This window comes from Suncus etruscus, chromosome 16 (assembly GCF_024139225.1).
Source record: "Suncus etruscus isolate mSunEtr1 chromosome 16, mSunEtr1.pri.cur, whole genome shotgun sequence".
Taxonomy (NCBI): Eukaryota; Metazoa; Chordata; class Mammalia; order Eulipotyphla; family Soricidae; genus Suncus; species Suncus etruscus.
This window is the reverse complement of record NC_064863.1, coordinates 76,915,342-76,987,430: the sequence shown is the minus strand read 5'-3', so window position 1 is coordinate 76,987,430 and position 72,089 is coordinate 76,915,342. Positions and strand designations below refer to the sequence as shown.

The 72,089-nt window shown below is 37.9% G+C and overlaps 1 protein-coding gene and 1 pseudogene across 1 annotated transcript; both read right to left on the bottom strand.

Annotated features, from left to right (window-relative positions):
- Positions 1 to 27,995: 27,995 nt before the first annotated feature.
- On the bottom strand, positions 27,996 to 64,202 carry DSPP (dentin sialophosphoprotein). Its single transcript, XM_049789886.1, has 4 exons — positions 64,095 to 64,202; positions 32,138 to 32,224; positions 30,870 to 31,850; positions 27,996 to 30,374 (listed from the first exon to the last, which is right to left on the bottom strand). The coding sequence occupies exons 1-4, from the start codon at positions 64,200 to 64,202 to the stop codon at positions 27,996 to 27,998; spliced, it is 3,555 nt and encodes a 1,184-aa protein (XP_049645843.1).
- A 5,954-nt stretch (positions 64,203 to 70,156) lies between these two features.
- LOC126032215 (centrosomal protein of 70 kDa-like) overlaps positions 70,157 to 72,089 on the bottom strand; it is a 48,914-nt pseudogene continuing 46,981 nt past the window's right edge.

Sequence of the window (72,089 nt, the reverse complement as noted above, 5' to 3'; positions counted from 1 at the left end):
TCTTTTGCTTTGTGAGTTTTGCCAATGGTCTATCAATCTTGTTTATTTTTTCAAAGAACCAACTTCTGCTTTCGTTGATCTTTCGGATTGTTTTTTGGGTTTCCACTTCGTTGATTTCTGCTCTCAGCTTTGTTATTTCCTTCTGTCTCCCTATTTTTGGGTCCTTTTGTTGAGCACTTTCTAGTTCTATTAGCTGTGTCATTAAGCTACTCAGGTAAGCTCCTTCTTCCTTCCTGATGTGTGCTTGCAAAGCTATAAATTTTCCTCTCAGTACTGCTTTTGCTGTGTCCCATAAGTTCTGATAGTTTGTGTCTTTATTGTCATTTGTTTCCAGGAACCTTTTGATTTCCTCCTTGATTTCATCTCGGACCCACTGGTTATTGAGTATGAGGCTGTTTAACTTCCAGGTGTTAAATTTTTTCTTCTGTGTCCCTTTGCAGTTCACATCTAACTTCAGAGCCTTGTGGTCAGCAAAGGCAGCCTGCAAAATGTCTATCTTTTTTATTTTATGGAGGTATGTTTTATGTGCCAGCACATGATCTATCCTGGAGAATGATCCATGTACATTGGAAAAGAATGTGTATCCAGGTTTCTGAGGATAGAGTGCCCTATATATATCTACTAGGCCTCTTTCATCCATTTCTTTTTGCAGGTCTAGTATATTTTTGTTGGGTTTCCATTTGGTTGACCTATCAAGTGTTGACAAGCCTGTGTTGAGGTCTCCCACAATTATTGTGTTATTATTGATATCCTTCTTCAGATTTGTCAACAATTGTATTAAATACTTTGCTGGACCCTCATTCGGTGCGTATATGTTTAGGAGAGTGATTTCTTCTTGCTGTACAAATCCCTTGATTAGTACATAATATCCATCTTTGTCCCTTACAATTTTTCTGAGTATAAAGTTTGTGTCATCTGATATTAGTATGGCCACCCCCGCTTTTTTAAGGGTGTTGTTTGCTTGAATGATTTTCCTCCAGCCTTTGATTTTGAGTCTATGTTTATTCTGACTATTCAGGTGTGTTTCTTGTAGACAGCAGAAGGTTGGCTTCAGTTTTTTGATCCATTTCGCCACTCTGTGCCTCTTAACTGGTGCATTTAGTCCATTGACATTGAGAGAAATAATTGTCATGGGATTTATTGCCATCTTTGTGTAGAAGTTTGGTGTGTTTTTTGTTCTGTCTTGTTTTTAGAGTAGATCTTTCAGTTTTTCTTTTAAGGCTGGTTTTGAGTCTGCAAAGATTTTGAGCTGTTGTTTATCTGTGAAGCCGTGTATACATCCGTCAAACCTGAAACTTAGTTTTGCTGGGTGCAATATTCTTGGCGAAGCATTTATTTCATTGAGTTTTGCCACTACGTCCCACCACTGCCTTCTGGCCTTGAGTGTTTCTGGTGACAGGTCTGCTGTAAATTTCAAGGATGCTCCGTGGAATGTAATTTCCCTTTTCGATCTTGCTGCTTGCAGTATTCTATCTCTATCGGTGGGTTTCATCATGGTGACTAGGATGTGTCTTGGGGTGTTTCTACTGGGGTCTTTTTTAGCTGGTACTCTTCGGGCATGCAGGATTTGGTCACATGTTTTCTTTAGCTCTGGTAGTTTCTCAGTGATGATGTTCTTAACCATTGATTCTTCCTGAAGATTTTCTTCTTGGGTCTCTGGAACTCCAATGATTCTGAAGTTGTTTCTGTTGAGCTTATCAAAGACTTCTATTTTCATCTTCTCATATTCTTTGAGTAAATTTTCCATTGTCTGATCATTTGATTTGAGGTTTTTTTCTAATCTCTTCTGCTGTGTAAAGTTGTTATGCATCTCATCTTCTAAAGCACTAATTCTATCCTCAGCTGCTGTTAACCTGTTGGAAAACTCATCCATTATGTTCTTCAATTCGTCTATTGAGTTTTTCAGACCTGTTATCTGATCTGATATTTCAGTTTGGAGTTTTCTGATTTCTGTCTTCATATTCTCTTGATTTTTATTAGTGCTCTGATTTATACTTTCTTTGATATCTGATAGCAACCTCCATATTTCGTCTCTAAACTCCATTTCTGAAAGACTGCTTAGGTAGTTGGTCGTTGTTGGGTCATCAGAGTTTCCATCTTCATTCTCTATGGTTGAAGTTGGTCTGCGTAGTCTCCCCATTGTCTCGCTTACGCTGTGGGTTTTTCTACGTGTTGTGGTGGTACTCATTGGCGAGGTGGAGTGCGCGGCCGCGAAGCGCAGCGGAGCGGCCGCGCTCCGGCCCCCAAACACTCACCTCAGCCGAGGCAAGCCGTCAGGGGATGCCTGGGAGGCCCCCAAGTGTCTGCCAAGCAAAGAAACCAGCACAATCCACAACTCCAACAGAAAACTCACAGCCCCAGCGAGACACGCCTTGAAGAGATTAATGCTGAATCAGGTCAAAGTTCCCAGGTTGATGCAGGCTGGGGGAGGTCCCAAAATGTCTGCCGGGCCTAGGGGTCCAGCAGTCAGCCTGATCTGCAACTCCGGCCCCCAAACACTCACCTCAGCCGAGGCAAGCCGTCAGGGGATGCCTGGGGAGGCCCCCAAGTGTCTGCCAAGCAAAGAAACCAGCACAATCCACAACTCCAACAGAAAACTCACAGCCCCAGCGAGACACGCCTTGAAGAGATTAATGCTGAATCAGGTCAAAGTTCCCAGGTTGATGCAGGCTGGGGGAGGTCCCAAAATGTCTGCCGGGCCTAGGGGTCCAGCAGTCAGCCTGATCTGCAACTCCCGGCCCCCAAAACACTCACCTCAGCCGAGGCAAGCCGTCAGGGGATGCCTGGGGAGGCCCCCAAGTGTCTGCCAAGCAAAGAAACCAGCACAATCCACAACTCCAACAGAAAACTCACGCCCCAGCGAGACACGCCTTGAAGAGATTAATGCTGAATCAGGTCAAAGTTCCCAGGTTGATGCAGGCTGGGGGGGGTCCCAAAATGTCTGCCGGGCCTAGGGGTCCAGCAGTCAGCCTGATCTGCAACTCCGGCCCCCAAACACTCACCTCAGCCGAGGCAAGCCGTCAGGGGATGCCTGGGGAGGCCCCCAAGTGTCTGCCAAGCAAAGAAACCAGCCCAATCCACAACTCCAACAGAAAACTCACAGCCCCAGCGAGACACGCCTTGAAGAGATTAATGCTGAATCAGGTCAAAGTTCCCAGGTTGATGCAGGCTGGGGAGGCCCCCAAGTGTCTGCCGGCCTAGGGGTCCAGCAGTCAGCCTGATCTGCAACTCCGGCCCCCAAACACTCACCTCAGCCGAGGCAAGCCGTCAGGGGATGCCTGGGGAGGCCCCCAAGTGTCTGCCAAGCAAAGAAACCAGCCAATCCACAACTCCAACAGAAAACTCACAGCCCCAGCGAGACACGCCTTGAAGAGATTAATGCTGAATCAGGTCAAAGTTCCCAGGTTGATGCAGGCTGGGGGAGGTCCCAAAATGTCTGCCGGGCCTAGGGGTCCAGCAGTCAGCCTGATCTGCAACTCCGGCCCCCAAACACTCACCTCAGCCGAGGCAAGCCGTCAGGGGATGCCTGGGGAGGCCCCCAAGTGTCTGCCAAGCAAAGAAACCAGCACAATCCACAACTCCAACAGAAAACTCACAGCCCCAGCGAGACACGCCTTGAAGAGATTAATGCTGAATCAGGTCAAAGTTCCCAGGTTGATGCAGGCTGGGGGAGGTCCCAAAATGTCTGCCGGGCCTAGGGTCCAGCAGTCAGCCTGATCTGCAACTCCGGCCCCCAAACACTCACCTCAGCCGAGGCAAGCCGTCAGGGGATGCCTGGGGAGGCCCCCAAGTGTCTGCCAAGCAAAGAAACCAGCCCAATCCACAACTCCAACAGAAAACTCACAGCCCCAGCGAGACACGCCTTGAAGAGATTAATGCTGAATCAGGTCAAAGTTCCCAGGTTGATGCAGGCTGGGGGGGTCCCAAAATGTCTGCCGGGCCTAGGGGTCCAGCAGTCAGCCTGATCTGCAACTCCGGCCCCCAAACACTCACCTCAGCCGAGGCAAGCCCGTCAGGGGATGCCTGGGAGGCCCCCAAGTGTCTGCCAAGCAAAGAAACCAGCCCCAATCCACAAACTCCAACAGAAAACTCACAGCCCCAGCGAGGACACGCCTTGAAGAGATTAATGCTGAATCAGGTCAAAGTTCCCAGGTTGATGCAGGCTGGGGGAGGTCCCAAAATGTCTGCCGGGCCACTAGGGGTCCAGCAGTCAGCCTGATCTGCAACTCGGCCCCCAAACACTCACCTCAGCCGTGGGCAAGCCGTCAGGGGATGCCTGGGGAGGCCCCCAAGTGTCTGCCAAGCAAAGAAACCAGCCCAATCCACAACCTCCAACAGAAAACTCACAGCCCCCAGCGAGACCACGCCTTGAAGAGATTTATGCTGAATCAGGTCAAAGATTCCAGGTTGATGCAGGCTGGGGGAGGTCCCCAAAATGTCTGCCGGGCCTAGGGGTCAGCAGTCAGCCTGATCTGCAACTCCGGCCCCCAAACACTCACCTCAGCGAGGCAAGCCGTCAGGGGATGCCTGGGGAGGCCCCCCAAGTGTCTGCCAAGCAAAGAAACCAGCCCAATCCACAACTCCAACAGAAAACTCACAGCCCCAGCGAGACACGCCTTGAAGAGATTAATGCTGAATCAGGTCAAAGTTCCCAGGTTGATGCAGGCTGGGGGAGGTCCCAAAATGTCTGCCGGGCCTAGGGGTCCAGCAGTCAGCCTGATCTGCAACTCCGGCCCCCAAACACTCACCTCAGCCGAGGCAAGCCGTCAGGGGATGCCTGGGGAGGCCCCCAAGTGTCTGCCAAGCAAGACGTATTTATTTATTTTTTGCTCTCAAGGACTCCAGTTTTGGAGGCAATCTAGATCCATATATATTTATGTGGAACCTGGAGATTAAACATATAAAACCTGCTTGCCTAGAGTATTTCCTAAATTATTGACCATATTCTAGGTCCTAAAATGCTAATTATTTTATTTTATTTTATTTTGGTTGTTAGGTCATACCCGGCAGTGCTCAGGGGTTACTCCTGACTCCACACTCAGAAATCATTCCTGGCAGGCTCAGTGGACCATATGGGATGCTGGGATTCGAACCAATGAAAGGCAAACACCTTACCTCCATGCTATCTCTCTGGCCCCATAAAATGCTAATACTTTTTTTTATTTTTTATTTTTAATTTTGAGAACAAAGATGCAAAGAAAGAGGACAAGGTAAAGTTACAGTGAAAGGACAATCACCCATAACATAATTCTCAGAAGTCCCCTTGCTGATATCTTAACTTTGAACTTTCAGCCAAAGAACAGTAAGATGGGGCCGGGTAGGTGGCGCTGGAGGTAAGGTGTCTGCCTTGCAAGCGCTAGCCAAGGAAGGACCGCGGTTCGATCCCCCGGCGTCCCATATGGTCCCCCCAAGCCAGGGGCGATTTCTGAGCGCATAGCCAGGAGTAACCCCTGAGCGTCAAACGGGTGTGGCCCAAAAACCAAAAAAAAAAAACAAACAAACAAAGAACAGTAAGATAAATAAAACAAAATCCATGTACAATTACTTTGTCCCTCAAGTCCCCAGATTGTAACACATTATATTTCTTAACAGCACACAAGGCAATCTAAAGCCATAAAACTTACATAACACATTAGAGGCACAGTATTTTTTACATTTCCATGTACATGCATATTAGCTTAAGTTAACCTCAAACTTTAAGTGGGTTTTTTTTTAAGGATTAGAGTCAAAGGAGCACAGTAAAAACATTGTTAGAGTGGCAATTGTTGTTTGCATAGGCCCACCAAAATATGAGGGGCATGGAAAGGAATAACCTTGGCCTAAATACAAAGAGACCCTACCCCTGAAGTTTCCTGGCATAAGGCCAACTCTAGGCTCCAGGCAAGCTAGATCGTCCAATCCAAGACATTGTCTGTAGTGCCAACACACTTTTATTTTTCAAACAGTCTCTGTTGTTGGTATCATGTTTCTGTATTAAAGATCCTGGGATCTGCATATCCTACATTGAAGTCAGGATGTGGAGCATCCTCTCTTTTCACCTCACCATTAAAGGGCAATGCAGGGAGCCCAGTCCTGTAAGCAGGTTGTTGTTGTTGTTGTTGTTGTTGTTGTTGTTAAGTCTTCTAGGTGTTAAGGAAAGTCTCTTTTGAGCAGGTCGATGTCTGAGCAGTGGTAGGGTCTTCCGTGATAGAGGATTGCTTCCAGGTGATGTTATAGACAAACCTAGATGTTTCATGGATAGCTTCCCTGGTTCAGGAGTGAATGGAAAACGCCCTTTCTTCTGAAGCCTGTGCCAGGTCGTTATGTCAATGTTCAGGGTGTAAGGTCCCTTTGCACTAAAGATTTGTGTGTTCCAATTTCTATTAGATAGGATCTTATTTGTATGTATAGTATTTTCCCATTTTAATGTGCCTATGCAAAAAAGGAGCAATGCCACGTGGTGTTATTGGTGCATATGGGGGCCATAAGAACAAGTCCAACAATCCCCATGACATGGTTCAATCATAAGCATTAAACTGGGGGACTCTTTCACCAAAATTCCTTGTTGAACAGCTCATAAAGAGAAGATAAAAAGTGGTTAGAATCGTCACTGTATAAGAGAACATTTAGTAAGACTTAGAGCTGTCAGAGAAAAAATACAAAATATTTGAAAGAAATATGTGTCTATTTTATGTCTCTTGAAACAGTTTGGGGTTGTTTCACACAATGCACGGCTTTGGTCTGTGATTAGGATTGTGCAGTACTGAAGTTAAAAAGAGTAATGTGGGTTAGTGATGTTTGGGGGGGTGAGAGAGTTAAGGAGTAAAAATGAGCTTTGTAGGGGTGTGGGAAAGGGCAGAATACAGAATACAAAATACATTCTGGATACGCAAAACATAACATAAGAATAAGTAATACTCTTAATACATGAAGTATGAGCGGGGGCACAAGCCCCCGCGTGGTTCTGTAGTTTTTGGATGCATAGGGAGGAATTTCTCACCCCCTCCACCCAGGGCCCGATTAACCAGGTGTGGCCCTAAAGACCCGCCTGGTGTGGGGGGATATCAGTCCCCTGGACTAAGTGGTCAGCCCAGGGGGCCTATGGCTAGCTGTCCTGCCCAGAGCCCCCAAGATACCAGTAGAAGAAGTCCTGGCATGTGGAGTCTTCTGAGCCCAGCCCTGCTTCTGTAGCTTGTGGATGCATAGGGAGAAATTTCTCTCCCCGCTTCCCCCAGGGCCCAATTAACCAGGCATGGCCCTGAAGACCCGCTGGTGTGGGGGTGATCTCAGTCCCCTGGACTAAGTGGTCAGCCCAGGGGGCTTATGGCTAGCTGTAAATGCTAATAATTTTAAATGAATTTTTTCTTTAAAAATTAAAACTCTCCCCTAGCCTTTGCCCTAGGACCTACGCCAATAGCAAGATCTTCAGCTACAGAGGAGGGATGTCATTGCCCACATCTGAGCGGAAAGTCTTCTGGCACCATAAAAAGACCTTGTGTGTGTAAAAGAGTGAATACAAAGCCTGTAGTTGTTCCCCTGGCAGTATGCTTCAAGGACAGTGAAACCAAATATCTCTTAGGCCAAGGGAATTCCCATTCTAATTTTCCCAATGTTTACTGTGCCTATGCAAAAAAGAAAAAAGAAACACAACTTTTTAAGAAGTTGCTGGTCTGGTTTTTTTTTTCTTGTTTTTGTTTTCATTTTTGTTTTTTGTTTGTTTTTTATTTTGGGGGGACTTTTTTGTTTGTTTTTTTTTCTTCATAACTGATGGTTTTGGATTTTGGTTTACTCTTTTTACTTTTTTTCTTAATCCTTTTTGTACTTTTATTGTTACTCCCTTATTGTTTTTTTTTTGTTATGTTTTGTTTTGTTTTTGTCTTGTCTTGTCGTTTTGTTTTGTTACCTTTTTCTTTTTTTTTTTCTTTTTTCCCATTTCTTCTTCCAAAGGGATACTTACAGCACCTAGATGGACTCCTCCCATATCCCTTTTTATATCTCCAATAGAACCACATTATTTTAATCTCCTTGCTCAGCATCAAAATTGGAGGGAGAAAAATGGATGGTACTCGACCCAGACAGTCGTATTTGGTAAAATAAAAAAAATGATCAGGCAAAATCCAAGTCAACCGACAACAGATAATGATACCCAATCTACATCAAGCTGTACATGGGGGGAACAGTTGCACTAACATTACGGGAAGTAGAGGAGGGGGAAGTGGAATGCTGCTGGGAACAGGGGTGGAGGAGGACAACACTGGTGGGTGGGAATGCCCCTCATATCTTTATTACTATGTGCCCTTAATATTACTGTGAAATATGTGTAATTCACTTTGCCCTACAATAAAAAGAATGAAAACAGTAATGTTATGTGGTAAACAGTGTCAAGAAAAGGCAAGGAAATAATTGCATAGTCTGATGGGATGGAGGTGAAGACAATAGAAATGGTCATAGGAATTGACAATACTCTGGTTCTAACTTGTAGTGGCTGAATAAACACTTTTCACATTTTGTTAAAGTTTTACATTTGTTTTATGTCTTTGGATAAATGTGCAATGTGTCATGCAAAGCTCTTTAGAATTAATAATTAATATGGGGGTGGGAAGGAGGGAGCTGGGGGCATTAGTGGTGGGAATGTTGCACTGATGAAGGGGATATTCTATTTTATAACTGAAATCCAACTACAAACTGTTTGTAATCATGGTGCTTACATAAAGATATTAATTTAAAAAAAGGAGAATTAATTTTCACATGATCATTAAGGATGATCATTAAGAGCTTTTGAGGAATCTGTTACTTCACCATTATAATATTAAGTAAGCAGGTGTTTATAATTTTTATGTAAAATTTTTGAGTTTGTGAAAAGATTCCTGTTTTCTTCATAATGATAATTATTTATTTTGTTGTTCATTTGTTTTGAAGCTTCGGGTGGGTTTAGGTTAATTTTTTATTTTAGAGAACATTGAAAGTTGCATCAGGCTATTTGGGGTGTGTTTGGAGTTCACAATTCCACAACTTATTTATTGGTGAAAGGTTGATTTCAGTCTACCACAGAAATGGAGTCTTTTTCAATCTAGAAACTTCAGGATATTCTGATTTTGGAGAAAATTGCTAGTAGAGCTAGTAGAATATAAATAGATAACAGTGAATACACCATGATCCTCACTTTCTTTTAAGAATGAGCAAACTTTAAATAATTCTTAGTATAGATTATAGCATAAGGTTTTTTTCTCTTGGGATTTCCTTCCTCAACACTCCTTTGGTCAATGAAAGGTTATCAAAAGAATCAACTCATAATTTGTGAAAAGAAAAAGATACTCCTGAATAAAAAGTGAATCAACTTAAAAGTAAATTTTTTAAGGTACATCTTACTGGGGCCTAGAGCAGTAGTACAACAGGTAGTGCATTTGCTACGTTTGCAGCCAACTAGAGTTCCATCTGTGGCACCACATAAGGTCCCCTAAATCCATCAGGATTTAGTCAGTCCCCATGCACAGAGCCAGAAGTAAGCCCGTGAGAACTGTGGGTGTGGACCAAGAAAACAAAAAAAAAATTGCATTTTATTTTCAGTCATAGATCAGTGGAAATCATGACAGAGACATGTGAAAACCTTAAGTCGTCTTTTCTTTTTCTTTCTTTCTTTTTTCTCTGGTTTTTAGCCCACTACACCGGTGGTGCTCAGAAGTTACTCCTGGCTCTCTGCTCAGAAATAGCCCTGGCAGGCCCAGGGAACCATATGGGACACCAGGATTCGAACCAACCCACCTTAGGTCCTGGATCGGCTGCTTGCAAGGCAAACGCTGCTGTGCTATTTCTCTGGGCCCTTAAGTCGTCTTTTCAAATAAGATCAAGACATTGATGGAATCAGAGAACATTAGATTCCAGGAAAGGCCATAGATACAGCATTATTCTATTTATGACCACAGCTAGGGAAACACATTTTCTCTCCAAAGTTTTATTTCTTCCATTCATTTATTTTTTATTTAAATAATTTTTGTATTTAAAACCTTGATTACAAATATAATTATAGTTGAGTTTCAGTCATAACAAGAACAACCCCTTCACCCATGCAACCTTCCCATCACCAAAGCCTCTTCTCTTCCCTACCCCAACCCCACCTGTATTTGAGACAGGATGTAAAAAGCCTGTCTCACTGACTTTGTTATGATAGTTCTCACTCACTGACTTTCTTATGATAGTTCTCAGCATAGTTCTTTCTCTAACTGCAACTCACCACTTTTGTGGTGAGTTTCATATCTTGAACCAATCCTTCCAACCATAACTCTGGGAATTATTTCAATGTCTTTAATTTTTTCTTTTTTTTCTTTCTCTTTTTCTTTATGGTTTTTCAGGCCACACCTGTTTGATGCTCAGGGGTTACTCCTGGCTAAGCTCTCAGAAATTGCCCCTGGCTTGGGGGGGGGGCATATGGGACGCTGGGAGATCGAACCACAGTCTTTCCTTGGCTAGCCCTTGCAAAGCAGACACCTTACCTCTAGCGCCACCTTGCCAGCCCCGTCTTTAATTTTTTCTTAAAACCCATAGATGAGTGAGACTATTTTGTGTGTCTCTCTCTCCCTCTGACTAATTTCACTCAGCATAATAGATTCCATGTACATCCACAGATAAGAAAAATTCATTACTTCATTTCTCCTGATAGCCGCAGAATATTCCATTGTGTACATGTACCACAGTTTACTAACGGTGATTCTGAGAAACTATATTAGAGATCTCTTACATATTTTCTTCAAGTCTAAATTTTATGTGCAAAATATTCACTAAATGAACCACCAGTTTGTGAAAGTGGATTTTGATTGCTTGAAGTTATATCAACTATGTTTTGATACACTGAGGTATTTTAATTTAATGCACAGAATCATAATAATTAATTGATATCTTTGGCAATGATCATCATTAGATACAGTAAAATCATATCACTTAAATATATCTTTATTTTTGTCATATTATCCATATTAACCAATAAATGTTTGGCTAAATATAGATTTGAGAATTGCTAAACTTCTCAAAGTTTTTTCTTAATTCCTATTAATTATAGGAATATTATTATAGGCCAAATTTTTTTCTTGTGTTTGTTTTTTTTAAATTAATTTATTGTAACCAAAGTGATTAAAAAATCTTTAATGGTAATATTTAAAGGTTCAATAATTTAAAGCCTGCAAGGTGGCAGGCTACAAAATTAACACACAAAAATCAGTGGCCTTTCTATCCACCAATAGTAATTAAGGATGAAATGGACATTAAGAAAACAACCCCATTCACAATAGTGCCACACAAACTCAAATATCTTGGAATCAACTTGACTAAAAATGTGAAGGACCTATACAAAGAAAACTATAAAACTCTGCTCCAAGAAATAAGAGAGGACACCACGGAAATGGAAAACGCATACCCTGATCATGGATTGGCCAAGATAACATCATCAAAATGGCAATACTCCCCAAGGCATTACACAGATTTAATGCGATCCCTCTTAAGATACCCATGACATTCTTCAAGAGAAGTGGATCAGGGCACTTTTGAATTTGTTTGGAACAATAAACACCCTAGAATAGCTAAAACAATCATTGGGAAAAAGAATATGGAGGAATTACTTTCCCCAACTTTAAACTGTACTACAAAGCAATAGTTATCAAAACAGCATGGTATTGGAATAAGGACAGGCCCTCAGATCAGTGGAATAGGCTTGAATACTCAGAAAATGTTCCCCAGACATACAACCACCTAATTTTTGATAAGGAGCAGGAATCCTAAATGGAACAGGGAAAGCCTCTTCAACAAGTGGTGTTGGCACAACTGGCTTAGCCACTTGCAAAAAATTGAACTTAGACCCCAGCTAACATCATGTACGAAGGTAAAATCCAAATGGATTAAAGACCTCGATATAAGACCCAAAAACCATAAGATATATAGAACAACACATAGGCAAAACACTCCAGGACATTGAGACTACAAGCATCTTCAAGGAGGAAACTGCACTCTCCAAGCAAGTGAAAGCAGAGATTAAGAGATGGGAATATATTAAGCTGAGAAGCTTCTGCACCTCAAAGGAAATAGTGCCCAAGATACAAGAGCCACCCACTGAGTGGGAGAAACTATTCACCCAATACCCTCAGATAAGGGGCTAATCTCCCAAATATACAAGGCACTGACAGAAATTTACAAGAAAAAAACATCTAATCCCATCAAAAAAATGGGGAGAAGAAATGAACAGACACTTTGACAAAGAAGAAATACAATATGGCCAAAAGACACATGAAAAAATGCTCCACATCACTAATCATCAGGGAAATGCAAATCAAAACAAAGATGAGATACCACCTCACACCACAGAGAATGGCACACATCACAAAGAATGAGAACAAACAGTGTTGGCAGGGATGTGGAGAGAAAGGAACCCTTATCCACTGCTGGTGGGAATGCCGTCTAGTTCAACCTTTATGGAAAGGTTATGGAGATTCCTCCAAAAACTGGAAATCGAGCTCCCATACGATCCAGCTATACCACTCCTAGGAATATACCCTAGGAACACAAAAATACAATACAAAAACCCCTTCCTTACACCTATATTCATTGCAGCAACTATTTACCATAGCAAGATTCTGGAAACAACCAAGATGCCCTTCAACAGACGAATGCTAAAGAAACTGTGGTACATATACACAATGGAATATTATGCAGCTGGCAGGATAGATGAAGTCATGATATTTTCCTATCCATGGATGTACACGGAATCTATTATGCTGAGTAAAATAAGTCAGAGATGAGAGAGAAAAAAATGCAGAATGGTCTCACTCATCCTATGGGTTTTAAGAAAAATGAAAGACATTCTTGCAATAATAATTTTCAGACACAAAAGAGAAAGAGCTGGAAGTTCCAGCTCACCCCAGGAAGCTCACCACAAAGAGTGATGAGTTTAGTTAGAGAATAACTACATTTTGAACTATCCTAATAATCAGAATGTATGAGGGAAATGGAGAGCCTGTTTAGAGTACAGGCGGGGGTCGGGTGGGGAGGAGGGAGACTTAGGACATTGGTGATGGGAATGTTGCACTGGTGATGGATGGTGTTCTTTACATGACTGAAACCCAAACACAATCATGTATGTAATCAAGGTGTTTAAATAAAAAAAATATAAATTAAAGAAAGATTCTTAGTTGACTTAATCTTCAAAAACATGTTTTGTTTTTGTTTTTTAAATATTTAAACTCCATAATGTTTGATGTTTCATCACAAAAAAAATTTTATTGTAAACCAAAGTGATGAAAAAAATCTTTAATGGTAATATTTAAAGTTCATAGTGACAATTAATCATTCCCACCACCAGGGTTGTCCACCCTCCACCCCTTTTCCCAGTATGTGTCCCATATCTCCCTCCTTTGCCCCCTGGAGTGCTAGTGCAACTGTTCCCCTCTGTGTATAGCTTGTTCTAGATAGGGTATCGATTCTGTTGTTGTTGACTTTGGATTTGATTATTTATATTTCCACTCAATGTTCATGCAATTGTTTGGTCCTGGTACCATTCATTTTTATTTTCCTCCTCACTTCATGAGACAGAACATGATGATTCAAGTTGTGGATTCTGTTTGGATGAAGACAGAAAAAAAAAAAAGAAGAAAAACATAACAAAAAAAACAACAATGGGCCAGAGAGATAGCACAGGCAGTGTTTGCCTTGCAAGCAGCCGATTCCAGGACCTAAGGTGATTGGGTTCGAATCCCAGAGTCTCATAGGGTCCCCCGTGCCTGCCAGGAGCTATTTCTGAGCAGATAGCCAGAGTAACCCCTGAGGACTGCCGGGTGTGGCCCAAAAACAAAAAACAAACAAAAAAACAACAACAAACAACAAAAAAAAATTTTTTTTTTTTTTTTTGTTTTTTGGGACACACCCGGCGGTGCTCAGGGGTTCTCCTGGCTGTCTGCTCAGAAATAGCTCCTGGCAGGCACGAGGGACCAGATGGGACACCAGGTATTCGAACCAACCACCTTTGGTCCTGGATCGGCTGCTTGCAAGGCAAACGCTGCTGTGCTATCTCTCCGGCCCAACAAAAATTTTTTTAAAAAAGAGAGAAACTACCAAAAAAAATACCCAGCAAAAAAAAAATATTCACCAAATAATAACCATAAGAATGAAAAGAAAAAGAAAAAAAAGGAAAAATAAACGAAGGAGTGCTGGTGTGGGGAAATAAGAAAGGGAATTCCCTTGGCCTAAGAGATTTAGGGTTTCTCCACCCTTGAAGCATACTGCCATGGGAACAACTATTGGCCCCATACATACTCATTATCACACCCCAGGCCTTTTTGCGGTGCCAGGAAACTTTTCACTCACTTGTGGATGATAAATCTTGTGCTTGTTTTAATATATTTTCAAATTTTATTTCCAATAATCTAAACTACCATTTCTCTCCTAAAGTTTTTTTTTTTAACATTTTACATTCTACTTTTCAACTTTCAACTTTTTCTTGTTTATTTATGCACCCTTTTAAATTTATCTTTTATTCTCTGTTAGTATCATTGCCAATCATAAAGACTCCTACTAGACAATTTTGCAAAAAAAAGTATATAGTACTCCTTTTTGCGTAACTTAAAGAAATTAAAGTTTGTTCAATATTACATGTAATACTTTATTGAGCCATTTGAAATTGCTCTGGCTTTTGATTAAAATAAAAATACTGACAAGTGAAGGGAGGAGGGATAGACATAGAATAATCTCATTCACTGTGGGATATAAGAAAAAAAAGATAGTATGATAATAATAACCAGAACAATAGAGATGAGGGCCAGGAGGACCAGTCCAAGGCAGGGAAGTAGTAGAGCAAGCAGTGCCGTTGGGGTAAGAGAAGGGACTTTATAAAGGTTCATATGATGGTCACCATCCTGGTCCAGTCACACAAGACAATGATAGATGGAAATGATCATGCTGGGACAAGAAATGGGTATTTAACAGAGGTAAAGTAATAAACATGGTACTAGCTTCATTAACAATAGTGCAAAACCATACTGTCTAAAAGAAAAAGTGGGAGAGTGACTGAGTGAGTAAATGAGTGAGAGAGAAAGAGAGAGAGAGAGAGAGAGAGAGAGAGAGAGAGAGAGAGAGAGAGAGAGAGAGAGAGAGAGAGAGAGAGAGAGAGAGGTAAAAAAATGCCTGCCCCAGAGGCAAGCAGGGGGAAGGTTGGAGGGAAACTGGAGACATGGATGGTGGGAAATGTTCATGGGTAAATTGTGTTGTACATTGTAAGACTGAAACTCAATCATGAACAACTTTGTAAGCACAGTTTTTAATAAAATAATAAATAAAACAAAGGATCAGAAAAAAGGGATCAGAAAAAATACTGACATGAGTATTGTTTCATTTCATCTTCCTTTTTATAATTTCTTCATAAATCCTATACTCATCTATTTCATAGAGAGAGAAGAGAGATATATACTCATCTGTTCATTCTAACACAGATCCTGTCCTTACCTTTCTTTATTTTCAGGTGGAATTCTCCAGAGGAACATAATGTAATTCTCCAGAATTATAACAGAAACTATTGTGTGGTGCTTGTCTTTATTGCTGTACGTGCTCACTGGAATATTAATTTAATATTTCTTTTTGTATTGTTGTGGTGTTTCAACATCATCTCTCAAACTGAGGTTGAAAGCCTCTAGAAGGACTCCGCCCATTTCAGCTTTCTGTAAAAAGTTTCATCAACCCCCAAACTATTATTACCTAACACTGTAACTAAATTTTTTTGGTTTTGGGGGTCCACACCCCGGCAGCGCTGAGGGGTTACTCCTGGCTCTATGCTCAAAAATCGCGCGCCTGGGCAGGCTCGGAGGACCTTATGGGGATGCTGGGATTCAAACCACAGACCTTCTGCATGCAGGGGCAAATGCCCTTATCTCCATGCTATCTTCTCCAGCCCTAATATTTTATTAATCAAAAGTTTATTGATAGTCTATTATTTCTTAAAATGGTATTTTACCTAGTTGTTAAGTAAGTTCCTGTAGTAAACAATATCTGTGAATTCCATGATCACTATATTATTCTTTCTTACATACTTGTATAATATGGTTAGGAGCCGTGCAGTGTAAAATACCAAAGAGTGGGTAAGGTATTTTGCAAAATCCATAGATGTAAGGTCTGGAATAATAATTTCATATAGGAAGGCAGATTCATATCTCTAAACATTTCTATTCCACTAAGAAAGAGATATCAATCCTGCGATGAATGAAGCAGCCCAATGTAATCAGTTTCATACCATGTGGCTGATAATAACTCAAGTTAATAGTTTCCTATGGGGTCCAATAGCAGTCTTTGTCACTGAAATGATGAGAATTCAAGTATCCATACCCAGGTAGGCATGGATGAGTGGGAAACCATGAGTCCCTGCACAACCTTCCATCCCTGCTATAATATTTATTGTATTTTCATGCCACCTTGGGCTACTGGCAGATAGCTATAAAATGAGTAGTATCGGCATTCAAAGAATGCATAGTAATCTTTTTTCTTTGATTATTGAAACCTTATTCTGAGGCCTCCCTTGGCTGAGTACAGGAAATCTGGTACAAAAAAAATATCTTCACATATTAAGTTCATATATAGAGATCTGTTTATATAATTTCTTCACCAAATGTCTCTGTTACCGATTTTCCAACCATAATTCCTCCCAGTCCCTGAAGATCCAATCAGACTATTAGTCATATTAATCATATAATCATGGAGAATTTCTCTCTCCTTCACGGATAGGCCAAGAAGGCTCTCAACTAGTTGAGGAAGCACTCAACTAGTGTTGCAACTTTAAGCTTTCTGATTGTATCTACATATTCTGCAAGAGTCCTCTTTTTGTCTGTCAAGTGATCATAGGAAACATTTCTATGTGACCATAGATTCAGACAAAGAGAGACAGAGTAACAAGAGTGGGGACAACTGATATTGGGCAACTTTTTCATACAACTTATGAATACCTTCAGGACCTGTGGTGATCCACCTGTATGTATATACTATTTCTATCTGATGATCAAATATTGTGGTGCATGCCTAACTTGATAGTGCCGTGAGTCTAGTAACACTTCATCACAAGGAGCTCAGTTCACATAGTAAGTTGTGATCCATGATGTTACAAATGTTCATTCTTGCCAAGGCCTAGTCACAGAATTAACAGCCTTTTCTCAAAAGGAAGGTAAGTACTTTATACCAAAATTTTAAGGTTACGATTCATTTCACTCATAGAGGCTTTTCAAAGGCTCCAGAGCATCCTCTCTGCCACTAAGACTCCAACCATTACTAGAACTGCTGAATACACCTAAGTATGTGTCAAAATAGCCTGGACTTGTTAAAGTGACTTCTATTGTTTGGAGTCTCTCTCAGAGCTACAATGTTTTGAGTCACTCAGTGAAGAAGCCACACTAAAGTTACACCCTGAAATGAGGAAAACATTGGTTCCCAAATCCAGAAGCACAATGATTGCTTTGTGCCTCTTTCTTGATTGGAGGAAGAATCAAAAGTAACAAATGATTTTCAATTTAGAAGAAATAACACAGCATGCCCCAGACCACTGAGCCCTTAGAAATTCCACTGAGTTTTGTTCCTTGAATTTTGGCAGAAATTTGTTTTCACTTCTACCATACAAAGATCATACCAATGAATCTAGAGTAGCTGCTATTTCTAACTGGGTCCAATCAGCATAATATCTCCAGTGTATCAATACAATGGACTATTGTGAGTCCTTCTGAAAAGGAAAGAAAATTAAAACTTTTGCAAAATGAATTGAGACACAAGGCCAGAGATTTGGTAGGTTTAGCGATCCCATTAAGTAAAGGCCTATTCCTAGCCTTCTCAGCTGAAAGCAAATAGTTCTGGTGTTGTGGATAAAAATGCATTTTCTGTAGCAATTCAATATCAGGTCATAGTGGATGTGTTAATTTTTTGAACTATAAAAGCCACATCTGATATAGCAACTTCATTTGGAGTCATCCCCTGATTTACAATAATCTATTGTCATTTTCTGAGATCTATCTTCTGCACAGGACAAACAGAACAGTTGAATTAAACTGTGATGAAACTTATCACCCTTGTTTATTCAAGCCCCTGATGTATGCACCAATCTGCGCAACATTTCCAGAAATCAATTTACTTACTTTCCTTGGAGTTCTAAATGAGCTAATTTTTATTGTCATAGTAGCTTTTACACCACAGGCCAGGAAACTAGTGCAAGGAATCTGCCAATAGCTAGGTATGTCTGCCTTGATATTTATTCTAATACTGGGTAAATAAACAAGGTATGTTTTTTGAGGAATCACTGAACTCACTATGAAGCTAACTTTAAATACCCCTATTTACTTGAACTTACAATTTCCTACTTAGATTGGTGAGCTCATTGACATTTTTGCATCTCTGAGAATTACTATCAATTCAGAGTGAGTGTCAACTAGTCCCCATAAAATTTGGACATTTCTTTTCCCATTGATGTCCTGTCAACTTTTATCAAAAGGTGGATGAAGTATTAACATTGTACTAATCTGGATACTCTACTAGGGGTTTTCCTCCAAAAGACGCAACATCCCTTATTACAATGGATTCTAATTTGTATACTTTCTCAAGACTGTAATTTTGATTGAGGGAGTTCAATTCTCTGTGTTCATGATTTGAGTTATACCTGCCTAACTGATCCAAAGATTTTGTGTTATACTTAAGTTTTGCTTAACTTATCCAAAGATTTTGAGTTATTCTTGCTTAACTGATCTAAAGATTTTGACACCATAATGCTATATGCTTTTATTGTCCACATAAAAAGTGAAGTGTGGCCAGCAAAAGTGAACAAAAGTGAAACCCAGAGATAAGAGGGTTTTTTTTTTCTGAGAAATAAAACTTATATAAAGTTAGTACATACAACCTGTATTTTAGAAGTGAACTCAAGTTCAGTTTACAGATAGAAACTTTTTGTATTTTAGTTTTTGGGCCAGACCTGGTGAAACTCAGGGATCACTCCTGGTTATATGCTTAAAAATCGCTCCTGGTTTGGGAATTCATATGGGATGCCCGGGGATTGAACGATGGTCTGTCCTAGGTTAGTGTGTGCAAGGCAAACACCCTTGTGCCACTGCTCCAGTTCCCAGATAGAAACTCTTAACTACTAGTACTTGACCCATTATGGTGAACTATTCACGGTAGAATAGGTCAGACATAAATTAAACAGTAGATGAACCTCTTTTGCCCACAAAACCACATAAGAAATGACATGAGATGTTATCATGCTTTAGAGTGTAAGTAAGGAACTTTCTGTAAAACAATGGGTCAAGTCGTGTTTAAGGTAAAAAAAATAAAATAAAAATAAAAAAATAAAATAAAATAAAATTAAGCAAATCAAGGGCTTGGTGCAAATCCAACAGAAAATGATCTGTAATAGCAGTAGTAAAAAACAGGAGAGTTCTGTCAGAATTAATGTAACTTCAAAAATATCAGCTCAAATTGCGACCGTAAAAACATTATCAAACTAACAGGCAAAGATAAAAGCAACTATGAACAAAAGAGGGAAAATATTTTTTCTGAAGAACATTAAAATTGGAATGTCTGAACAGCCCCTTCTTTGATTAACCCTTCAGTTATTAATTACCTTATTAACTACTAAAAATTAATTCTCAGAATTCATGGATATATAACATTTCAACAAGAAATTGTGCTAATAGGAATGACTTATTAAAAGGCCTAGAAGATATTTTGATTAGAAGCAGTTTTAATTTTAAACCAAGTGCTAGGATCAAAGTAATTCACTTCCTTTAGAACTTCCAGTTCCAATGAAACTGGAGACTAGACTTTACTTCAAGGTATAGACCAATGTTGACCTCTTGGCTATGCCAGCTTTGCTTTGTGCCACTCAAGCAATGGCCCCTTTAAATTTTGCCTACATCCCAGCCTTCCTTCTGGCTCTTTTACTTTGTTTACTAGAAGTCTTCTGGTTACTCTGTTCTGTAGACTCCCCCTGGCTCCTGAAAGAAACTTGTCTTTGGAAACACAGGGCTGCCCCCAGAGACTCTTAGGCTGAGGGAAGTGCCAAGAGTCTCCAATGCAAAATCAGAATAAGAAAGGGTGACAAAGAATCAGTGAGCTTTGGTGTTGAGCCTGTGACTTGATCTCTTACTGCCTGACATTTCTTGCCTCCTGTCCAGAATGCTCTGAAGCTGTGAAGGCTAGCAAGGAAAGATACCGGAGTGTCAGCTGATGAAAGGAATTAGCAGTGGAAGCAGCTGGCTGTACCTGAATTGGAGAAGAGCTAAGGAACCATTGATGTAAGTTCAAGCACCACATCATCCCACAGAGAGATGCCTGAGATCTAAATTCTGCAAAGAACAAGGTGTTTCCCTTACCACAAACATTTCTTCATGTATTCAAACAGAAAAATACTAAGAAGAAATGCAAGTCAAGAGAAAAAGTATGGGGCCCGGAGAGATAGCACAGCGGCGTTTTCCTTGCAAGCAGCCGATCCAGGACCAAAGGTGGTTGGTTCGAATCCCGGTGTCCCACATGGTCCCCCGTGCCTGCCAGGAGCTGTTTCTGAGCAGACAGCCAGGAGTAACCCCTGAGCACCGCCGGGTGTGGCCCAAAAAACCAAACCAAACCAAAACAAAACAAAAACAAAGAGAAAAAGTATGGCTAGTAGCAGGCAAAGCAGTCAATGCAATGTTTCTGCTAGAATTATTGCTGGGCAAACAAACAGAAAACATACTAAGTTTATAAGATTTCAATGATCAGTTTATACCATTTCTGAGAAATGTCAGTGCCCTATAGAAATTGGTTTTTCTTCTTTTTTATTGCTTTCCTTCATTCTTCTTTCTTTCTTTCTTTTTTCTTTTTGGTAGCATATAAATACAAAGTTCTGTTCAGTTGTGAACACTGTGTTGTTGACTTATTTCATTCTCTAGAGGAATTTCTGACAAGCGATAGAAAATAGCTCCCTGTGAGAACCTCTCTGAGTAAAATATTCCTTTTTATTCTGGTTCCTTTTAGGGAGAAGAAAATTCATTACTTGTTATTTTGATCTCAACTTTGCCAAAACGTTTATTATAAAGCAAGTGGAACTTCTGGGAAATCGCAATCTAGATTTTTTAAAAAAATTGTAAGAAGTGATTGATTTTAAATGTATTATGCAATGACATCTGCCTCCCAGAAGGTTATATTTTTATGTAAGAGTTCCTTTTCTAACATAACAAAACAGCATTTTTGATTTATGGTATCAGCTAGCAGATATGGAAGAATTCTTGCCTCTGGTGAAGAGAAAAAAACTAACCTTAGAGATTTAGTTGTTAAATCCTGATCTTTATGTATTTGTGGAGGAATGTAAGCACCAGATTCATTGAATTTCCTACAAACCCATCAGCACCATCGAGATAACTTCTAGTTTCAAAGATGACACCAATGATTAATAATAGCACAGGTAAATAGGAAACCACACCCCACTTTCAGCAGCGCTGGCATACAAATACAGCTCCTCTCCCTCCCCACTTCTCTCCCTCACCATTTTGAAATTGTGAAAAAACTTATTTGTAAGGAGAAAAGTATAATGTGAAAAATAAATATATAATGAACACCAGCAGTCACAATGTCTTAGAATGGTTTCTAAGCCTGACTTTCATTTTTCACTACAATAGAATGCAGCATGTATGTAAATGAGATCAATCGAGTCCAATGTCAAACTACAAATGATACACTAAGATGTTCCTTTTTTGTTCTTTTTATAACATTCTTATAAAATTGTTTTATAAAATTATCCGCTAAATTGATCAGATTGGCTAAATCAGTGACAAGTTTCATCCTAAGAAAATGACCTGAAATAACTTCTCTGTTAAAATATTTTGTGTTCACAGGGAGGAATTTTAAAAAAATCTTTTGTGTTCAGGGTCACTGTCTTTGCAGTGCTCTTTTGGAGTGTCTCTAATTTTGCCTTAATGATGGTACAGAAGTAGATGAAGACACTATTGCATAAGAAAGTCAGGGTCTTACTTTTCCTGTGGAGTTTTTCATGAATTCTATATTCTGAACATTTTACTACCCCCTGAAATATCTTTAAGGTAAAGTCTTTATCATTACATCCAGGAAATATATGCAGCTTGGAGTCATGATTCAGATGGTGTCTGCAGAAATTCTTGTGCTGTAAAACTCTCATCAACCTACAGAAACAGTGTTGGATTAAATTCTTTGTGGAGATTCATACAATAAAATAGAACACATCTATGGAAAATAATGTTGTCAACCTGTGTGATATGGACCATTATTCCAGGGATATTTTTATATTAAAAATGAGTGTTAAATGTTTAAAGAAGAGCTATAGGAACTTTTCATTTCCTTGGTTTTATTTTTATTTTGGAGGACTACTGCCAATTTGAAGCTCAGGGGTGAAAAACATGTGCTTTGGTACTTTGAGTCATCTCTCCAGCCTCCAGGCAATTTTAACATTGAAACGTTATGTGTATTAATATGTAGGGAATCCAAAAACATAATCCACAATATATTAATAATATGAATTAAGAAAAGATAAATGTCCAGGACAGATAGAGAACAGGAGTCTGTGATGATACAAATTTAAAAGGTTGTGCTTTTTGCTATAAGGTTTAATTTTTTTATTTTTTATATTTTCATAGATTATTTTCTATTTTAAATAGCTAATTTTTAATGCCAAGGAGAAATTGAAAAGTTATTAAAATGAAGGGGATTCAGCAATGATGAGGAGTCTTGACAGTGGAAAACTCTCCAACATCAATGCACCAGCCCAATCTTTTAAACTTATTTTTACCATATTAACTCATTCTTATTTTCTCTTCTCTCCTATCTTTTGTTTTCCCCTTCTTTCTCTCCTAATCTATATCTTAGCCAATTCTCTATCTTTTCTTAACTCATTATTTCTTAAGAGCTCAGACCCAACCTATGAGGTTCAGACCTCCATCATCAACTTAAGAATAGACCACTAATTTCTGTCTTTATGTGGACATGAGTCTGTAGACAGTGGACTCCTCTCTGAGGACCAAACACAAAATGTAACCAATCCATGCCTAAAGTGTATATAGCCCCACTTATATATTATCCCTCCTACCCCCTTCAGAAATTCTTCTATCCTCTCATCCCCCAATTCTGGTCCATTATCCTTCATTATTTAATCCTCTTTACCCCCAGTTCTTAACCCAACATAACCGAGACCAAACTCCCGCCCCAATAGACCACCACCCAGTTCCCTAACTGCAAGGACACCCTTTCAGTCCCACATCTCGTGCCTTGGAAAGAAATTACAACCATCACTCCGGCTGACTCAGGCTTTGTGGTCCTTCTTCTCACTCTCCCAATTGTGGACTGTTGCATGCTACCAATTCAGAACCAGAGGGACTTCCAGCCCTAGGATGCTCCCTGCTTCCTTATGGCTGCAAATCATTTCTCAAACTCAACAAGACACGATGTGTGATGAAAATGTACCCTGGATTTCACCACACACACACACACACACACACACACACACACACACACACACACGAATATCTCAAACGACTTATTGGGGAAGTCTACATATATTTTATATTTTAATACCTTCATAATAGTACCTAGAGTCTGTTTATTCCCAAATGTAAGTTAGCCTCCTTTTTTGTTTTGTTTTGGGTTTTGTTGTTGTTGTTGTTGTTCTGTTTCTTTTGTGTCATACCTGGCGGCGCTCAGAGGTTACTCCTGGCTCTGAGCTCGGAGGTTGCTTCTGGCAGGCTCAGGGGGCCATGTGGGATGCGAGGATTTGAACCACCGTCTATCGTAGATCAGCTGCTTGCAAGGCAAATGCCCTACAACTGTGCTATATCTCCGGCCCCATATGTTAGCCTCTTAAACAGTCTTTTTTCTTTAATTCCTTTTTTAAATCTATTTTTGTTTATTTCTTCTATTATATAAAAACACATAGATGCCTTTCTTTTCCCTTTTTAACTTCACCTGTTTTGGTACTGCTTGGTATGAAAGCCTAGTAGAAAAAGTCTTGCCTGGGATAAAAGCTCAGATCAAAACCAGGGCACAGAAAAAGTGTAGTCTGTCATTCTTACCCCCAAATGCACCAGCAATATAATTTGGCACCATTCCCTTTTGCATTAGCACTCTAAACAAAGGGAAATATTATGCACAGAAACAAGCTCTTATCTACTAGGGATAGGAGTCTTTACACTTATGCCTCCCTCCCTGAACATGTGTCATGTGGTCCCAACTTAGACTCCATGTGATTGGACAGCAACTATCCAACCCAGTACCTCAGACCCCAGTCGTAGAAACAGCACAAGTCCCAGCAACAACATCAGAAAACAAATTCCTCCCTGGAAAACATCTCATACCGCCCTGGCACCAGTTATGATATGGCATCCTGACATGAGGATACGGCAACAACTTGATCTAAGAGAGGGTTGCCATATGTCATCACTTAACAGTACGATGAAACCAGAAGACGTGTCAGCCTTTGCTCAATGCAAAAACCAAAATCGCCAACTACAGGAGATTGACTTATAAAAACAAGGTTCGCACAGAACCTATTGTGGGACCAAAGAGAAAGGTCCTAACTTAGATCTCGATCTAGGATTCATACAAAACCCAAGATTTCTAATGCCAGAGGTCTGACTTTGACAACTGCGACTGAGCAGAACTTCTGGACCCGTACTGAAAGACTCTGCCCGAGGCTCTATCAAGGATCTGAGCAAAAACCAAGACCACTAATTGCAGAAGACCGATTACAACTATAACGATGGAATAGAACCTCTAGAACCATAAAGAAAATCTCTCTCCTTGCATTTGCCCTATGACTACGCAAATACCAAGATCTCAAGCTACAGAGGCCTGAATTTGTTATCCACAACTGAGGGGAGAGAGAGATGGGGGGGGGAGGAGAGAGGGGGGAGGAGAGAGAGAGAGAGAGAGAGAGAGAGAGAGAGAGAGAGAGAGAGAGAGAGAGAGAGAGAGAGAGAGAGAGAGAGAGAGAGAGAAGAAACACAAACCTTTTTAAGTAGTTGCTGGTTTGGGTTTTGTTGTTGTTTGTTTGTTGTATGTATGGGTGTTTGTGGTGTTTTTCTTTTTCTTTTTTTGCTTTTTTGCTTGTTTTTCGTAGTTGCTGGTTTTGGTTTTTGTCCTTTCCTTGCTATTTTTTTGTATTTTTGTTGTTACTGCTTTGTTGGGTTTTTTTTCTTTTCCTCTTGTATTGTTTTGTTACCTTTTCCCCCTTTTCCCCTTCTCTTCTTCTAAATTCATATTTATAACACCTAGACGATTTCTTCTAGGTTGTTTTTGTTTGTTTGTTTGTTTTTTTCTTTCTTCTTTCCCTTTTCATTTCTTATACTTCCAACAGAACCGCATTACTGAAATTATCTTGCTCAACCTCATAATTTGAAGGGGGAAAAACGGACGGTACCAGGACTAGACAGTCATATGAACATTTAGTGGAAATAAAAAATGATGAGACTTGAACACCAAACCCAAAGTCAACGACAACAGAATCGATATCCAATCTACAACAAGCTGTACAATTGAGGACCAGTTACGCTAGCATCCAGGGGAATAAAGGAGGGAGAAGTGGGACACATGCTGGGAAAAGGAATGGAGGGAGTACAACACTGGTGGTTGGAATTCCGCTTATTCATTATCACTATGTATCTTAAATGTTACTGTGAAAGATTTGTAACTCACTATAGCCACAATAAAAATTAAAATAAAAATATTTGACTTTGAAAAAAAAGATGAAGGGGATTTTCCTTGCAAATAGTCATATAAATATATGTTTATTATAATACCAAAATTCATTCTCTTTCATTTACATATCTTATACAGTATACAAGGATTTTCACAACCATCAACTTACTTTGTATTCACAATAAACATTTGAACTGAGTAGGACAGGTACCAGAAGCCTCAGTTTACAAATTTTTACAAAGCCTAAAGGAGTTAGAGAAGTGTAAAGGAGATTAAAGAAAGAAGTTTGGAATCATTTGCATGGTTGTGAAAGTATTTCAGACATCTGAAATTCACATCATTATGAGATACCAAGTGGTTTACTAATAGCATTTAAAATTTTAGGGGCCACATCCAGCAACAATTGTGGGCTGAGCCCAGGCTGAGCTCTAAGAGCTGTTTCCCATGCATTACTGAGGATTGAACCCAAGACTTCAGCATGCAAACCAGGCATTGTAATCATTAATACAATTTTTTTTAAAGCTTTCACTAGCATCCCTAGTGAGATCTATAACTAAGCAACTTGTGCACAGAATGTAGGAAAAAATTCTACTGGAATTGCATAAAATAGGACTCGCTAAACCCTGACATGAAAGATTGTGCATTCATAAATTCACTACAAATTAGAACAAAAATAATATCCTTAATGAAAGAAGGGAAATTGTAAAGCATTATTAATTAAACTTGGAAAAGTAACCCCCATTTACATCTCATATCCCTGTGTAATCATTCATAATACCATTTTCATTCACAAGTGATTCCAGATTTGGAGGATAAATAATAACCCCATCTTATTCACTATCACTCTCTTTAATTTCACACACCTTTATAATCCTCCTGTTCTTGAGCTTGACCTTTGTCTTGAAACAAATTACCCGAAGTCATGCAAAAGCTGAACAATCTATGCTTGTACTTTAGTTATATATATATATATATATATGCAGTTTTTCAAAACATTATCTGCCATTAACTTTTGGATTTATTAAAGACATTAAAAGGTGGGAAGAGAGTCTAAGTTGAAAGTTTTAGTACGTGGACATTTAGAAGAGAAATGTAGACCAAGTCTTGATGAGAATGAGGAGAAAGACTATATGGCATTTAACAGAATTCTGAACATAAGAAATCACAAAGAGAGCCCCACCCTGAACCATTCATTTTGTAATGTATTTATTTGTTCACTGATATTGAAGAGTTTGATGGAGGCAAGACACGGTTCTAAGCACTGAATCCATTTTATCCATAAATTTTATAGTTTTATGTTTTTTATTTCCAGTGGTTTGCAGGAAAGAAGATGCTGATTCTCTGGATTCTTTGCTCACAAGTACTCTAAATTTTGTGTAATTTGCAATTATTCCAGTTAATAATTACAAAGGTTATTTCTATATTCCAAGTAGGTTTAATAGCTATTGGTATTTAATGCTGCTCATTGCATATACTTCTTCCTTAGAACAAGCAAGTTCATCAGAAGCTGACTTGGGTGTGGTAATAGTATCTTTTACTTGGCATTCAAATATATATAATTACATCATATGGAATGTGTGATTACTGTTTATGAGATGTATTTATTTGCTAACATCTCTAAAGCACAACATTTTTTTTTGTTTGTTTTTGGGCCACACCCGTTTGACGCTCAGGGATTACTCCTGGCTATGCGCTCAGAGATCGCTCCTGGCTTGGGGAACCATATGGGACGCCAGGGGATCGAACCGCTAGCGCTTGCAAGGCAGACACCTTACCTCTAGCACCACCTTGCCGGCCCCTAAAGCACAACATTTTAATTAAAGCTATCATATAATACTTGATTACTTGAGGTTTCTGGATTAAAAAACTAAAGAATATTTTCATTTTTCTTCTCTTTTTCTTTCTTTGTGCCACACCCAGTAGTTCTCAAGACTTACTAGTGATTCTGTAAGAGTGACTTGTAGTGACTTTCAGGAAGAGCATATGTGGTGCTTGGGATATAACTAGATTGGCTGCTCGCAAGGAAAGAGCCTTGCCCACTGTCCGATTTCTCTGCATCCAAGAATATTTAATCATTTCTTTTATGTTTGGATTTACACTTTTGACAAAATATTTCAGAATATATTTCCACCTGAACTACCTTAACCCTCTCTATTCTCCCTCCCTCCAGAGTTTGGTCTTATGTTTAAATCTGACAGTAGGGTTTATTTCCATTTTGTAAATATGTCTTCTATTTCATTCTTCCATTTGCTTTGCTTTCCTGGAAATCTTTATTTCCTACCAAATGTTCAAGAAACTTTTCAGAAAATGAAATGTCATGGTCTTTTGTTTTAATCATCACTGGTTGAATGATTACTATCACTGCCTTCACTGATGCTATCACTGCTGTCATCTTTATTGTTGTTCTTTTTATTAGACTTACTCTTCCTGTCACTGTCACCTCTTCTATCAAATGCACTGTCACTATTTTTGTTACTGCCATTAGCACCATCACTGCTGTCGCTATCACTGTTGTCACTGCTGTCATTATTGTCACTGCTATCACTGCTGTCGCTACTGTCACTACTATCACTGCTGTCACTGCTGTCACTGCTATCGCTGCTGTCACTGCTATCACTGCTGTCACTACTGTCACTGCTGTCACTGCTATCACTGCTGTCACTACTGTCACTGCTATTGCTGCTGTCACTGCTGTCACTGCTGTCACTGCTGTCACTGCTATCACTGCTGTCACTACTGTCACTGCTGTCACTACTGTCACTGCTATTGCTGCTGTCACTGCTGTCGCTGCTGTCACTGCTATCACTGCTGTCACTACTGTCACTGCTATTGCTGCTGTCACTGCTGTCACTACTGTCACTGCTGTCACTGCTGTCACTGCTATTACTGCTGTCACTACTGTCACTGCTGTCACTACTGTCACTGCTATTGCTGCTGTCACTGCTGTCGCTGCTGTCACTGCTGTCACTGCTGTCACTGCTATCACTGCTGTCACTACTGTCACTGCTGTCACTACTGTCACTGCTATTGCTGCTGTCACTGCTGTCACTACTGTCACTGCTGTCATTGCTATTACTGCTGTCACTACTGTCACTGCTGTCACTACTGTCACTGCTATTGCTGCTGTCACTGCTGTCGCTGCTGTCACTACTGTCACTGCTGTCACTACTGTCACTGCTATTGCTGCTGTCACTGCTGTCACTACTGTCGCTACTGTCACTACTATCACTGCTGTCACTGCTATTGCTGCTGTCACTGCTGTCACTACTGTCACTGCTATCACTACTATCACTGCTGTCACTGCTATTGCTGCTGTCACTGCTGTCACTACTATCACTGCTGTCGCTACTGTCACTACTATCACTGCTGTCACTGCTGTCACTACTGTCGCTGCTGTCACTGCTATCACTGCTGTCACTGCTGTCACTGCTATCACTACTATCACTGCTGTCGCTGCTGTCACTACTGTTGCTGCTGTCACCACTATCACTGCTGTCGCTGCTGTCACTACTATCACTACTATCACTGCTGTCGCTGCTGTCACTGCTATCGCTGCTGTCACTGCTGTCACTACTGTCACTGCTATCACTGCTATCGCTGCTGTCACTGCTGTCACTGCTGTCACTACTGTCACTGCTATCACTGCTATCGCTGCTGTCACTGCTGTCACTGCTGTCGCTGCTGTCACTACTGTCGCTGCTGTCACTACTGTCACTACTGTCACTGCTATCACTACTATCACTGCTGTCGCTGCTGTCACTACTGTCACTGCTATCACTGCTATCGCTGCTGTCACTGCTATCGCTGCTGTCACTACTGTCACTGCTGTCACTGCTATCACTGCTGTCGCTACTGTCACTACTGTCACTACTATCACTGCTGTCACTGCTGTCACTGCTATCGCTGCTATCGCTGCTGTCACTGCTGTCGCTACTATCACTACTGTCACTACTATCGCTGCTGTCACTACTATCGCTGCTGTCTGATTTGCTCTCACTATCACTGCTATCACTGCTGCTACTGTCTGATTTGCTGTCACTGCTGTCACTACTGCTGTCACTGTCACTGCTGTCACTACTGTCACTGCTGTCACTACTGTCACTACTGTCACTGCTGTCACTACTGCTACTGCTGCTGCTACTGCTGCTGCTACTGTCACTACTACTACTATCACTGCTGTCACTGCTATCTGATTTATCTTCGCTGCTGTCTGATTTGCTATCGTCCTCATTCCCACTGTCACCATTGTCACCACTGTCATTATCACTAGCCTCTGATGTGCTTTCACTGTCCTTTTCACTGTCTCCTCCTTGGGAGTCACTATCATCACCATTATCTTCTGATTCCTGGGAGTTATAAGAAACATCTCGACTGCCGCTATCACTGTCACCTTCGGAATTGGCGTCATCCTTGCCTTTAGACTCATCACTGCTTTGGGGATCATCTCCTTGCATGGACTCATCATGGAATTCATAGCTGTCATAATCATCACTATTACTGCCACTACCTGTTCTGCCATGTCCAAATGTTTTTCCAGGTTCTGGTTTCTGGCCACGTCCTGAATTGATGTTGACTTCTTGTATCTTGGGATTTCCTTTGCTCACGGTCACTTCCTGTGGTCCTTTATTCTCTTTATCTTCAATGACTTTCCCAACTTCTTTGGTGACATTATTTCTGTTTCCATTACTAGGATCTTTTGTTTCTATTCCCTTTGGGAAAAAATGGGAGAAAACAAATGATTCATTTGTACATTCTACACTAAATGGCATCGATCTGAGAAAGATTCACCAAGATGAGCAAACAATACGAGCAGGTATATAATTCAACTTCCAGCTCCTCCTCAAAAGTCTGTTTGTGAGAGTGTGTTTTAGTCCTTAAACAATCTTTCTAAGTCTTTCTAACAAGTCTTCATGTATTTATCAAATATATTTTTGTAAATTCTAGACCGAAAACTTTTTTTAAAACCGTAATCTAAATTTTTCTAAAATGCTTGGGTTTTTTTTTTCTAAATTTTCAGTTTTTTTAAAATGTTCTATGTCCATACCCACCAGGAATACTCATTTTCTCTTTAAATTTTCAGGTAATTTGGGTACAACCATATAATAGCTGTTTGTTGTGATTTGGTTTTGTACTACTATGGGAGGAAGATGAAAAGAAGGAAAAAACTCCTACTGTATTGAAAAAAATAAACTTTACAAACTAACCTTTTCTTGACTCTTTCCAGAAGCATTTTTCTGTGATTGTTGTCTCATTTCATTTGCCACACCGTTGTTTCCTCTATTACTGAGTTTTGGGTTGTCCTCCATTCCCTGGTCACCCTTGTCTTCTGGAATATCAGCATTATCCTCCTCACTCTTGGAAGTGTTATTTCCCTCACTATCTTGAGATTCTTTGCTATTGGGGTCATCATCTTCACTACTAATTGAATCTTGACCTAAGCTATTGTCATTGTCTTCTTTTCCATGCACTGGACTCTCCTGGCCCTTGTTGTTATCAGGGCCATCTTTTCCATTCCTTGCATCATCACTTTCATCATCACCAGAGCCCTTGTCTTCATACTCATCCTCTCCATTCCCACTTGGATTCCCTTCAGAATGATCTAGGCTCAGATCCTGCCTGGTACTGCTTACTGCTTGTGTTACCCCTACCTCTTCATTCTCATTTATCCCACCCTCTATCTGAGTTGTTGTTTCACTCTCATCTCCCTCATTTCTACATGTAACTCCATGTATTTCAACTTCGTGTACTGCACTGTTGTTGCTTTCAACTCCTTGCTGTCTATCCTCTTGGGCAACAACGGTGTCTCCACGTTGATGTGCACCTCCAACAGCCCAGTTATTTGAATTATCGGTATTTTCAAGAAAACTGCTCCCATTTGTTGCTTCAGCAATGTCAGTGATGATTACTTGTTTCCTAATACCATTTGCTGTAATGTTGACTCCTTGTTCATGAAACTCCTTATGACCATCTGTTTCTGAGTTTACCATGGCTCCATTCTGATCTTCAGCGTTCCCCACTTCATTTGCTAATGGAAAAGTGGCAAAACTTTTCTCTTCTCCATTTTCCCACTCAGAGCCATTTCTCTCTCCTTTGTAATCATCTTTAATATGAGATTGACTTTCTCTTTCATTTTCATGCGTGGGGGCAGCATTTTCTTGGATGGTGTTGTCAGCATTTAACTCATCCTAAAAAGGAAAGTGATAAAAAAAGGGTGTCATTCTGATGTAAAGCTAACTTGAAATTAAAAGCATTCATATATCCTATAAAAAAATAACAAAACACGGTAAAGGATGAAAGTTAATAACAGCTTACCCTGGACTTTGAAATCAGAACTGAGGCTAAAATGTTTGGGGGAGCCCAGTTAGAGAAGATTAGACAATGACAGTAGGACAGTGGTGGAAAGACTTGGTCACATTGGAGTGGGTAGAGGAGAAGTAACTTTGTATAACGTAAGCATGAATATATTGTATACCTGTGTTGGCACTTTTGATTTTGCTAGAAGATTTACATTCACAGATTGGTCAACAGCATGTCTCTCCAGTGGTTTTATTTGAGGAACCTATCAAAATGGAAAATATTGCAATTGCACACATTTTCATTTTGTGCATACATGCATGTACATATATAATTTTAATTAACAGAAAGATATACACAAAAGCCTCTTAGGTATAAAAGAGAACTGGCTTTCTATAGGATTTTTGTGGAATTTATACTACTATGCTACTATCAGCATACTACTTTAAATATTATACTACTGTACTTGTTAGGAACATTTTGAAATAGATTAATTTCTCACCAAATAAAATCAATGTGTGCTATGATAAAAGTATATCTGGGCACCAGCCTAATTAAATTACATGACTTGATTTCTCTAGTTTTTGTTTGTTGAAATATAACATTATATTTCAAATTTTCCACCATAAACCTTTAAAAATAACTTTGAATAAAACATGTTTTCTCCAATGGTGAAAATTTTTATTTTTTATAAACTATTTTTGATATTAGAATAAAATTGACAGGGCATAAAGCAAAGAGAAACAATGGCTCTGTGTCTTCTGTATACTCATTGATCCTGTCTGAATCAATTTTTTAAATATTTGACTGGGGAGATAACTCAAAGGGCTGGACAATCCCTGGAACCATGTGGTTCTCCAAGCTTCTATGGGAGTGGTTCCCTAACATCATGGTAGCAATTGACTTAACATTGACATTTATTTCAATAAATAAATAAAGTAATAAAGAAATAATTCCAATAAGATATGAGTTTGAATTGGAAAAATAGGAGTATTAGTTTGAAGTGTATATTTAGTTATGATGATATTTTTATTTATTTTAAGATACTTTATCTAATTTTTCACATGTATGTATATATACATTCTATATACAAACTCTTAAGTACATGTATACATATAAGTTATATGTATATGTAATGTTTGATCACAAGAGTTTGGAGACTCCTTGATAAAGACATACTTACTGGAATTGCCCACGTTGCCACACAAATGCAAACACATATAATAATCTTCATTTTCTTTAACAATGTTCATCAATAGCTAATTTTATAAAGAAAAGAACATAAAATTATTTATAAAGCCAAAAATGATAACCATGGTAGTATATTTTTAGACTATAAGAATTAATCTTTATATGACTGAAACCTTATCACAATCATTTATGTAATCAAGATATTCAAATAAAGAGAAAAAAAAATTTTTAAAAACAAACAAAAAAAAAGAATTAATCTTTTTCCTGAGCAAGGAATATGTCTATAATGTAAGAAAAGAGGGGCTAACACTTCATGTTCCAAAACATACAAGACAGCATGATGGAAATTTACAGAGACATTATCACATTCCTCACTAACAGAACAACCTGGACTTTTTCTGCCTACATCAATGAAATAATGTTGGTATAAAACGTATACTTGCGGAGCTAGAGAGAATGCACAGGATTAAGGTACTTGCTTTGGTTCTACTTCAACACTACATGGTTCCCAGAAAACTACTGGAAATACCCCATACAAAAAGCCCAGAGTAATCCCTAAGACCACCTAATTGTGATCCAACTCCCTCCTCCAAATAAAATCAAATCAAGGAAAGGTATAGTCACAACTTTGACCTGTTGTTTTTGATTATAATAAACCAGTGTCTTCTAAATATAGTCTAAGTATTACTAATTTTGCTGGAATTTTGATTGCAAGATGAAGCATTTATATCTACCTAATCTCTTCCATTAAAGTTATTATTTATGACAGTAAGAGAAATCGATCATCAAAATGAAAAATCCTAGGCTAGTGTAATGAAAAAGAAATTTGAATATGAGGACTTAAATTCAACATTTATCTCTGCTACTAAATATACAAGCTTGAGAAATTGAAGTAGCTTTGGAAATATCCCATCTCCATCTGTGAGAGCCTGTTTTCCAATATTATCCTAATTACCATGGCAGAAGAATCTTCTTTAAGAACCTTCTCTAAAGCTATTTCTTTTTGTTGTTTGTGTATGAGATATCATTTTTTTCACAGTTACAAATTTGTTTATGACTGAGTTTCAGTCATACAATGTACAACACTCTTCACCAGTGCGTATTTTCCACCACCAATGTCCCCTGTTCCCCTCCTGCCTGTCTCTTCCTTCTCTTCCCCTTCTTTTTCTCCTTTCCCTTCCTATTTCGTTTCTTCCTTCTCTTCCTCTCTCTCTCTCCTCTCTCTCTCCATCAGCTCAGATCAGTGCCTGAAACTATTTAAAAAGACATCTGGTATGTCGCTATTTAAAATCTAGATTTCCTACATACCTCACTGATAGATAGACATGACAAGATCATAAGCCTGGTTATTTCTTCGCTCCCTTGCCCCAATCTGCTATAAGCTCCTGAGATCTCTCAAATTGTTTTGTTTATTGACAAATTAAAGACATATAACAGAAAATTAATCCCAAATTGTTTTGTTTATTGACATATTAAAGACAAATAACAGAAAATTAATTGCTTGTTGGGGGGTAATACCTAGCTCTTTGTTCAAGGACCATTCCTGATTGGGCTTTGGAGACCATGTATGGTGCTAGGGATCAAACCCCAGTCAGTTGCATGCAAGGAAAACACCCTACCCACTGAAATAGCTCTTCAGTCCCAGAGAAAAATACATTGTAGTGCAGCAGGTAGGGTATCTGCCTGGGTTTGATCTAGCCTTCATATGGTCCCCTGAATACCTCCAAGAGTGACCCTGAGTGCAAAATCATAAATAAGTCCTGAGCACCTCCAGTGTGGCCTAACCCCCAAAATAAATAAAAATAAATTTAAAGAATATTATTGTTGAATAAATATTTGTTAGTATAGTAAATACCTAGCTTTGCTCTAGATGCTTAGCTATCTCATACATGATAGCAATTTTATATTAGAGTTCTGAAAATATAATCCTTTTCTGACAAAATTTAGAAATGATATAATACATATATATAATGATATGTTGTGCTAGTAAGTATCGACTTATAATTTAATTTTCTACTTACTGAACAAGTGGATTTTTTACTGGATTGATATGATTACATTAGAAAGTTTTAATCCTATTTTAAACACCCAGTGGGTTTATAGATTATATTACTTCATGCAATAATATGGCTTTGACTGAATTTTATGTTAATAAAGGAAACTATTATTATGTTAGCAAATATAAACTGTCATCTAATTATCTTTTTCTGAAACTCAAACCAATGAGATATAATTTCTCATCAGTAAAAATGGAATATGTCAAAAAATGAAAATATGTTAAAAAGAAAATAACTATGTTAACAGGGAGATGGTGAAAAAGGAGCCCTCATTCACTATTAGTAGGAATCTCATCTTGCTCTGCTTCTATAGAAAATAATACAAAATTCTCAAAAATTTAAGAAAAGAATTTCCATTCCACCCATTAATTCCACTTCTTAGCATCTCCCCAAAACACAGAGTTGAAACACTTATGTCCTTTGTGGTGCTTAACAAAATAGCCAGTAGATAAAAACAACCATAATAACCAACAAACTAATGAATGATGACACAATAGAATAAAACACAGCTATAAATGTGAATGCAATTTATTGAAATAATTTTAATTATGTCTAGTTCACCACGTGTTACATTTTTTTCCAATTTTATTAATTTACAGAAATTGAGAAAATTTAAAGCTATGAATTCTTCATAGACTTATATTTGTACTTTTCTGTTATTAAAAATATACCAATAAATGGTGCCAAAGCAATAGCACAGTGGGGAGGGCGTTTACCTTGTATGTGACTGACTTGGGTTCAACCTCAGCATCCTATATAATCAAATGGACGCAAAGCCAGGAATAACCTCTGAATATTACCAGATGTGGCCCCCCCCAAAATTAAAAAAATTAAAAATTTAAGTAAATCAATCAATAAATTAAAACTACTAGGGAAAAGGAAAAATTATTGGCAATTCCCTTGTCAGAAAAACGTCACGGTGGATGGAGAGAGTACCGTGACTAGGTCCTTGCCTTGCATGTGGCTGACCTGGGTTCGATTCTCAGCATCCCATAGGGTTTCCCTATGTACTGCCAGGAGTGTCTCCTGAACATTACTAGATTTGGCCCAAAATTCCAAAAATGAGAGGTGGGGGTAAAGCATGGTTCTCGAGCTACTAGAAGTAGCTGTCATAATTGTTTAGCAGAAAGTCAAGTAGTTCAACTTCCTTTAAAAATTCTATTGAGTCTGAGAGAAACACTATACTTGGCATGGCTCTTGAATTGCACTTGGTCAACACAAATTCAATCCCTGGTCTTCCAGGCACAGCCAGGAGTGACACCTGAGCACAGAACCAGAATATCTGAGCAACACCAGGCATGACCCAAAAACTTTATTAGATTTTTTTTTTATTAAAGCATGCCTTTGACCAAGTATAACATAGGGCTATGGGGCATGAGATGACAGGCAGCGGTCTGGTAAGCATGGGTTACACTCTACAGTATCAAATCTAATTATCACCAAGAATCTGTGATTTGAATGAGTCATGGTGTCCCAGAGAGGATAGTAAAGATCAGAGTTATTATTTGCACCTCATTTCTAAAATTAAATTCAGCAATTTGGCCTCTACAGTACTCTGTCTTATCCACTGAAGAAAAGTCTCACTAGATCATGATGACTTCTATAGTTTTCAAAATGAGGTAAATAACTGGACTATTAAGAAATGGCCTCAATGTTTTTTCCAGTGCAGATTTCAAAATGGTGCAAAATCTCTGTAGAATATTTCATTATTTGTCACAATAAAATAAAAGTTAGCAATTATGTAGTTAATCTTGTAAAATAGATGACAGACTGAAAATCAGAATACTACAGCACAGTTTAAAAGTTCAGGCTGAATTTCTACAATCTGAATTACCTAAATTTGTAAATAAAAATTAATCAAAGCAATTGAATAGGAATTTTGAGATTAGGCCAAGGGCCTGAGTTTATGCTTTGTATGTAGAAAGTCCAGATTTGGTTCCCAACACCTGTGAATACCATGAGCACTGTGGGAGTGATTCTTGAGCACTGGGCTGCTAGTAAACCCTGAATATTGTTCAGTGTGGCCAAACCCTTCCCCAGGTAAAAATCAAGTCAGTCATTATTACTATCACCTAGATTTGCCTTTTCCTATAAAATGTCTTTCTTTTCCCATAACTTTTTATGCTTTATAAATGGAAAAACAGTATCACAAAAGGCAGACTGTAGACATGCCTCAAAGATGTATTTCAATCTAGCTTTCAAAATCCTATAGTCAACTGGTAAAATATTATGTTTTTAAAACTAAGGTACATTTTAGGAACTAAGCAGTTAAAAGAAACATTCATCATTCACTGAACAAACCTTTGAAACAAGACTTAATGTGAGCCAAATACAGTCATGGACACCAATATGAGTTTATCATTGAGTGTTTTTAATAATACTAAGATAAAGAATACCATTTTATCAAATTCCACAATTCATGTTTGATTCCTAAGAGAATAAATGTTTTTATAAATTATTTTCATTTAAGTCCATCATATTTTGAATAAAGATTTTAAAAAATACCTTTAATAGTTATTGAAAAATTCTAGATGAAATAAAGTTTTATTGCATTATGCATAAAAATTCAAAAAAATACTTTTATAATTAAAAGTATTACTTAATTTATAAATCCCTCAAATTATTGATAAATTAAATATGTGTTAGAAAAATATAGTCAATGGTGTAATGTTTTCTGGATAGAATTAATATCTCTTACATCTCTTACTGCACAGAATTTTCATCATCTTTTACTACTGACTGGACAAGTCAAAAGGGAAAGGAAAAGAAATCTAATCAAAAGTGTGATTCACTTCTTAAAATCTAATTGGCTTTCTGAAATTCAATTTTTTTTCCAAAGAAATCATTGTTTCTGAGTAAAGATGCCCTCATCTTACCTTAAAAAGCCTTCAAGGGGACTTTGAAAATCCAGGATTCTTATCTTTGAAGACTGAGAATGACACACTATTCTGAACTTTTGCACAACAATTTTGTACCTGTCGAAATTTAAACTCAGTTTGATCATTTGCTCAACCAATCACTGTTTAGCATTGGTGATATGAGGTTACACAGTGTCACTCCGTCTGTGAAGCACATATTAACTTCCCCCACTTCCTTCACTGGCTGGGATGTATTTGCTCACTGAACCATTTGGTTCCAAAGGGACTAGACTTACTTTCACTTAATTAAATAGCTCCTTGGAGACTGTTTTGCATCTTAAATATAGAGACTCTATGTAACATATTTGAAAGAGCCACTTAAACTCTATCACCCTGGCATTTCTTGTCTTACTAAGGTTGGCAATCTAAGAAAACTCTAGGTTTCTTCAGTAAATATGACTGCCTATTTAAGAGTCCTATCATTCTTGAGGTAGGTATTAAAGTTTCTGTGCTATAATTCCAGACACTCCCCACATACAACAGCCTTAACATTGCCTGTGGGGCTTTTTTACAATCTAGAAATAGGAATGCCTATGAAATTTCTCTAAATGGTGACATGGTGTTTAAAACTGTATCAAATGTTGATAAAATTCTAAAACTAGATATTATAAGGGCCAAGACTTATTATAAGGTCCAAATATACCAAAAATTTAGCTCACAACTATCTCTCAGCAATTAGTATTTTTCACAGGCCTCCAATCAAATTCAGTAAATTTAAAGGCATTTTGATCCATGCAAGGTACGCTATAAAAGTAATTGGAAATCACTAACAGAAAGATCTCTGAAAAACTTTTGAAACTAAAAAGCAAAGTCTTATACCCTTTGGCCTTTGGTAAGACATATATGTCTTACTCCATATTTTAAAGGGATTGGTTATTTTTTTTTTTTTGTAAAATACTACCAGTGCTTTTTGGTTTGTTTTGTAGCAACACCTGGGAGTGAATTCAGTACTTATCCTGACATCTTGCTCAGGGATCACTTGTGACAGAGCTCAAAGGACCATATAGGGTTCAAGAATAGAAGCTGGGCTAATTGCCCAAAAGGCAAGCACCCTACCTATTATACTGTTTCTTCATCTGTTCTACCAGTACTTTATATATCTTCGATGTTAACCTTTTGTCAGATGAGTGATGAAATGCAAATCAAAATAACAATTAGATATTACCTCACCAGTGACTCTAACGACATCACAAAGAACCGAAACAACTAGTATTGGAGGGTATGAGGGGAATAATCATTCACTACTGATGGGAATGTCAACTGGCTGAACCATTTTTAGAAATATGAACAATATGAACACTTCTCAAACCAAACTAGAAAATGAGTTCCCATCTTATCCAGCACTTCCACTCCTTCGCAGTTATTCCAAGGTCCCAAAAACTATTCAGAAAAAAAAGGCCTTTATTGCCCCACTACTCACAATGATTAAAATCTGGAAATAATCAAATTCTTTGTCCAGCTTATTGGACAAAAAACTTAGGGTACAAAGACTCAATGGAATACTACTTGCCTATAAGAAAAGATGAAATTATGTGATTTTCTGCTACATGAATGGTCCTGGAGAATATTATGCTGAGTGAAGTTAGTCAAAAGGAGAGGGACAGATATAGAATGATCTCTCATATAAAAGATATAAAGAAATGTGATAGAATAGCAAATGTCCAACAACAATAGAAACTGAGAACTGATCTTCAGGAGAAAGCATACAGTGGTGAGAGGATGGGGAGACAGAGGGAACTCTTTTGACAATGGTAGTGGAAATTGGACCCTCAGACAGAGGTCATAATACTGGAATGTTTTATGCATGAAACCCTGTATTATCAATATTGAAATCATGGTGCCTAAAATATTTTAATATTAATTAAAAAGCAAACTTCTAAATAACCTATGTATGAAATAAGAAAACAAAGAGGAGGGCTGGAGCAGTGGCACACACAGTAGGGCGTTTGCCTTGCACACACTGACCTAGGACGGACCGTAGTTTGATTCCCAGTGTCCCAAATGCCCCCCCAAGTCAGAGCAATTTCTGAACACATAACCAGCAGTAACCCCTGAGCATCACCGAGTGTGGCCCAAAAACAGAAAGAAGAAAGAAAAAGAGAGGAAAGAAAGAGAGGAAAAGAAAGAAAGAAAGAAAGAAAGAAAGAAAGAAAGAAAGAAGAAGAAAGAAAGAAAGAAAGAAAGAAAGAAAGAAAGAAAGAAAGAAGAAAGAAAGAAAGAAAGAAAAGAAAGAAAGAAAGAAGAAAGAAAGAAAGAAGATAGAAAGAAAGAAAGAAAGAAGAAAGAAAGAAAGAAAGAAAGAAAGAAGAAGAAAGAAAGAAGAAAGAAAGAAGAAAGAAAGAAGAAGAAAGAAAGAAGAAGGAAAGAAGGAAGGAAGAAGGAAGAAGAAAGAAAGGAGAAGAAAGAAAGAAAGAAGAAAGAAAAGAAAGAAAAGAAAGAAGAAGAAAGAAAGAAAGAAAGAAGAAAGAAAGAAAGAAGAAGAAAGAAAGAAGAAAGAAAGAAGAAAGAAAGAAAGAAAGAAGAAGGAAAGAAAGAAAGAAAGAAGAAAGAAAGAAAGAAAGAAAGAGAAAGAAAGGAAGGAAGGAAGGAAGGAAGGAAGAGAAAAAAGAGAAAGAAAGAGCAAAGAGAAATTTAAAATAGTTTTGATTAAATTAAAATAAAAAAAACAATTTGTCAAAACTTGCTAGATGTCATTAAAGCAGAGTTTAGGGAAAAAATCTATAGCTAAGATGTATAAATTAGAATAAAAGTTCTCAGATAATAATCTTTGTTTTTATCATAGAAAACTACTAAATTAGAAAAATTAAATTTGAATTAAATAAAAGAAATTGTAATCATAGATAAAATCAATATACTAGAAAAACATAGCATTAAAACCTGATTTTGTTTTTAATTTTTGAGAAGCTCAAAAATCAGAGATAAAAATGGTTCTTGAGGGGCCGGAGAGATAGAATGGAGGTAAGGCGTTTATCTTGCATAAATCCCGGCATCCCACATGGTCCCCTCTAGCCTGCCAGGAGCAATTTCTGAGCATAGAGCCAGGAGTAACCCCTGAGCGCTGCTGGGTGTGACCAAAAAAAAAAACGGTTCTTGATAAGATTCTGTGGTTATTATAATGGTAAAAGTGCATCAAAAATTTATACAACTAAATTTAATAATTACAAGAAATGGATAAATATCTTAAAAACACCAAGCTCTCTCAAGGGCAAATAAATAACTTTCATACCCCTATATAGTTTTTAAAAGTTAGATTCCTAGTTAAACTCCTTCTGCAATTCTCATTTTCATTTTTCTATTAATGCAAGAAAAAGTAACTTCTTATTTAAACAGGTAGCAATTTTGTATTTTATTTGGTTTTTAGGTCACACCCGGCAGCGCTCAGGGATTACTCCTGGCTCTATGCTCAGAAGTCGATCCTGGCAGGCTCAGGGAACCATATGGGATGCTGGGATTCGAACCACCGTCTGTCCTGGATTGACTTTGTACAAGGCAAACGTCCTACCACTGGACTACCTCTCTGGCCCCAAAACTGGTAGTATTTCTACTGACATTAATTGTTCAAGAAACCTTCCATGAGTTTGAGAAAGTCATATCCGCAGACCTTTCCACATAATCCTTTCCATGAATGAAGGACTTTTATAGAAGTAGCTGGAGTACAATGGTCTGGATCTACTCATGACCTGTCATTTAGACTGGGGATAGAGATTGAGTGGAAGAGTACATGAATAGCTGAGCAGTGCCCATAGTTTGAGCTTGGTTCATGACATAAACTCTCCCCAGCACTGTCACATAGAGCCTGAAGGCCACGGAATATCAATTGACAGGTTTAAGCATCAAACCACTGTGCCAAGGACTGTTTTATGCTTTTATATTTCTCCTGGTTTTTGTGAAAAGTGAGTCACACCCCGAGTTGTTCTGTCTTACTTAGACAATGCTGCCCTGAGAGAAAATTTTTGAATTCTACATCTTAAAAAAATAGAGAAATTTCATTTTTATCAGTTTCATTTTCTTTATCTCTCCTCTTCATTTTTCCATATGTATTAAGAATAATCCACTGTTTTTTTGGTCACACTTAGCTGCCCTCAGGGGTTACTACAGGCTCTGCACTCAGAAATCACTCCTAACTGGGGGTGGGGGGCATATGGAATGCCGGGTGTGACCCAAAAAAACAAACAAAAAACAAACAAACAAAAAGATTCAATTTTGCTCTTTTCTAAATGAGAAAAAACTAGGGATAGGAGTTCTAGGACTTAAATTTAAAGCTGAAATTGACAATAACAGCCAAGAAAAAAAGAAAGCAGAACAGACAAAAATTGGATATAAAAACTTTATCATTTCTTTTAGTTTGTGTAAAACTCATCTAGACTACAGCCTTTCTGTCAGCTTTTAAATTCAATTATTCCTTGACTTTCTAGATATCTACTGAACAAATGTCACATTACAATCTATGCTTTCTGTTAATAAGAAATAATATAGGTGGGGCCTGAGGAGATAGCATGGAGGTAAAGCGTTTGTCTTGCATGCAGAAAGATAGTGGTTCGAATCCTAACATCCCATATGGTCCCCTGAGCCTACCAGAAGTGTTTTCTGAGTGAAGAGCCAGGAGCAACCCCTGAGTGCTGCCGGTGTGACTCAAAAACCAAAAAAAAAAAAAAAAAAAAAAAAAGAACGAAAGAAAAGAAATAATATAGTGGCAAAGCAATAGTTCAGTGGATCAGAGTACAAATGTTGCATGAATGAGCCCTGAATTTAATCCATTGCCCCCACATGATCCAGGATTGTGGCTATAAGTACCCACCCACCCCAAAAAAAAAAAACTAAATGAAAAAGAGTAAAGTGTTTAATGATATAATTACCTCATTACAGAGTCACTCTTCTGACTCATAGTATACTTAACTCAATTCCTGACACCAGAAAATTAAGTCAGTACCAGCAATTATCGAAGCTGGCATGTGTATTGACAGATTCATGGCATTTCTGGGCTCTACAAGTTATCACACAGTGAATCATTGTGTGGCACTGACATGCCATTACCCATAGAAGAGCTGAAAATGGATCCTATGAGTAGTCCCAGAGAGCGCCTTATGGCCTCTACCAGGAAAAGAAGTTCAGAAGACTAGCCCCTCCAAGCTCTCCCTCTCCCCTGGCATGGAGTCATCATAAATGTTACTTAGCACAACTCCTACTAACTAACATGCCCACTTAGAGTAATTTTTCAAGATAAATGTAAATCAGGAAATAGCACTTGTCTCTTAGAGACACAGCCTTGAGTCTGTTCAAAAAAACAAAACCTTACCCATCAGTGCAGAAATTACAAGGTTCAATTTGAGTAGATTTATATGCCCCCTTGCAGTGATGTGGTCAGGAAGAAAGAGAGAGAGGAAGGGAAGACATTACCTTAGTGCTCACTAGTTAGGTAGAGAAACAAGAAGAATGGAAATTCATCATCTTGAAAGCTGAGCTTCCCTGAAGCCACAGAAAGAATCTTGCTACGATGTTTTGATCAGCCATTATTAAAAGTTTAAAGAAGCAAGCGCTAACTGAAACATTGCCTTCCCTTTACTTTCAGTATAAAAGAACTGAGCCGGGCAGTGGCGCTGGAGGTAAGGTGCCTGCCTTGCCTGCGCTAGCCTAGGACGGACCGCGGTTCGATCCCCCGGCGTCCCATATGGTCCCCAAGAAGCCAGTGCAACTTCTGAGCGCATAGCCAGGAGTAACCCCTAAGCGTCACTGGGTGTGGCCCAAAAACAAAAAAAAAAAAAAAAAAAAAAAAAGAACTGAGCAAACCTAAAAACAAGGCTATGCATTAACAGTGAAATAATTCTTCCAAACCAATGAAAGAGTCACAGGGGAAAACAGACATCATGTCTGTTTGTCAAACTGTGGGTCACAACCCATTGATGGATCATGAAATCAACTTTAACATATGTTCCCTTTTACCTTCCATTCCTTTGTAGTTACTTCAATGACAGGGTGTGAGGAGAGGTATGAGTCAGGATAAAAGGTTTGCATATATGCTTAGTTATGGTGCTTACAAACATAATGACAGTGACTGGAAATTGAGCTCCCACACCTATAGTCATTGCAGCGCTATTTACAATAGCCAGACTCTGGAAACAAACAAGATGCCCTTCAAGAGATGAATGGCTAAAGAAATCGTGGTACATATATACAATGGAATATTACGTAGCAGTCAGACTATTAATTTAAAAGAGATAGGGAAAAAAGAATAAATAATTAAAAGAAAAGGGAAAAAAAGAATAAAAACATAACAACAACACAACAACAAAAAACAAACAAAAACAACCCCCCAAAATAAACAAAAACATCAACTACAAAAAAGCGTGACAGTAACAAAAATGAGAGAGAAAGGAAGAGGAAGTACGGCTGGTGTAGCAAGGTTTTGTGCTTTTTTTTTTTTACTTTTTTGCATATTCACAGTAAGTTTTGGGGCAATTATAAAGGGAATTCTCTTGGCCTATGAGATACAGGGTTTCTCTGCCCTTTGAGCATACTGTCATGGGAACAACTACAGGCTCCATACATGCTCACTTTCACACCCCAAGGTCTTTTTATGGTGCCAGAAAAATTTCTGCTTAGTTGTGGATGATAAAATTTTGTGTTCCTAGGATATATCTCTATAAGTGGTATAGCTAGATCATATGGGAACTCAATTTCTAGTTTTTTGAGAAAAGTTCATATTGTTTTGTGTAAAAGCTGGACTAGACAGCATTCCCACCAGTAGTGAATGAGAGTTTCCTTTCTCCCAACATCCCATCAGCACTGAGTTTTCTTGTTCTTTATGATGTGTGCCAGTCTCTGTGGCGTGAGATGGTATCTCATTGTTCTTTTGATTTACATCTCCCTGATGATTAGTGATGTGGAGCAATTTTCTGTGCCTTTGGCCATTTGTATTTCCTTTTTTATATTAAAATCTTTAAACACCTTGATTACAAATATGATTGTAGTTGGGGATCAGTTATATAAAGAACACCCCCTTCACTGGTGCAACATTCCCACCACCAATGTCCCAAATCTCCCTCCTCTCCACCATATCCCCACCTGTACTCTAGATGGGCTTATCACTTCCATCATTCATTCATATTGTTATGATAGTTCTCAATTTAGTGATTTCTCTAACTGCATCCACCTGACTTTGTGGTGAGTTTTATATCATGAGCTGGACAGTCCAGCTCTCCTCTTTCTGACTCTGAGGATTACTGCAAAAATGTCTTTTATTTTTCTTAAAACCCATAGATGAGTGAGACTATTCTGCATCTATCTCTTTCCTCTGACTTATTTCACTCAGCATAATAGATTCCATGTACATCCATGTAAAGAAAAATTTTATGACTTCATCTCTACTGACTGCTGCATAATATTCCATTGTGTATATGTACCACAGTTTCCTTAGCTATTCATCTGTTGAAGGGCATTTTGTTGTTTCCAGAGTCTGGCTATTGTAAATGGCGCTGCAATAGATATGAGGAAGGTATTTTTGTATTGTATTTTTCTGTTTCTAGGGTATATCCCTAGGAGTGGTATAGCTGGATTGTATGGGAGCTCAATTTCCAGCTTTTGGAGGAATCTCCACATTGCTTTCCATAAAGGTTGGACTAGACAGCAGTGAATAATCGTTCCTTACTCTCCACACCCCGCCAGCACTGCTTGTTCTCATTCTTTGCGATGAGCGTCAATCTATGTAGCGTGAGATGGTACCTCATAATTGTTTTGATTTGCATCTCCCTGATGATTAATGATTAGAGCATTTTTCATGTGCCTTTTGGCTATTTGTATTTCTTCTTTGACCAAGTGTCTATTTATTTCTTCTCTCCATTTTTTGATGGGATTAGATTTTTTTCCTTGTAAAGTACTGTGAGTGCCTTGTATATTTGGGATATTAGCCCCTTATCTGATGGGTATTGAGTGAATAGTTTCTCCCACTCAGTGGGAGGCTCTAGTATCCTGGGCACCATTTCCTTTGAAGTGCAGAAGCTTCTCAACTTAATATATTCCCATCTGTTTATCTATGCTTCCACTTGTTTGGAGAGTGCTGTTTCCTTCTTAAAGATGCCATTAGTCTCAATGTCATGGAGTGTTTTACCTGCATGTTGTTCTATATACTTTATGGTTTCAGATCTTATATCAAGGTCTTTAATCCATTTGAATTTTACCTTCATACATGGTGATAGCTTTGGGTCTGAGTTCACTTTTTGCAAGTAGCTAACCAGTTGTGCCAACACCACCTGTTAAAGAGGTTTTCCTTGCTTCATTTAGGATTTCTTACTCCTTTATCAAAATTAGATGATTTTTTTTTGTCTGGGAACATTCTCTGAGTACTCAAGCCTATTTTACTGACCTGAGGGTCTCTCTTTATTCCAATGTCATGCTGTTTTGATAACTATTGCTTTGTAATACAGTTTAAAATTGGGAAAAGTAATGCCCCTATATTTATTTTCCCAATAAGTACTTTAGCTATTTGAGGGTTATTGTTCCAAATTAATTTCAGAAGCGTTTGGTCCACTTCTTTGAAGAATGTCATGGGTATCTTTAGAGGAATCGCATTAAATCTGTATAATGCTTTGGGGAAAATTGCCATTTTAATGATGTTAATCCTGCCAATCCATGAACAGGTAGGTATATGTTTCTATTTCTGTGTGTCCTCTCTTATTTCTTGAAGCTGTGTTTTATAGTTTTCTTTGTATAGGTCCTTCACATCTTTAGTCAAGTTGACTACAAGATATTTGAGTTTGTGTGGCAGTAATGTAAATGGGTTGTTTTCTTAATGTCCATTTCTTCCCTATCATCATTGGTATATAAAAAGGCCATTGATTTCTGTGTGTTGATTTTGTAGCCTACCACATTGCTATTTGAGTCTATTGTTTCTAGAAGATTTTTGGTAGAGTCTTTAGGGTTTTCTCACTACAAATGGTGAGAGCTTGACTTCTTTCTTTCCTATTTGGATTCCCTTGATATCTTTTTCTTGCCTAATTGCTATAGGAAGTACTTCCAGTACTATGTTGAATAGCAGTGGTGAGAGAGGATAGCCCTGTACCAGAATTTAGAGGAAAGTCTTTTAGTTTTTTTTCCATTGAGTATGATATTTGCCATTGGCTTGTGGTAGATGGCCGTAACTATATTGAGAAATGTTTCTTTTTTTCTTTCTTTCTTTTTATTTATTTATTTATTTATTTATTTTTGGTTTTTTGGGCCACACCCAGCATTGCTCAGGGGTTACTCCTGGCTGTCTGCTCAGAAATAGCTCCTGGCAGGCACAGGGGACCATATGGGACACCGGGATTTGAACCAACCACCTTTGGTCCTGTATCGGCTGCTTGCAAGGCAAACACCGCTGTGCTATCTCTCCAGGCCCGAGAAATGTTTCTTTCATTCCCATATTGCTGAGTTTTTATCAAGAATGGGTGTTGGACCTTATCAAATGCTTTCACTGCATCTATTAATATGATCATGTGATTTTTATTTTTCTTGTTGATGTTGTGTATTATGTTGATAGATTTATGAATGTTAATCCATCCTTGCATTCCTGGGATGAAACCTACTTGATCATAGTGGATGATCTTCTTGATGAGGCATTGAATCCTATTTGCCAGGATTTTGTTGAGGATCTTTGCATCTATGATCATCAGGAATATTGGTCTGTAATTTTCTTTTTTTGGTACCATCTCTGGTTTAGGTATCAAGGTGATGTTGGCTTCATAAAAGCTATTTGGAAGTGTTCCCATTTTTTTGATTTCATGAAAGTGACTTGCCAGGATTGGTAGAAGTTCCTCTTGAAAGGTTTGAAAGAATTCATTAGTGAATCCATCTGGACTTGGGCTTTTGTTTTTGGGCAGACTTTTGATTGCCATTTTAATGTCCTTAATGGTGATGTGGGTGTTTAGATATGCTACATCTTCCTTATTCAATCAAGGAAGGTAAAAGTTCAAGATTTTATCCATTTCTTCCAGATTCTCATATTTGGTAGCATAGAGTTTCTCAAAGTAATCTTTGATTACCCTTTGAATCTCTGCAATATCTGTAGTTATCTCCCCCTTCTCGTTTCTAATATGGGTTATCAAATTTCTCTCTCTCTTTCTTTGTTAGTTTTGCCAATGGTCTATCAATCTTGTTTATTTTTTTTCAAAGAACCAACTTCTGCTTTCGTTGATCTTTCAGATTGTTTTTTTGGATTTTCACGTCATTGACTTCCACTCTAAGCTTGCTTTGTTTGTCTGTCTGTGAAACCTTGTATTCTTCCTTCAAATCTGAAAGTGAGTTTTGCTCTAGGCAAAGCATTTATCTCATTGAGTTTTGTCACTATGTCCCACCACTGCTTTCTAGCCTTGAGTGTTTCTGGTGACAGGTCTGCTGTAAATCTTAAGGATGTTCCCTTGAATGTAATTTCCCTTTTTGATCTTGCTGCTTTCAGAATTATGTCTCTATCTGTGGGATTCGTCATTGTGACTAGGATGTGTCTTGGGTTTTTTTTTCTGGGGTCTCTTTTATTGGTGCTCTTTGGGCATGCAGGATTTGATCGCATATATTCTTTAGCTCTGGTAGTTTCTCTATAATTATGTTCTTGACCATTGATTCTTCCTGGAGATTTTCTTCCTGGGTCTCTGGGACTCCAATGATTCTTAAGTTGTTTCTATAGAGCTTATCATAGACTTCTATTTTCATTTGTTCACATTCTTTGACTAATTTTTCCATTGTCTTTTCATTTGCTTTAAGGTTTTTTTCTCCAATCTCTCCTGCTGTATGGAGTTGTTATGTATCTCATCTTCCACATCACTAATTCTATCCTCAGCTTCTGTTACCCTGTTGAAGAGCTTATCCATTTTGTCATTTAATTCATTTACTGAGTTTTTCAAACATGTTATTTGACCTGTTATTTCAGTTTGGAGTTTTCTGATTTCTGTCATTATATTCTCTTGGTTCTTATTAGTGTTTTGTTCAACTTGATCCATGTTTTCTTTGAGTTCTGTGAGCATCTTCCATATTTCTTCTCTAAACTTATCTGAGAGACTGACTAGTTGGTTGGCCGTTTTCCAGTCATCAGAGTTGCCATCTTCATTCTCTATGCCTGATGCTGGCCTGTGTTGTTTCCCCATTGTCACACTTGTATTGTGGGTTTTTCTACGTGTTGTGGTGGTATTCATTAGCTAAGTGATTTGTGCGGCCATGCTCCTGTGGCTCCACCCTTTCTGGGTGGGTCGACTTGCCTCCAAGGAAGGGGAACCCTTCGTGGATGAAGCCTCACACAGGATCAAATCTTGGGCCCGAGCACACAGCAGAGAAGACTGTCCGGAGAGAAATGCTGGGCTTCAGAGATCCAGCACAATTCCTAGTGTGATTTTTTTCTTCTTGTTGCAGTGGCGTTCTTTCATTAGAAAGAGTGCATGGCTGCAAAGCGATTTTTCTGGGCCCTTTTTGGCCCACTCCTGAGAGGTTCAGGAGACAGGACAGTAGAAAAATACGCACAGGCAACACTCACAGTTTCTCACAGTCAGGAACCACTGGTAAGGCTTAGATTTTCCCAGCCTCTTTCTTTGAAAAAAATTTCTGTTCATTTTTTCTCCCCATTTCTTTGATCGAGTTAGATGCTTTTTTCTTGTTAAGTTCTGTCAGTATCTTGTATACCTTAGATATTAGCCCTGTAACTGATGGGTATTGGGTGAATAGCTTCTCCCATTCTGTGGGTGGCTTTTGTATCCTAGGCATTGTTTCCTTTAAGGGGCAGAAGTTTCTCAGCTTAGCATTGTCTCATATATTTATCTCTGCTTCAACTTGTTTGGAGAGTGCTTTTTCCTCCTTGAAGATGCCTTTAGTCTCAATGTTGTGGAGTGTTTACCTATGTATTTTTCTATATTTCTTATGGTTTCAGGTCTAATATCAAGGTCTTTAATCCATTTGCATTTGACATTTGTGCCTTTAGTCTCAATGTTGTGGAGTGTTTACCTATGTATTTTTCTATATTTCTTATGGTTTCAGGTCTAATATCAAGGTCTTTAATCCATTTGCATTTGACATTTGTGCAGGGTTTTAGATGGAGATCTGAGGTTATTTTTTTTTTTTTGCAAGTGGCTGACTAGTTGTGCCAACACCATTTGTTGAAGAGGCTTTCCTTCCTTCATTTAGGAAATGCCCCTTTATCAAAAATTTCTTGCCCCTTTATCAAAAATTAATTTACTCTATATCTGAGAAACATTCTCTGAATATTCAAGTCTATGCCACTGATCTGAGAGTCTGTCTTTATTCTAATACCATACTGTTTTAATGACAATTGCTTTGTAATATAGTTTAAAATTGGGGAAAGTGATGCCTTCCGTATTTTTCCCAAGGATTGAAGAGCCCACATTCTAAGGTTGAAATAACTCTTGCTAAAAAGATTTTTGAAAAGATAAGAGAAAAAAAAGAAAAGTTTTAGCCTTATATTTTTCTAGTTTCTGGCATATAATTCCTAAAACTTTGGGATCTCACAGGTACTATATTATATGCTGAGATGACAGAGGGTGGACAGTTCCTTAAAAGCTTCAGGATAAATACTGGTCACCAGGAAGTAAAAGGCAAGATAAGTAGATCAGAAATTTCAGTCCTATCCCTAAATGGGATCCAAGGTGTATAAAAGGGCATGATTATTTTATTCAATCATCAATAGCAATACCTTCATCAACCATACATATATACAAATACTTACAGGAAAACCTCTAAATTGTAGGATCTCAGACCTTTTGCTTTAGAAAACAAATTAAGGTTCTAGGCAGGTGGTATACCGTGTTGGCATGGAATGCTCTAGCATAATACCTTGACTAATAATGACCCATTTTTCTCTTCCATTTGGCTGGTTTTCAGTTGTATTCTTTCTTAAAATAATTTCTTTATTTAAGCACCATAGTTAAAGAAATGTTCATAGTTGGGTTTCAGGTATAGAATGTGCCTTTCACCAGTGCAACTTTTCTGCCACCAATGCCACATTTCCCTTCTCTCACACTCCCCAATCTGTCTTTGGTACAGGCATTCTACTTTTCTCTCTCACTATCACTGCCATGGTAGTTAGTGCAGTTAGTTCTCTAACTGCAATTCTGTATCAGCAAGCAGGAGTATGACAACTCTGGCCTATCCATCATGCACCACAAATGCTGTTAGGCTGAGAGACTTTATGTCATGCCCTTCATACAAAATCAGAGATCAAGATGAAATTGGTATGACTTTATTATGGTTTTGTATTTGTTTTATCCTCTATTGTCATCTCTATTGTCTCTGGATATATTTTGCCATACTCTCTTCAATTTCAGTTGTATTCATATAATAAGCTAATACTTTTAGGTAAAGTCTTCCTCCCCTCAGTTCTTCAGCTGCTATAGAAATTTATTGAAATTAATATGGTGCATAGAAAATCCAAATTTGTAGTAGTTAACTAAAATTTTGGATGACCCAAACTTGAAATAGGCATCCAAAATGAGATATCCATAGAGAGAACTGAGTCCTTAATTTTGCAGGATTTAATGATAGTTTTAGGTAGTGACAAAATTGAATTGACTTGTAGGACACTGGATGGTTGGAAATTGATTTATTTGAAGAAAAAGCTCAAGTACTTGCTCTCAAAAAATTTTATGATGAAAGTAGTTTTGTAGTGTCCGTCACCCAGTTTCCTCACGGCAATATCATGGCAATTTTTAGCTCAACTAAATTAACATTTCCCAGATTTTGGTGTCATTGTCAATGCCAACTATGACAAATTATCATTGGCTCATTGGGTGCATGTTGGAGCTGCTTGGAATCTTAATTTAGAGATAATAAATATTTTCAGCAAACAATTCTATCGCTGGATTAAGAGAGTGGAGACATATTTGCTACAAATGTGCTGACTCTGAAGACACTAAGGAAAAATTGCTTCAGTGTTTTTGTATAACATAAATTTTGTAGCATGCTAGTGTTCAAAGATGGCAAAGTTATCTCTTCATGAGGAAATTTTTATAAGCAGTCCCATGTAGATAAGCAGTCCCAATAAATAAGCAAGTCTTTATACATGAATCCTAAGATTATTCTTTTGCCATCTTTGTGTATTGAACTGTTTTTATAATAAGCCTGAGTTTCTGCTTGATGATAAAGAAAACATTTCTTTATCATAAAAACTCTAATAGGAACATCTGCTTGCTACATTTCTACACACATAAATTATGTGTAATCATGCAATTCGCCAATTTAATTGAAAGATGAAAGAAATTAATTTAGGGGCTGGAGAGAAAATATTAGATTTAAGACATTTGCCTTGCATGTGACCAACCCCAGTTTAATCACTAACACCACATATGGTACCCCCAAGCACCACCAGGAATGATCCCTGAGCACAGCCAAATGTGGCCTATTCCCCACAAAAATAATAATAATAATAATGAATTTGGACAGAACCAGCCTTTAAAGAACTTTTTCACATATAGCTTTTTATATTCATTTTCTTAGTTAAAGTTACTACAATAGTATTAAAGTCTATAATATTGATATACAAATTACTGTATCTTACCACCACCAAAGAAACCCTCTACCACCTGACCCTAAACTTCCTATTCTGGCCTTCTTCCCTCCTCCTTTCCCCATTTTTGATAAATAGTTTTGTAATACAATGTCAAGGGCTTTTCAGTATTGTCAGTTCTCTTGTTGTGTGTCTGTCTAGTCGACAGATGAATGAAAACATACAGTCTTTTTTCTTTCTGGTTTATTTTGCTTAACATGATACCCTCTAATTCCAGCCATGTTATAGTGAGATGAATTATTTCATCTTTTCTTACAGCTGTATAGTATTGTGTTGTGTATCTATGCCACAACTTCTTGTTGCAAAACCAAAGTCAAAAGAAACAAAAACAAGAAAAGATCCAGGCATACTCTTGATCTATGTTTATTGTAGTACATAAGACAAACAACAGGATATAGAAACACCTCAATGGACCAAAGATGGATGAATCAATCAAAAAGTTGCAGTTTTACCAATATATTCACATGGCCTTACGAGTCTATCAAATATACAAAAGTAAGACATTTTAAGGACAGTTTGTAGAAGCACTCATGTTTCATGCTGACTTCCTCTTATTTCTCTGTTGTTGGAGTCCTCATAGGTATTTTTGGAATTTACTTAAAATAAAAGGTAAAATCAGGACACTTGGAGTTTGAGTTGAGTGGGTTATATTTATGTGTTCTACAGTCATTTCCATGCATAATGAAGTTATTACCAGCTTAGAAACAGTCTCCCAAAAGACTTCTGCTGTCCACTGTGCCAATCACCTAGCATCATGAAGTTGCAAAGACAGAGTGCCAGATCAAGCAGTGAAACTCTCGTATTGAAATCAGCACAGGAAGCATGTAGGCTGTCATCAAGAAGCAAGCTTTTAAGCCTGTGGAGACAGGAGTTAGTCTGTTAATGTTCTTCCACTGCCAGACATACAAAATAGCAGTATCAGATTTTGTTCTCTTCTATACCTTGTCAAAATGGGAGTTCTCTCCTAACATTATATACCCAATAATCAAGCAATAATAACAACACAATACATGATTTTTCTTTTTCTTTTTCAAATTGAGGTAATGTTGGTTTGCAAGAATAGCTCTCAATTTTTATATCATTGTGTGGTCCTCTTCTGATCTTGTTTCTTTCTTGTGGCTCCCTCGTCCTACTAGTTGGTCCCTAATCTAATGCTAAACCCCCCATTTATGTCATTTTCACTTGTGACTCCCTTGGAATGTCCTGAAGACTAACAGGGCCATATGGCTTCCAGTTAAATACAAGACTGCATTTACTATAGGAGTACTTTTTTACATATCATTTAAAGATATATTACCACACTGTGTCCAAATACAAATGCTAATATGCCTTTGCCATTGTTCATTGTCATTCCTTCTACCTTTCAGTCTTCATGCCTCTTTTTGGATAATTTCAATGTTTCTCTCAGAATCGGCATGGGAGAGGGGTAGCATTATTATTTATATTTTGTTTTATTTTTGTTTTTTTTGTTGTTTTGTTTTTGTTTTTGTTTTTTTGTGTGTGTGGTTTTTGGGTCACACCCGGCAGTGCCAGGGGTTATTCCTGGCTCCAGGCTCAGAAATTGCTCCTGGCAGGCACGGGGGACCATATGGGACGCTGGGATTCAAACCGATGACCTCCTGCATGAAAGGCAAACGCCTTACCTCCATGCTATCTCTCCAGCCCCTATTTTTGTTTTTTTAATTGACGTACTTCATTGCTAATTTCTTTATATTCAATTTATAAGTGCTAGCATCTATTTTTTTCTCTTTCAGACTTGTTTCACATAACAAGACACCCCCGTGTCAATTATATGCAAGATTGTATCTTTCTACATAGCTAAGCAGTATTTCTTCATATTTATAAAGAATTTCTCTTTTTTTAGGCGACACCCAGCAGTGTTCGGGAGTTACTCCTAGCTCTGTACTCAAGTATTATTACTGGTACACAGGGGACCAATATAGATACAAGGATCAAACTCAGGTCAGCCGCATGCAAAGCAAGTCCTTTTTTACCCTTTGTACTATTCCTCTGGCTCAGACAATATTTTCGTGATCTACTCAACTATTTATTGTTGGGCACTTGGGGGATTTTTCCTCACATTTGGACTATTATAAATGTACTGCAATTAAAATAACTGAGTATTATTTTTAGGATTAGTCTTTTCTTTCTTTTTTTTTTTTTTTTGGATTGTCACATAGGAGTGGAATTTCTGGGTCATCATGCGACATCAGTTTTTTTAACTATGCCTGTTGGCCATTTGTATGTATTTTTGGTGAACTTTCTTCTCTCTTAATTTTTTAGTATTACAATTGTTTAATTTTGGATTTTCTGAAATTCTTATATCTTTTAGATAGTAGCCTTGTCAGTTTGTGATACACAAATATATAGTCACCTATTATGTAGAATTACTTTTATCTAATGATTGTTTCTCTGTACACAGCAAACTTTTACTTTTATGTAATACCTTTATCTCCCTTCCAGTAGCATCAAACTCCCAAAGACATTAATGAAGTCAATTTTATTTTGATTAATGTTTTGTATATATTTTACAGAAATATATTTGTTTAATTTTGTATATATTCTATAGTTTCTAGCCTAACATTCAAGTCTTTCATCCACTTAACTTTTGTAGATGGTGTGATACAGAAATTCAGTTTCATTCTTTTACATGTGACTCTATAGTTATCGCAAATCAATTATTAAAGAGACTTTTTTTTCATCACTCTAAGCTATTGCTCCTTTGTTATAAATTATTTCTCCATATTCTGGGGGTTCGAGTCTATGTTCTCTTTTCCTTTGATTTCTGTGTAATGTTTATTTCAGAATCATACTATTTAAATTGCTATTGTTTTGCGATATCATTTGAAGTCAAAGAATGCAGTACTGGAGCCAGAGAGATACCACACTGGTAGGACATTTGCCTTGCATGCAACAGACCCTGGACAAACCCAATTCAATTCTTGATATCTCATATGATCCTCCGAGCATGCTAGGAGTGATTTCTGAGCACTGAGCAGGAGTAACCTGTGAGCATCCCTGGGCGTGGCCCAAAAACCAATCAATTAATAAATAAAGCTGCTTTAAAAAAAGGGGGGGGAATGCAGTACCTCCCTTCTTTATGTCTCAGGATTAATTTGCCTATTTGAAATCTTTTGTGCTTTGATACAAATTTAATAATGCTTGTTCAATTTTCTTGAAAAATGCCATGAGAATTTTGGTTAGTATTGTATTGTATCTGTGTAAAATACTTTGATGAAGATGATCATTTTAATAATGTTCCCAAACATAAGCATAAAATAGATTTTAATCCTTTTGTCTTCTATTTCTTTTAAAAGTGACCTAAAGTTTAAAAGGTATGTCTTTTGCTTTCTTTCTTAAGTTTATTCCAGGTATTTAATTTTGATAATTACTTTATTTAAGACCATGGATACAAAACTGTTTATGATTGAGTTTGGTCATACAACGTACACTACCCTTCATCAGTGTACATTTTCTTCCACTAATTTCTCCCATTTCCCTCTCAACCTTCAAACCCAATGCTTCTGGCAAAATGATATCATCACTATCATCAAACCGGGCCCTCATTATATTTTCTAATACAATCAGTGAAGGTGAGTTCTATCTTTTTATCTGGTGCTTCATTGAGGCCCTGATAGATGGGGGTGAAGCAGTAATAGCTAAGGGCTACTGTCATAAATACCTGATACAACTCTGGCACCAAGGCAATAGTACTGGGTAGCAAAGGGGTAACTGAGTTACCAGTGCCTGCTACTCACACAGTCCTGGACAGCTAATGAAGAACTTGTACTAGGACACAAGTGGAAGGAGGTTGGGACCCCAGCCCTAGCTGATGGTAGAGCCCATATGCCAGTATACAGCCTGGATTGGAAGATATGGCTGCCTGTTGTTCCTCAATGGAACACAACAAGAAGTGGGATCCCCTTGCAATCTGGTGAAGTTTTGCAGGGTTCAAAGGGTACTGGCAGGGTTCAGGCTTGCAGCTTATTTGCATTGAGTCTCTGCCAGGAGTTAACGCCCTTGCTAATTTTATCTCTCTAGCTAACTCAGTTATTTGCAAAGTGAGGGTGATTAGGAGTGAGCAAGGTGAGGATGAAGTTTTCATCTGAAATTTGTCCTCAGTATCTGCTTACATAGACATTGGATTTGAATATGGCTCTACCAGTAGTTAGCAAAGCCTTCTGGATGTCAATAGAGGGCATCTGATAGTGACCCAGACCGCCGCCGTTGATACCTTATGGTTGCTCATCTCCTGTTTCTATGCTACACATGCAAGAGCATAATACTGGTGTGCTGTGGTTTAGCACAAGTGGCCTCCCACATCTCAAGCTTAAAATTTTGCACCTTTGAAATTGTTCTAGGTTGCAGCTTATGACCCACTGTTAAAACTCCTCTCTTTTTTTTTTTTTTTAAATTTTTTGCTACTTGTTGTGGAAGCTCTGTTTGTTCAGATTTAGCATTGGTGTCTCTGGAGATAAACCCAATTCTGGTGGCATCAATTTTCTATAATCATGAAAGGAGGTAAACATGATATCTTTATTTAGCTATCTTGACTCTGCCCCTCCCCATCCCTCACCTTGAAGATCAACTGCAATTTTGCAAGTTTAATTGTTGGGGATGTTTTTTTTCCTGGTGTTCTTGTTTTCAGTAATTCTCAGAGTTTAGTCCTGATACTGTGCTCAGAAATCACTCCTGACAAAGCTAAGGGGAACATATGAGGTGCTAAAATTTGAACCTAAGTTGGTCACATGCAAAACAAATGCCTTACCCAAGTACTATCTCTCCAGTCTCTAGTTTTTTTTAAGTTGGTGAGAAATCAAAAAATTAATTAAGAAACCATATTTTCCCACTGAGTGGAAGAAATTATTCACCTAATACCCATCAGATAAAGGACTAATATCCAAAATATACAAGGTATTGACAAAACTATACAAGAAAAAAACATCTAACCCCATCAAAAAATGGGGAGAAGAAATGAACAGACACTTTGTAAAAGAAGAAATGCAAATGGCCAAAAGGCACATGAAAAGAGGCTCAACATCACTAATCGTCAGGGAGATGCAAATCAAAACTACTATGAGGTACCACCTCACGCCACTGGGATTGGCACACATCACAAAGAAGGAAAACAAGCAGTGCTGGCAGAGATGTGGAGAGAAAGGAACTCTTTTTCACTGCTGGTGGGAATGCCTTCTAGTCCAACCTTTATGGAAAGCGATATGGAGATTCCTCCAGAAACTGCAAATTGAGCTCCCATTCGACCCAGCTATACCACTCCTAGGTATATACCCAAGGAACACAAAAATACAATACAAAAATCCCTTCCTCACACCTATATTCATTGCAGTGCTATTTACAATAGCCAGACTCTGGAAACAACCAAGATGCCCTTCAACAGATGAGTGGCTAAAGAAACTGTGGTACATATACACAACGGAATACTATGCAGTCATCAAGAGAGATGAAGTCATGAAATTTCCCTATGCATGGATGTACATGCAATCTATTATACTAAGTGAAATAAGTCAGAGGGAGAGAGAAAAACGCAGAATAGTTTCCCTCATCTATGGGTTTTAAGAAAAATGAAAGACATTTTTAGCAGTATCTCAGAGACAAGAGAGATGAGGGCTGGTAGGTGCAGCTCATGACATGAAGCTCACACATACAGTGATGAGTGCAATTAGAGAAATAACTACACTGAGAAATATCATAACAATGTGAATGAATGAGGGAAGTAGAAAACCTGTCTTGAGTACAGGTGTGGGTGGAGTGGAGAGGAGGGAGATCTAGGAAATTGGTGGTGGGAATCTTGCACTGGTGAAGGGGGGATATTCTTTATATGACTGTAATCATACAACTGCAATCATGTTTGTAATCACTGTGTTTAAATAAATATACTTAAAAAAGAAACCATATTTTGTTTTATATGAGAGAAAAATGATACAATTTAAATAGAAGTAACTAGTAGATACTAGATTGTGGGGAAAATCTAATGAAAAGTAAAACCTAAAATGTTTTTAATTTTCTTTTTGGTTTTGATATCTAAAAGCTGTAGTAATATAGCTATTGAGAACATTGACACACAAACGAGTTAATGCTTTACTAATTTAGGTGTTTATTAACATCAATCTTGAATGGAAGGCATGAATTTTGTTTGGTTTGTTTGGATCACACCCAAAAGTTCTCAAGGGACTTTCTTCTGGTCAGTGCTCAGGACTCATTATCCCTAGGGGAGTCTCAGAAAACCCCATGGGGTGTCAGAGATAGAACTTGGGTCAGTCATCTTTCTAATGCCCCTACAGAAAATTTTAATGTGCTAAATTTTTATATTCATAAATAAAATAGTTTTAGAAATGTTTTTCCAAATTTGACAATTTTGGGAGGTTATTTGGGGGTTTTTAAAACTGAAATGTGATCCCTTCAAAATGCAGATATTGAAACCTTAGCATCTAGTACCTCATTTCAGTATTCAGAATTAAAAATAATTATTATAACACAATGATTTGCCAAGTTATTCATAATACAATTGTTTCAAGCATTAATGTTCCAACTCTCATTCCACCACTAATGTGACCTTCTAAAGCTTCACCTATGTCCTCAGTTTCCCACCCACAACCCTAGTCTGCCCTCTTTAATGCAGAAACAAAAATTTTACTGTATATTGTTTGTTACAACCCAAAGGCAAAGGAAATTATCAAAACTTAGATAAATAAGAGTCAATTTGTGATAATTGCTACATCTTATACTAATATTACTAAAGTCATTGTCTGAGGACCTACTGTGCTGATTAGTTCTAGTTGGGCCTTCTTTATTATTGTTTAGGCTCACTGAACTTAGTTGTCATCTATATGACTTTTCCATCATATTTTCCACAATTCTACTGGCCTGACAGTACTATGAAATGTTGAGGTGCTGTGCGGTGGTGTATGTGGCTGTGCAAGAGTACCAGATGTCCTGAGACTATTTCAGTCAGAAAAGAATGACCTGAAATTTAAACTTGACTTACTGATTACTTTAAGGACAACTTTATAATTTGACTTGAGTGGGTGGGGGAGATTGGGGGAAATGTGGTAAAAAAAAAAAAAAAAACTTGGGCCCAGAGAGATAGCACAGCGGCGTTTGCCTTGCAAGCAGCCGATCCAGGACCAAACGTGGTTGGTTCGAATCCCAGTGTCCCATATGGCCCCCCGTGCCTGCCAGGAGCTATTTCTGAGTAGACAGCCAGGAGTAACCCCTGAGCACCACCAGGTGTGGCCCCCCAAAAAATAATTAATAAATAAATAAATAAAAACTTTATAAATAGAAAAAAAAGTATTAGTTCAGCTCAAAGCATCTTTTTCTTTTGTGAGTGGGGAGGTAATTCCTAAATTCTGCTTAGGGAGTCTGGGTGCCCCACAGGTGAGTCTCACTGGGTAGGGTGGTCAGTTCAGTGTAATGGCCTGAAGATCCCATGAGACTCTATTGCTGGAGATACTCTAGACACCCCTACAGTATGTAGAAGGGTCATCCAGAGCTGCATCCATTGGTGTTTGGTGGAGACCATGTGGTAGAGAAGGGGAGCAGTGTCAGGCTCATGTTAGGTTTGCAAGTACACTAATTTCTGTAACAGCTTTACCACATCAAAATTTTGTTTAAGAGATGATTAGGTGTATATATGTGTGTTCAAATACTGAAAATGCAAAAATTCTGAAAGAAAATTAAAATTTCAATTAAAAATACATAGCTAATCTGTGGAAAGTGGTAGTGAAAGGAAATGGGAGTTTGAGAACACTTCCTCCCATGAGAGCTCAAGTTTCTGCCTGTGGACATTAGGAGGAGTAATAACAGAAGTAAAAAACGTAGTGTTAAAGAAAACTGGCATTTCAGGGCACAGAGATCAAGTTTTTTCTACTCAAAATAAAATGTTTAAGTGAGGTTGTCTGGCAAAGCCCACTGAAGTTTATAGTTTATAGTATGCCTGGACCTGAAGACCTCGTTTCCTGGAGCCCCTAAAAATAAAAGACATCATCTCTGGGCTGGCCATTTAGATTTAGTCATCATCTAACACTGTTTCCACTGAGACCTGCCACACTGTAATTTGGGCAATGAATCATCTTCCTTCCAACATCCATGCTCTGATAATCATAGACTTGAACAACCTTGAAAATTCAAGGTAGAAAGTTTTTCAAAGCACTTTAGCAAGACGTTTTTCAGTGAAAACCCCTTAAAAACTGTACTTTTCTGTGAGAAAAAGTGTTTTCTGTACCAAAGAGATAGTACAGATGTTTAGACCCTTGCTTTGCATGTGGTTAATACAGGTGTGTGTGTGTGTATGTGTGTGTGTGTGTGTGTGTGTGTGTGTGTGTGTGTGTGTGTGTGTGTATAATTCCACCTTTTGCTTTGAATAAACTGAACAGAACTTGAACCCAACTTGATTCCTTGGCCTCTGTTACCCATTCACTGACCCCATTACACACCTTTCAAGGGACCCTAGAAGGTTACTTGTGTCAAGACCAATTGGTCTGTGACATGAAATAGTGGTGACTGTTCACAAGCTACAGTGTTTATTAATTGGTTTATGTAAATAGTTATAAATTGGTCAGTGCCTATAAATTTCAATGTTAAAAGTAACCTTGAAAACAGTATAATTTTTTCAAAATGACTGTGTACAGATTATTTTAAACCTGCTGAATTTAGCATAGTTTGTACCTCTAACATATAAGGTTTTTTTTTTTGCAGACCAATTCAAATGCTAAGACTTCCATTTTTCTTTAACTTGTAAAAGGTGCACATTTTAATTTTCTTCTTTAAGTTTAAATCTGTGTATTATGTCAAGTGGAATAAAAATGTATATGGGAAAAGGGGCTGGAGCAATAGAACAACAGGTAGTGTGTTTGTATACACAATGGAGTACTACTTGGCTATAAGAAAAGATTAAATCATGCAATTTGTCACTAAGTGGATCAAACTGGATCCAGTCATGCTGAGTGAAGACAACCAGAAAAAGAGGGGCAGATTCAGAATGAAAATTTGTGTAAAGGATATATGATTTTATACTATGTATATAAATAGTAAGGGAATAACAAATAGAGGCAACATAATCTGAGGACTAGAGTTTATCAAGACAAAGGAATTGGATGGGAAAGAGACTGAAGTACACATTCAGGTGGAACATCTGGTGTTGCACATTGCATGCATAAAACCTACTACTAACAGTATTGCCAATCATTGTACTTCAAATATTTTAAAATAATAAAATTAATTTGGCTCAAAGAGTTTGCAACATTTTAGGGAAAAGTGTTATATTAAATCTAATCTTAGGTGACTTTATTTTAATAAAATTAATGTGATATGTATCACACTCACAGGTGATATACTCACATTTATTTTCAATAAATTATATGAATGTATCGCAGTCTGTCTCCTGTCATACAATATGGATAAGATTTTCTAGTTACAGGATGGAATTGGTTATTTCTACATTTTTTTTTTTTTGGTTTTTGGGTCACACCCGGCGGTGCTCAGGGGTTACTCCTGGCTGTCTGCTCAGAAATAGCTCCTGGCAGGCACGGGGGACCATATGGGACACCAGGATTTGAACCAACCACCTTTGGTCCTGGATCGGTTGCTTGCAAGGCAAACACTGCTGTGCTATCTTTCTGGGCCCTATTTCTACATTTTTGCTATTGCCAATAGGAATTATTTCATGAGGACTCTTGTATATGCCTTTAAATTACCTTTTTCAAATTGGGTATATAGTATAATTAATTGCTCCTCCAAGGGTCTATAAATTTAAAACTCAAAAAATATCCCAAACTATTATTCCAACACAGTTGAATCTACTTATATTTCCACCAGCAAAGTATTACTATTAATCAACTCCAATATTTTACTTTAATATGCTAATTTTTTATTTAAATAATACCTTATTCTAAATTTATTAATAGTCTAGATATCATTTATGTTTTTACTATCAATTATTTGATGAAGTGTTGCAAATATTTTCTCAGTGTACTTTATCACTTTTTCAACTACAAAAATGTCTTATTTACCACATACAACTATAATAATACTGGTACTATTGTTTAAAAACAATGATAAGCATAATAAAAAGCTGCTATTACAGAGATTTGAGCTTAGGGAGTTGCAAAAAAGTTGTAAAAGGTTTGCTAAGGGAAATTTTTCTACTGGGTAGGTCTTTAGGCTTTGTACCTCATCATCTACTTTATTAGAATGAAGAAATGACCCAAAGTGGGCATATTTAGGATTCAAGAACAGCAGCAAATTGTTGACCTCAGATTATGTTGCCTCTCACCACAGTCAGGGACTGTGCTGGTTTTCTAGACAGATCAGACAATTCCACACAAATTATGTGATTTAAATTCATATGCTAGTCATAGAGGCCAGAAGAGTTGATTCTTTCAAAGATTCTGAGTTTAAAAAAAAATCCCAAATTTCCTATGATCTAGTGGCTCAGCAAACTTTGGCATTCTTTGGCTTGTAGATGTTCACTCCAAACTGTGCCTCAGTCTTCTTCAAGTAACTCTAAATATCCTCTCCTTGTCAAAGTCTTCCTCATTTTGTGTATTTGAATGTGCATATACACATAAATGAAGTGCCATTGACTGAATTAGAGTTTAACGTGTTATAGAAAAACTCTTCTACTGAGCGACCTCTCCTGCCCTCACTCTACTCTCATCAAAGAAACACTTATCATTGCCTTTAGGAAACATCCTTAAATCTAATTTGATTTCTCAAGATCTTTTTAAACTTTCCACAAAGATACTGGTTACAAATTAGTTCACATTCTGAGTCTCCAGAAAAGCACGAATTTGGGAAGATACTGTTAATTCACTCTAGGAGTTTTTTTCTTAACTTCTGTTTGAAACTTCACTTAAACACTATGATTCACAGAGCCATTCACAATACAGTAATTGCAGGCATCCAATGTTCCAACACCAATTCCATCAGCAGTGCAACACACCCCCAACAATGTTCCCAATCACCACCGAAAGCCTCCATCCTGATGATTGGTAGGTTCAGAACAAAAAAACCTCATATTTGTTGATACAATGGTGTCACTAAAGTCATTATCTGAGGATTTGTTGAGCTGTTGGGTTCCAGTTAAGCACTCTGTACCAATTTTCACTCATAACATCAATGGGCATCTACACAAATTTTTCATTCATTCTCCATGTTCCCACTGGGCTGCCAGTATATTGCAAATGTTGGAGTTGTCATGCTTACACACTCCAGCATCTGGAGGGCTGGGATGGTTCAATAGCATGGCATCTCAAGCCTATCAGATTTGGCTCAGCTGCAGTATATTAAAATATTAGGAAAAAACTAGTCTGAAAATATAGGCCTGTAATTGGACAGAGCTGCATGAACACAACATACGAGAAACTTTAAAGCATTTATCCAAGAACATGTAAAGGGAATTAAACAAGATATTACATGAGACTCAGTGGCCATTAGGCACCCTTTGCCATTACCCATTGTGAGTACAATAGGCAAAAGGGCAAAATTGCTCTGCCAGAAAGGGGTAATACTTATTTCCAGCATCGACGTCCAAGATCAATTCCACCATTGTTTTTGACAAATGAGCAATTTACATGAAAGAGTCTTATGCTAACTTCTTCATATACTATCACACTTTTCTGCATTTGAGTTTTCTTATTTAGAAGAATTTGTAAACATTTCTGGTAAACATTTGAATAAGCTCTAATCCATTACTGTTAATAGCCACATATTATATGGAACTCCAATATTTTTCTTCTATGACCTGCTTTCATGTTATAGCACCATATAAAATTCTTTTCTATTTCTTTTTTTTAAATTTAAAAAAATACTTTAAGTGGGTATACAGAGTTGAGGAAATGTATGTTTCTTTTTCATATTTGTAAAACACTAGAATGTTCACATGTTGATGATAAAGGTAGAGTCTTGAGTTATACTCTCTTAAAAGGGGCCTGTCCCCAGGTTTGATCCCAAGTATCCCAGAGGCAATTTCTGAGCACAGAGTCAAGATAACCCCCAAGGACAACCTGGCATGGACCAAAAACAGAAAGAAAAGAAGAAAAAAAAAGAAAAGGGAGGAAGGAAGGAAGGAAGGAAGGAAGGAAGGAGGAGGAAGGAAGGAAGGAAGGAAGGAAGGAAAGGAAGGAAGGAAGGAGGAAGGAAGGAAGGAAGGAAGGAAGGAAGGAAGGAAGGAAGGAAGGAAGGAAGGAAGGAAGGAAGGAAGGAAGGAAGGAAAAAGAGACAAAGAGAGAAAGAAAGGAGAAAGCATAAAATTCTTTTTTTTTTTTTATTTTTGGTCCACCACCGGTAACGCTCAGGGGTTACTCCTGGCTATGTGCTCAGAAGTTGCTCCTGGCTTGGGGGACCATATGGGACACCGGGGGATCGAACCTCGGTCCGTCCAAGGCTAGCGCAGGCAAGACAGGCACCTTACCTTTAGCGCCACCGCCCGGCCCCATATAAAATTCTTAATGTAGAAGAAAAATGTGTTGAGTAGCCAAGAGCAATAGTTGGTGGGGATGCCTGAGGCTATCCTATCTAACTTGCTCCAAGTCCTCCACTAATTTCCTCCTCCTATTTCACTTTTTAGTTTAGTTCAGTTCAGAGACAAGCTGAATTTCCTCAACAGTTAAGTTCAGTTCTGAAAAAGAAATATTAATTTTTGAATCCATTTTAGTTGCTATAATAAAGCTACTGTTTTCACAAATCAATGATGAAAACAAAAAAATTTTAAAGAATTTTCCAGGAGATTTAGCAATAAGATGAGTGTTGAAAGTGCTACAACAGCATTCTCCAAATCACTGTAAATATGGAAAGTCAAAAGCAAGTCCAACAGCCTAGTGTGTCTTCACAGAGTTCGAGGTCCTTTTGAATAGCATTTATATGTGAGAAATTTTCTTGATAATATTTGAGTGGATTTAGGAAGGACAAATTGATTGTGAAGACAAAAACATCTATCTTCCAGTTCTGCACAGGAAACACAGAAATCCAGAAATGTGCCGGTTGTCCTTACATGGCATTTGCTTCCTGTTGTCCCCAGTAAAGTCTGCCAGGACACACAAGGCCAAGTGGTACTTGCTATTTCCTGGAAGACAACCACAAGGCCGACTCATAATTACTAGAGGTTTGTCTGAGTTCCAAAACAGTAATCCTACCTAGTAACCAGAAGAAACTATTAGTGATCTGAGTAGAGGAAATGGTTTATGAAGAGAAAGAGTCAGAGTCTACCATGAAGCATTTATGCTCTTAGACTAACCCTAAGTAGTTTTGATAATCATATCTTGCCTAACTAAATCTCAGATGTGTTATTAAATAATTTCCCTATTATTAGTCCCAAATGACTTACAGAGGACTCTTCCCATAATTTCTTTCTAATGCAGCAAACAGTTATACTGGCTATGATTAATATCAGCAACTATCATTTTATAATGAATCAACCAGTTTGATTCAATTCTATGATATTTTTATAATCACTTCCCTTGAACCTTATAACCCTCTGTGATAATAATAAACCAAATTGTCTTCGAAAGAAAGTTACTTTTCTTATTTAAAAATAAAATTACTCCCATTATTTTTTTTTCCTTTTTTGGTGGAGGAACTTGTGCCACACCCTGCTATGCTTGGGGCTTACTCCTCTCTCTACACTTAGGGTTTGCTCCTGGTGGACTGTGGAGATCAAGTGGGGTGAGAATGTGCAATGCAAGTGCCTTACCTATGGCACTATGTCTCTAGTTGCAATGGCATCTACATTTTTTGGTATATTGGTTTTTTCTTGCTTATTACTATGATTTTATGTTTAATATCTCAAGAAAAATTTAAGACATAACTTTTTTTTAAGACATAACTTTTTTTTTTTTGGTTTTTGGGTCACAGCCAGCAGCATTCAGGGGTTACTCCTGGCTCTATGCTCAGAAATCACTCCTGGCAGGCTCAGGGGACCATATAAAATTTCGGAATTCAAACCACTGTTCTTCTGCATGCAAGGCAAACACCTTACCTCCATGTTATCTCTCCGGCTCCCCATAACTTTTCAATTTTATCCAGGAACTCTCTCTTCATAAGAAATGTCTAGAGTATAATAAGCAAAAGTAAAATTGTTTTGATTAAAATACTTGGATATTGCTTCTCCTTTATTATCTTCCCCACTCCTAATAAAGCAAATGGATCAAAAAGAAATATTCATAGTTAGTGAGATTATGTGATCATATTTATAATTTAAATAATTGTAGGTTTATAAATAATTGCAGAAATAATGCAAAGAGTATCCAGAGAGATATTTTAAATAGCTAAGACATCAGCTTTTGCATATACTGAGCCCGAGTTTAATCTTTGACACGACATTATCACTCACCAGCATTGCAGTTGATGTCTTGGTGACCCCCAATATGGCTAGCCCAAGCAGCACCACATCACCAATTGAGACTGAACCAACACGCCCATGCAACTGGCCAAGGATTGCCATATGTAGCCCCTGGGATCCCTGAGCACTGTTTAGGAGGTCCCCCACACACACCCAAAAAAAGTACAGAGAGATTCTGTGAATCTTTCACCTTCCAAAACTAACAACTTATATCTTGACAAAGTTGATCAAAATCAGGAATACTGTTAAATTCTAGAATGTGTAAAAATGTCTAGTTTTCACATGGAATCCTTTGTATGACTCTACATACATAGATTCCATCAATATAGAGGCACCTCCAATGATACCCAAAAGTCACACTATCCATCTACTCTAGTATAAACTTTGGCCATTCTTGTCTATTTTCTGCTTATCTTAACTTCTATAGCTTGCTATTTCAAGAGAGTGATGTACTAATGATTTACTCAAGTTGTATGGATATATATATATATATATATATATATATATATATATATATATATATATATTATATAAACTTCTTTTTGTTTTGTTTTGTTTTTTGTTTGTTGGGGGTATTAACTGGCTGATCTAGGGCTTACTCCTAGCTGTACATTCAGGGATTTCTCCTCATGGGCTTCAGGATCTCACAAGGTCATTTAAGGTACTAAGAATCAAACTAGGGTCAGATACATGTGAGACACTCAAGACAATATAGTACCTGCTATACTATCACTCAGACCCCCAAGTATGTAATCTTTTTAGCTTGGGTTTTTTGTTTTTAGCCTCTTCTTTTTTCCTTCCATCTTTAAGATTCATAAACTTAATTGTATGCACTGACCTAGAAAGAAAAGTATACTCAGGCATTAAGCCATGGCAAATAAATTCATAAGGGACTTTTTTGATTGAATATCAAGTATGAGCATATCCAAAAATTCTGGCTAAGAAAGAATAAACAATTTCCTCTCGCATGGTGGCTGTACCCAACAGCCACACCTCAGAGCAAATGTTGACAGAAGGAAAACATAGGACATGGATATTTTTTACAGGTATTTTTATAAAGTTGTGCCCATATGATGGACAGTTTCTTTCACTTTAGATATTCCCTAATGAGTCACAGTCTATAAACTAAAAACATCCTTTGACCAAATCATGCTAAATGACACACTCATGATTTTTTTTCTACAGAGGGATAATTTACCATGCAATGTACTTAACATTATTCTGCTTCTCTAAGCTTTATTAACATGTTAATTCCATAGTGTGCTGACTAATTTTCACTTACATTTATTGTTGTTGCAGAAGGGCACTCTTGGCAGTGGTCAGAGAGCACATTAGTGGTGCAAAGTGGGGGCTAGGGGACTTTGAACATTCAAGGCATGTGCTCTACCACTTGAACCATATCCTCTCATTTATCTTTTTTTTGTTGTTTTTGGGCCACACCCATTTGACACTCAGGGGTTACTCCTGGCTATGCGCTCAGAAATCACCGCTGGCTTGGGGGGACCATATGGGACGCCGGGGGATAGAACCGTGGTCCGTCCTACACTAGCGCTTGCAAGGCAGACACCTTACCTCTAGTGCCACCTTCCTGGCCCCATCATTTATCATTTTAAAAATAAATGTTCACTTCCGAAGTATGCTTATACTCTAATTCAGGGGTCCTCAAACTTTTTAAACAGGGGGCCAGTTCACTGTCCTTCAGACTGTTGGAGGGCCAGATTATAGTAAAAACAAAAATTATGAACAAATTTCTATGCACACTGCATATATCTTATTTAGAAGTGAAGAAACAAAATGGGAATAAATACAATATGTGGCCCGCGGGCCATAGTTTGAAGACCCCTGCAATTAATGAGCAATCTTTAAATTAAAGAATAATTTTAAACTTATAAATAACTAATTACAGCCTTAGCAGGTAAATTGTGTGGTGTTAAGGGAAGACTCCAATGTATTGCTGTTGCTGACCCTTATCCTGGGCCCCAAATTTGTCATTTTAAAAATACTCAGAATTGCAATTTCAGGGAAATGCAACTATAATCACAATTATCTCCCATCCCAAGATATCTCTATTACTCAAACTGCTAGCACACAGAATTATAAGATATAAAAATAACAAATTGTTTTGACCTCTATAATCAGGGATTATTATCTGTATCACAATAAGAGATACTAGAATTAGTATCCCTCCTATATATTTGCAAAGCACTCTGTCCTTATCCTGTGGTAAAAAAAAAAAAAAAAAAAAAAACATCATTGTTTCTTGAAGCAATATTACATTATAGCATTATTTAAATATCAGGACTGTGTCATTAAAAATCAACATGTGTGATATATGAAGGGACCTGGAGATTATCCTGCTGAGTGAAGTAATTCTTTAGAGGAACCTGGAGAATATTGTGCTGAATGAAGTAAATTAGAGGGAGAGAGATCAGTGTAGAATGATCTTTCGAACAATGGTGGAATAACCAATACTCAAAGACAATGGAAACAAAAAACGTGAGAACTGGTATTCAGTAGAAAACAAGCCCTTTGAGGAGACTGGATAGAAGGAGGTGGGGGAAAGGAAACACCTATGGCGGAGGAAAGCCTTTCCCCTAAGAAAAGGAAGTAGTGTTGAAATGTGGCAAAGTGTTATACATGTGACCCTATCAGCAACAGTATGGTAAACCAGAGTGCAAAATAATTATAATATAAATACATATATACATATATGTTAGTGTGTGTATACTAAAAGCACCTTTTGTAGAAGCAGTCTATTAGGAGGCAAATGGGAAGGGGAGCCTTGGCAGAGGGAACTAATGTAGGGATTGGGGTTGGAACATTGCATGCCTGAACCCCAATCATGAATAACTTTGTCATTTCACACTACTATATAACAGCCATCGGGAGAGATGAAGTTATGAAATTTTCCTATACATGGATGTACATGGAAACTATTATGCTGAGTGAAATAAGTCAGAGGGAGAGAGAGAAACGCAGAATAGTCTCACTCATCTATGGGTTTGAAGAAAAATAAAAGACATTTTTGCAGAAATTCCCAGAAACAAAAAAGAAGAGGGCTGGAAGATCCAGCTGACTACATGAAACTCACCACAAACAGTGATGAGTGTTGCTAGAGAAACAACTACAATGAAAACTATCATAACAATGTGAATGATGAGGGAAGTATAAAAGTACTTTTAATTAATTTATTTACAGCAGGTACAATGGCATTTAGGTCATCAATTTCTAAGATTTCAAATAGGTAATGACCTACTTGGAAAAGTAGTAAAAGCCTGAAATGCAGGGAAAAATTTTCTTGTTCCTTCAATTGTGGACAATTCTTGAAGGTCTTCCAGTTCTAATACTTGCACAACCTGGGTCCTTGATATCCTTATTCACCAGTCTACACAATTTCCGTAACTATATATTATGATATATACATATTTATATACATATATACATATACACATATATATACACATACACATATATAACTATATATATATAACACATATAATGAGGATGAGTTATCTAATTCTAAGAGCTATTGGAGGGTTCTCATACATTGTTTAGCTCACCAAGTCTAGTATAAACTTCATTCATTCGAGGATAGACTCCACATAGAGAAGGCACATCAATTTTTGAAAGTGAGAAACAACAGCTTACAAAGTTAAAAGTTTGGAGTACTGCTGCCCTTTTCCTTATTTGCAACTTCTTCCAACATAGTATCAACAACAAATCTTCAACTCTGATACCTTCATTTTCATCTTGCTTCTTTAAATTATGCCAAGGCACTAATTCTGCCAGATAGTGTTTTCACAGGTTTATAAAATTCCTTTAAGGAATCAGTTGTTCTGCCCACAACAAAGAAATAAGATGTCAAATCCACACTCTTGCACATAACTCTTGATTAAAAGTTGGGGCTCTCCCGTTACTCTGTTTATAAATTATGACTGAGGCTTTTGGATTGTGAATAATTGCATTGATGTTACACAGCACCTAAAAAAAGTTTTGGTCCAGAGGGCATCTGCATGTTTGCTGGGCTCATCTCTTGTCTCTCTGTCCCTAGTCCATCTGCACTAAAAAGATTCTGTTACCAGATATTCTTCTTAAGGGCTTTTCTCCAGTTTCTTCATTTGTTGTTTATAAAGTATAAATTCACATACTGTAGGCCTGCTTTCTAAATATTCTGGAGACTCAGCTTGTCACTTAAAAGTGCTTTGATCTTACATCCTGTTTCTCTAGTTGACCTCTGTAATGACATTAGCAGGCCTCTATAAGTTTGACGAGGGCACCCAGATTATTGTAATCTTTTTCTTCTTCTGATAGACTGTCATCATCTTTATCTAGTTTTTTTGTTTACCAAATTTTTCTCATTTTTGTTTCATAGTAATCAATTAAGCAGAGCAACTGTCTTTTCAGGACGAAATGAGGAACTCTTCGTCAGGAGATAGAATAATACTCGGTTCTGAGTACTAATATGCTCCTTCTTACTTCTCCTTCGTTAACCTACAAATATCCTTTTGCAAAGTAGAAATTGTTTCTTGTTTGCTCCATTTGGGCTTTTTTTTTTTTTTTTATAATTTTGACATTTTATTTGTAGCACTTTCTGCTCTTTCTGAAGATCTTTTATTCTATTCTGTTGTTGGCAAATACTATTTAGGATTCATACTCCAATTTCTTGACCACTGTAAATAAAAACAGAAATAAACATAAAACTGCCCTGCCTTATCTACTTCACATAGCTATTTTCTGCAATTTTAGGTAATATCTAAAAGTGGGAAAACAGGCTTCCCTGCTGTGTGAGCCTGAAATACGGCCTCCTCTCTGCTGTTCTGCAGCCTGGGAATTGGTTCCTCTCAGCCATTGTTCCCTGAGGGCTCGTCTTCTTCAGAGGTGAGTATCTTCGCCCACAAAGGGTGGAGCCAGAGAGCCCTCTTCACTTCCACAGCAGCAGCACCGCATCTTTTAAGCCAATGACACCATCACAACATGTAGAAAAATCCACAATAAAAGCATGTCAATGGGGAAACAATGCAGGCCGACACCAGACATTGAAGAATGAAGATGGCAACTCTCATGACCTGAAA

What these genes read in the sequence shown, in the direction of transcription:
- DSPP (XM_049789886.1), bottom strand. Translation starts at nt 64,202, where the DNA reads ATGCTGGAAATAAGTATTACCCCTTTCTGGCAGAGCAATTTTGCCCTT. An exon ending in TAATGGCCACTGAGTCTCAT is followed by an intron (nt 32,225 to 64,094) that starts GTAATATCTTGT and finishes CCATTTTGATAG; the next exon opens with GTTCCTCAAATAAAACCACT. An exon ending in AATCAAAAGTGCCAACACAG is followed by an intron (nt 31,851 to 32,137) that starts GTATACAATATA and finishes TTTCCTTTTTAG; the next exon opens with GATGAGTTAAATGCTGACAA.